The sequence below is a fragment of the Humulus lupulus genome, chromosome 2 (genome assembly GCF_963169125.1).
Source record: "Humulus lupulus chromosome 2, drHumLupu1.1, whole genome shotgun sequence".
NCBI lineage: Eukaryota > Viridiplantae > Streptophyta > Magnoliopsida > Rosales > Cannabaceae > Humulus > Humulus lupulus.
Window position 1 is genome coordinate 272638969 of NC_084794.1, and position 72089 is coordinate 272711057.

The 72089-nt window shown below is 39.0% G+C and overlaps 1 protein-coding gene and 1 non-coding gene across 2 annotated transcripts; one reads left to right on the forward strand and one right to left on the reverse strand.

Annotated features, from left to right (window-relative positions):
• Positions 1–27760: 27760 nt before the first annotated feature.
• On the reverse strand, positions 27761–28650 carry LOC133816686 (major allergen Pru ar 1-like). The gene is made up of 2 exons (XM_062249049.1): positions 28408–28650; positions 27761–28297 (listed from the first exon to the last, which is right to left on the reverse strand). Exons 1-2 carry the CDS (start codon positions 28589–28591, stop codon positions 27999–28001), a joined length of 483 nt encoding a protein of 160 aa, XP_062105033.1. The 5' UTR covers positions 28592–28650; the 3' UTR covers positions 27761–27998.
• A 35228-nt stretch (positions 28651–63878) lies between these two features.
• Positions 63879–63985, forward strand: LOC133820588 (small nucleolar RNA R71). Its single transcript, XR_009886994.1, has one exon. It is a non-coding gene; the product is annotated as a small nucleolar RNA R71 (small nucleolar RNA).
• Positions 63986–72089: the final 8104 nt, after the last annotated feature.

The following is a 72089-nucleotide window of genomic DNA, read 5'->3' on the forward strand; positions in this document are numbered from 1 at the left end:
GTGTTAGAAATATTGGGAGCAAACGGCTCGAGCTCCTCATCAGAGTCCTCATATCGACCGTTCCCTCGTTCATTCTTCAAAAGCCTAAAGGCTTTTTCGAGCTGATCAATCCTTTCTTGTACTGGGTCTTTAGGCGGTGTCTGGAATTGCCGATCATTAATCGCGATCCCAGGCTCGCATCTCCGTGAGGGATCTCTACGCCCATTTAGGTGATTCCTTAGGTCCGGATTCGTCTGATCTCCCTTCCCCCTGCTCTGATTCAGATGATTCCGCAGGTCGGGATGGATCTTGCGGTTTCCAGTATTTTTACGACCTCGGTCGCGTTTACTGACGGACCTGACTTCTCCGGACTCGTCACTGGTGAAACTTATTGATCGGTCATTTCGTGGTGAATCCTTTCTATGTCGCCTTGTCTCCGTAGTGCGAGACTGGGACGTCTGACTTCTCTCAGATTGTGCGCCTCTCCGCTCCTGGAAAGTCTCCCTGTGTCTTTGCCTATCCTCCGTACGCCCTTGACCCTGATTCTGAACAGGTTGAGCGTTTCTACGGGGAGGTGAAGGATATCTTATGGGAGACGGTGGGAACCGTATAGGTGACGGTGGTTGTCTTCCTTGTTTCGGCCTAGAGGGCCCAGAATTTGCCCGAGATGGGCCAGTTGCGTTTGGTGCACTACCAGGAACCTGAGCCCGAGCCTCGGTAGGAGCTCGATTATTCTCAGTTCCTGCAGGTGCTTCCGCAGGTGTATTAGGCGGAACCCGAGCCCGGGTATTCCTCTGAGGCCTAGAAGGTGCGGATGGCTTTGTTGGTGTTGGAGGTTGTGCCGGCCTCCTTGTGGCAGCATTTTTTCGTGGACGTCCACGGGGCCTCCGGGGAGGAACGTGCACGTCCCTTGGAGGAGGGACTTGGTCTTCGCGCGGAGGCGGGGGCTGAGCCACCTGCGCCTCTACGGCTATCCTAGTCAACTCCTCGTTACGTTTGTTGGCTTCTGCCAACAACTGTTTCAACTGCCGATTCTCCAATTCTACAATAGGGACATAACGTTCAGGATTATAGTACATGTCCTCATCCCTTGGTTGTGGAGGTGGCCCCCGGGAATCGGAGGACCCACTCCTCTCATCAGCGTCCGGGTTCTCCATTGGCTGTTTTCCAGGACGCCTTGGGTAATTTTCTTCAGGATTGTTCGGATTGTTTGTAGCCATGAACCTCTCAGGGATGATGCTTAAGGCTCTAAATGAAAGCACCAAACTGTTGACGCCGTTTTTCGTCAACAGATAAAAGAATAGAGCACGTAAACAATTTAAGACAATGGCCAAAAATAAACAAACGAATCAAACACGGTTTTTTACGTGGTTCAGCAGTTAAATCTGCCTAGTCCACGAGTCTCTGTTATTAATCTCAAGATTCTTTCTAAACAATTCTTTAGCCAGAATTCTCCAGAGTTTTCTTTCAAGAATTAGGATTTCGGTCCCCTTTCAATGGTGCATGGCTTCTCTATTTATAGAGAAGGATGCAGAATACTATCCCACATATTTTGGGTAGTTACTCTTTTGTGAATACAAATAAATGGCTTTAAATGCCAATAATCAGATATTAAAGGAAACGTCCCCCAAAGATCAGGGGGCGTATAACTGTATTAAATAACATCCCACAATTCTTGGGGATTTACATCAATTAATGAGGACTACATCTCATGGTCATTACACTTGTAGATACTCAAGGTGGTTATGGCGTATCTTCAAGTCTCCAGCATTTCTGGTCTCATGTCATTGTGTGAACCACTGACATCTTTCGAGCTAACGTTTCTTTCGAGATGGGATATCGAGCTCAAGAACCATGCTCCGAAGCTCCTGAAGATGAAGGTGTTTTCGGAGCTACCTTTCGAGATCGGGGTCATTTCGAGATCACCGCATTCGAAATCATACATCGTACTTTGCAGGCTCGACTTACAACCCTTGATCACTGATCCTCACGAGACCATTTGTTGCGAACTCAGCTTTCGAGGTCATATTTACTATGGCTCGAAATCTGGGTATAACATTTTGCCCCCTCAAAAGTATTTGTTCGAATCCTAAGAGAAGGAAACTTTTGAACTACTCTTTTCGGGAACCATACCGTCACACTCTGGAAAATGGACACGTGCCAGATGGGTATTGCTCACTTCAGGTACTTGAGTACCTTGGGAACACGCCCACGATCGCTCGTCTGACAACTTTTCGGCGCCATCATGTCACCGATTCCCATCCATTCGATCTGTTGAGGAATTTAATCAACGCTCCTGATTAGTTTAGTTTTCTCACCTATATATACAAGACTCCCTCTTCATCTTCTTCACATTTGTTCATCACAGGCCAGAAAAAAGAAAAACACCCCCCCTAAACTTCTTTCCACAGCTTATCCTCATTGCATGTTTTCTAGGCCGAAAAAACAAAAGAATCCTGGTTTGTACGAGTCAGTGAGTTCTTTCTTGCAACCTCTTCTCCACTCGACGATTTCGCTGCAATCACCATCACTGTGTAAGTACGCCATTTTTATTGTTCTTTTCATACGGTGTTTGCTGTGTACGTTAGTATGTGTTCTTAGCATGATGCGATAGGAGGTTTTGAACCGATAGGTTTTTAGGCTTTCTGGACTTCCACTCTGGATGTTCGTCTCTGGTTTATACCCAGTTTCGATGTTTGAATGTGGTTCCCATTTTCTGGGTTTTGAAGTTCTTAGGCAGTGTTTCTTGTACATTAAGCTTTCGGATAAAAACATGGGTTTTGACAAATACACGAAACCCAAAAACGCTTTTCCTGGCTAACCGCCACTTTCCTTTCCCTTGAATTTTGGGATTTTCAAAAAGAAATCATCCACGCTCCTTTTCCTTTCCTGTGGAACCCACGCTCTGACTCTTTAGTAAGGGTCTAAATACTTAGTTTCTTGTCCTTAGATCTCCGAGCTCATCTATCGAGCTCGTGATTCTTGCATGCATGGCCCTCACCATTTTTTCTTTCTCGTTAGATGTCACAGAATCCGGAAAGACGGTGGGGGTCATTACGAGCAATTCCTTACGAGCCCAAATCTCCGAGCCCGGAATCGATCTTTGCCCGGAACCAGCGTCGGATTAAAGAGTACGAGATCGCACGCGAGCAAGAAGACATTCGAGCCCACTATCGTCGCCAGATTGACGAGGTCATCGAAAAGAAGAGAAGGGTCCTTCGGGAAGCCATCTATCCGGAGCCTAACCCCGGACCTAGGCCAGTTCCCCTCGACCCCGCGTTAAAAGTCACGGTAGCATACCACCCGGGGGAACTTCAGTTTTCCTTAATGGCAGAGCCTTCGTCTTCGCAGCCTAGGAGGGAGATGTTTGAAGCCGAATTCTACCAGAGCTCAGTTACCACCTCCGACCAGATAACTGACATCCTGGCCATTCATGGCCTTAGCTCGTTGGACACATTGAAGTGTCGAGCTCCGACAAGGCATGAACGGAGCTATTTCGCTCCTGGGGGCCGCGATTCCAGTGTGAAATACGCGGCCTGGAGCCAGGAACACATAAGGGCAGGAGCTTTGCTGCCCCTGAAGTCCTTTTTCAGAGACTTCATCGATTTCGTTGGGTTGGCTCCATTCCAACTCAACACCAACTCATACAGGGTGCTGTCTGCCCTGAGGTCCTTATTCCACGAGCTGGGGTGGATAGGACCTTCACCCCAAGAGATTTTATATCTCTTTTGTTTGAAGAGTAATCCCTCCCGAGCTCGGGGAGGAGATGGTTTCTACTATCTTTCGAGCTACCCCAAAGAGACAAAGATCTTTGAAGACCTTCCGAACCATCCCCCTGACTTCAAGAAGGCTTTTTTCTGGACAGACGGTCTGTTCCCGTCTCGACATCGCTCGTTTAGGCGGATTCGTAAGTATTCTCGTTACTTTCTATTTTTGAGCTCGAATTTTTAGCCCTTGAATCCATGTTTAGTTGAAGTGTATCTTCGCCTTTCAGCTAACTTTCAGCGTCCCACCCCTGACGAGACAATGAAGGAGCACAGAGAGAGCCTGCTCCGACTCCCTTATGGCAGGAGGTCTCTCTCATTTCTGCTACATGAGGACAAGCTGCGAGCTTGTGGGTTATTGGGACAGTGCCAGTCAACCTCTGACTGGTCCAGTAAAAAATATGAACGCTGGGAGGAAGTGCCTTTGCCCACAGGCATCCTTCCTCCGAGGAGGGAAAGGAAAGCATCTCTCCCAATTCGCTCGAGAAGTCCGCAGTCGGGGAATGAGGCCAATGATGAAGCCTCGAGCTCGGACTCCGGAGGAGGTAAAACCCTTCCTACTTCGCGAATGTGGTCCCCCACTCTGTTAAAACACAGGCCCAATAGACTAGTCTCGTGCCCACAGGATAGATACCACTTCTACATATGGAGTTGGGTAGATGACTGCGTCCATAGGTTTGATAGTGGGCTCGGGAAATATGATACCATGTACACCACGGACGAGGTGTGGAATGGGATAGCGGTGCAGTATGGGACCAATGTCTATAGGGACCTCTCGAGGTTGTCACCAACTTATAGGGAAGGCCCTCCCCCCGCCTCTTCTGAAGACGGGGGAATTTCATGGTCCCCAAGCTCGAGCTCGGGGAAGAGTCCCAGTTAGGTTTTTTCTTTGACTGGTTTACATCTTTTCCCAAAGTTATTGTCATTGTTTAACTCATTGTCATTATGCAGGCGCCATGAATCCCGACCTCGACGCCGTGCTCTTTAGTGATGGGGGAGCTGGCGCCCAGAAGAGCAAACGCCCGAGGATACCAAAGAGGCCCGACCGACAGTCCAAGGTGTCTAAACGTCACGAGACGACTCCCACGGCCCAGATCACTGCGGACACCTCCAAGGAGCCAACTGCCCAGGTCGATGGGTCAGGCTCTACTGCATCCATCTCGAAGCTTCCCACCGAGACCCGGTTAATAGTTGCTCGGCCTCCGAAGAAACCTTCTACCTCAACGGTTCAGCTGCCAACGGCCCGAACTCATACTGAGGAATATGTACTTGATGGCGCTGCTGGGGCAGAAGGGGCGCTTCTCAGCTCGGACGTCCTTTCTCGGGTGGGTCAGAGCTTTTCTGGCTTTGGTGCCGACCACTGGGACCTCGTGCGCAAGGCCTCGGACTGCAATACTCTTTATGAGAAGAGTATCGAACTCTCCGCCGCGGTAGCCTTCTCACTTCTGTTTAGCGTATTCATGTCTTAGAGTATTTATGTCTCTGATTATAATTCTAATTCATTCTTTGTGTTTCAGGCCCTTGTTGTTTCAGCGCAGCTTAACTACAAGCTGACCAACGAGGTGCAAACGAGCTTATCTCTGGCTCAAAAGTCGAAGGATCTCGAGCTGAAGATGATTGACGAGCTCAAAGACTCGAAGTCTGAAATTGAGAGATTGAAGACCCGTCTCGAGGAGCTTGAAAAGTCAAACGCTGAGCTCGAGAAGGCCAAAGCCAAGCTCGAAGAGGAGAAGTCTGCCACCTTCGACCTCATGGAGAGCGAGAAGACCCGCCTCCTGAATGAGTCTAAGGAGCAGAGGGAGAAAGCGGTCGACCAGGCCATGTACAAACTTTGGGCCGACAATGACGATCTTGACACCAGCTTCCTGGGTCCTCTCGAAGCCACATATGTTGAGCGGTGGAATGCCCGTCTTTTGGCAAGTACAGCTGCTCGAGAGGAGGCCCAGCAGGATAGTCATGCTATTCGTCCTGGAGGGTCTGGTGATATTGATGTTGAGAAGGCCAAGGATACTCCTCTTCCTTAAATCCGATCTCGGAGAGATCAGTTATCGGGGCTGCGTCCCCTCATTCTTGTAACTATTTAAATTTGTGCCCACGGGGCTGACACAATTTCTTTAACTTTTTCTATTATATGCTTTACACTTCTTGGCTTGAAATATTTTACATTTTTCTTGCATTGATGAGTTATGTTTATTTAATTCATACAAACATAGTTTGGATTTAGGCTCGAAATTCGATGCATTCATGCACAGTTTATTCGAATTATCCGCTTCCAACCTCGTTATTTATCAAGGTCGGATATTACTTTAACCATGAACTGAAAAGTACTTATACGGCATGTAATATGAATGATTTGGTTATATCTCACTTTTCCTCATCCTCAGTATCTTGGCTCCGAGGTTATGAGTTCGAAACTATTTTTCTAAGATATTCCATCCTCGATTTCGACATATTTCGCAATAGGTTTAGGTTCCCACTTATCATCGATCGATAATTTGGCTGGTTTGTTCCAAATCTGTTGTTTGCACATCTGGTTAACTCCAAATATTTAGGTTTTTTGACAGTTCGGTTATGTCCGACCTATCTAAGCTCGCGTATTTGGTCATGTCCAAATACTATGTTTTTGATGGTTCGGTTATGTCCGAACTATCTAAGATCGCGTACTTGGTTATGTCCAAATACTTTGTACGTTTTTGATAACTCGCTTAAGTCCGAACTATCTGAGCTCGCGTATTTGGTTATGTCCAAATACTTTGTACGTTTTTGATAACTCGGTTAAGTCCGAACTATCTGAGCTCGCGTATTTGGTTATGTCCAAATACTTTATGTATTTGGTTATGTCCAAATACTTTATGTTTTATTTATTATTTTTTTATTTTTTAAGCTGGTGGTATGTATGCCAGTGATGCCCCCTTAATATCCTATGAGTGTGACCATAGGTTATTAACTTAAGAGAGATTGCAAAAAAAAAAAAAAAAATTATATGCGGAACAAAGTAGACATGTCATTCAAAGATAAAGAAACATAGATAGAAAATTATGGTTACAGGCAACACTTTTCCTATACTATTGATAATAAGGTCTAAGGTGTTCGCCATTCCATGCTCGTGGTATCAGGCTCCCATCTAATCTTGCCAGTTTGTATACGCCAGGTCGGATGACTGATTCTATCTGGTACGGTCCTTCCCAGTTCGGCACGAGTACTCCAGCCGATTGATCTCGGGTTGCTAAGAATACGCGCCTCAATATCAGATCTCCCACTCCGAACTTTTGATCTCGAACCCTTTTATTGAAATATCTTGTGGTTCGTTGCTGGTAAGCAGCATTTCTTAGCTGAGCCTCTTCCCTTTTTTCTTCGATCAAGTCTAGGGTTTCTTCGAGCTGATCGTGGTTTGAATCCTGATTGTAAATCTGAGTTCGAATCATTGGAATTTCGACCTCAATGGGCAACATTGCCTCGCAGCCGTATGCTAGAGAAAATGGGGTATGTCCAGTTGATGTCCGAGCTGTAGTTCTATATCCCCAAAGGACTTGAGGTAACTCCTCAGGCCATCGTCCCTTTGCTTCTTCCAACTTTTTCTTCAAAGAACTTTTGAGAGTTTTTTTAACGGCTTCGACCTGACCATTCGCCTGGGGGTGAGCCACTGACGAAAAGCTCTTTATTATACCGTTCTTGTTACAAAAGTTGGTAAATAAGTCGCAATCAAACTGGGTTCCGTTGTTAGACACAATCTTTCTTGGCACTCCGTATCGGCACACGATGTTCTTTATCACGAAATCTAGGATCTTCTTCGAAGTTATGGTCGCCAACGGTTCAGCCTCCCTCCATTTTGTGAAGTAATCAACCGCGACCACAGCATACTTCACTCCTCCTTTGCCAGTTGGGAGCGAGCCTATGAGGTCGATCCCCCACACTGCAAAAGGCCATGGGGATGTCAACATGGTCAGTTCGGAAGGTGGAGCTCGGGGTATCGTGGCGAATCTCTGGCATTTGTCGCACTTTTTCACGTACTCGAAAGAGTCCGTTTTAATGGTTGGCCAGAAATATCCTTGGCGTATAATCTTCTTGGACAGGCTATGCCCCCCGGTATGATCTCCGCAGAACCCTTCATGAATTTCTTCAATAATCTTCTTTGCTTCGGGGGGAGTCACACATCTGAGCAATGGCATGGAATACCCTCTTCTGTATAGCCTTCCATCCAGGATGGTGTAACGAGGAAGTTGATACATTAGTTTCCGAGCCTGATTTCGATCTTTTGGAAGAATTCCATTTTCGAGGTATTCAACGATCGGGCTCATCCAGGTCGGTTCTGTCTCGATCATGCACACATCTTCCTTGTCTGGCTCAGTAATGCTGGGTGCTGACAGGTGTTCTACGGGTACAACATTCAGCTCCTCATTTTCGGTGGAAGTGGCGTGCCGAGCTAAGGCATATGCATTTGAGTTTTGTTCTCGGGGAACCTGTTCGATCGCATAAAACTCGAAAAACTCCAATGTGGATTTTGCCTTCTCCATATAAGCTGCCATTTTTGTGCCACGAGCCTGGTATTCTCCCAAGATTTGATTTACCACGAGCTGGGAGTCGCTGTAACAATGTATAGCTTTGGCCTTGAGCTCCTTTGCTATTCGCAGTCCCGCAAGTAAAGCCTCATACTCAACTTCATTATTAGATGCTTTAAAGCCGAACTTTAAAGCAGAGTGAAATCTGCTCCCTGCAGGAGTGATCAGAATAACTCCTGCCCCTGCTCCATTTTCATTTGACGACCCGTCGACGTAAAGTTTCCACAGCTCGTGGGCCGTGGTTGTTACCTCGTCGTCGGCTGTACCGGTGCATTCCACTATAAAATCCGCCAACGCTTGCGCCTTAATGGTTGTTCTCGGATGGTAGGTGATCTCGAACTGTTCGAGCTCAACAGTCCATTTAAGGAGTCGACCAGACGCCTCTGGTTTGGACAAGACTTGCCTTAGTGGTTGATCTGTTAGTACATGGATAGGATGCACTTGAAAGTAAGGGCGGAGCTTGCGAGATGAGTGGATTAGGCTGAGGGCGAGCTTCTCCATTAGTGGATATCTTGACTCTGCCCCCAGTAATCTTTTACTGATGTAGTAGACAGGTTTCTGTATTCCCTCTTCTTCTCGAACTAGCACCGCGCTTATCGCGTGTTCAGTTGTTGAGAGGTATAGGAACAGTACTTCTCCCGTCTCAGGCTTCGATAGGATGGGTGGTTCGGCTAAGTGCCTTTTGAGCTCCTGAAAGGCTAGCTCGCACTCATCTGTCCATTCGAACTTCTTACTTCCTTTCAATAAGTTGAAGAATGGGAGACCGCGGTCCGTTGACTTCGAAATGAACCTGCCCAGAGCTGCCATTCTGCCAGTCAAGCTTTGAACATCTTTATGCTTCCGAGGTGAAGGCATATCGATCAGGGCCTTTATTTTATCGGGATTAGCCTCGATTCCACGAGAGTTGACAATGAAACCCAGAAATTTCCCTGAAGACACCCCAAAAGTGCACTTCTAAGGATTCAACTTCATGTTGTACTTTCTGAGCACGCCAAAGCACTCTTCGAGGTCATCAACATGGTTTTTGTTAAGTTGAGACTTTACAAGCATGTCATCAACATAAACTTCCATGTTGTTCCCAATTTGCTCTGAGAACATCATGTTTACGAGCCGCTGGTACGTGGCTCCGGCATTCTTGAGTCCGAATGGCATGACATTGTAGCAGTAGAGCCCCTTGTCTGTGATGAAGCTCGTATGCTCTTGGTCGGGGGCATGCATGGGAATCTGGTTATACCCAGAATAAGCATCCATGAACGACATCAGACCATGCCTCGCCGTGGCGTCTACGAGCTGGTCAATTCTCGGCAGGGGAAAACAGTCTTTTGGGCAGGCCTTGTTGAGGTCTGAGTAGTCAATGCACGTTCTCCACGTCCCATTGGGTTTCGGGACCAACACTGGATTGGCCACCCAGTCCGGGTAAAAAGCATCCCTTATGAAATTATTTGCTTTCAGCCTATCTACCTCCTCCTTTAGTGCTTTCTTTCTGTCTTCATCCAGCTGCCTTCGCTTTTGCTGCTTCGGGGGAAAGCTTTTGTTTATATTCAATGCGTGGCTCGCTACATTAGGGCTTATTCCCACCATGTCAGAGTGTGACCACGTGAAGACATCCTGGTTTTTCTTCAGAAAGCAAATTAATTGCTATTTTGATTCGTCTTGGAGGTGTTTCCCGACCTTCACTTTCTTTGAGGGATCAGCTTCCTCGAGCTGAACCTCTTCGAGCTCTTCCAAAGGTTGGAGGTCAACCTTCTCCTCAATCCTTGGATCGATCTCCTCATCGATTTCTAAAACTGTCCCATCTTTATTCTGTATGACAACGAGTGCTTGCGCGCTCGTTTGTTTCTTTCCCCTTAAGGAAATGCTGTAGCACTCCCTTCCTGCCAATTGATCTCCCTTCAATGTTCCGACTCCACTTGGAGTTGGGAACTTAAGGGCTAGATGCCTTACAGATGAAACTGCCCCCAGCCCGACCAGGGCGGGTCTCCCGAGCAATACATTGTAGGCAGATGGTAACTCTACTACCACGAACTCCATCATCTTGGTCACCGAGACTGGATAGTCTCCCAAGGTCACAGGGAGTTCGATGGACCCCATACAGGCGGTTCCCTCTCCAGAAAAGTCGTACAACGTGGTTGCACAAGCCTTCAGGTCGTGAAGGGAGAGTCCCATTTTTTCTAGTGTTGCTTTATAAAGAATATTAACTGAGCTCCCATTGTCTATGAGAACTCGGCGCACTCTTTTGTTGGCAAGCTGTAGGGTGATGACGAGTGGATCATGATGAGGGAACTGGACATGGGAGGCATCCTCCTCGGTGAAGGTTATAGGCTGAGTCTCAACCCTTTGGCTTTTTGGTGCCCTTGGTTCGGGTTCATAAGGAGACCCGTCCCCTGTCTTCAGTTCATTCACGTATCGTTTTTGAGCATTTCTGCCCCCTCCTGCGAGATGAGGACCTCCCGAGATGGTTATTACGTCCTCTCCATCTATCGACGGAGGCCTGTCCTCATCCCGAGATCGGGAGTTATTATTCTGTGCTGCCGGAAGCGCGGCTACTCTCTGGCTGGCGGTAGCCTGTCCAGTATTCTGGTTTTTGACATACTGCCGGAAATAACCTCTCGAGATCAACCCTTCGATCTCGTCCTTCAGCTGTCGGCACTCATCAGTTGTGTGGCTGGTGTCCCTATGAAATCGACAATACTTGCTGGAATCCCTCTTGGACTTTTGATTCCTCATAGGGTCCGGACGCGTGAAGGGGACCTGGTTTTCATTAGCCAGGTATATGTTTTCCCGAGACTCGTTGAACTCGGTGTGCACTTTATATACGGAGAAATATCTTTCTCCTTTTTTCTTCTTTCCTCCATCAGCCTCGGGATTATTTCCCTCGCTCTTTTTCCTCTTGGAGGGATTCTCCGAGGTAGGCTGTGTAGCTGCTGGGTCAACCGAGGTTGAGGCGGAGTTAATGTTTATCGTTGTAGTTTTGGTCTGCGAGGTCGCCTTGAGTGTTGACCTCGCCTCCTCTACATTGACAAATCTCTGCGCCCGTCTGTTAAACTCGGTTATCGACCTCACCGGTTTCCCTTGCATGTCATCCCAAAGGGCACTCCCGGGTAAAACACCAGCTCGGATGGCCATCAAGTGTCCACTGTCATCCACGTCACGAGCTCGGGCGACCTCTAGATTAAATCTTGTCAGGTAGCTCTTCAGTGTTTCGCCCGGTTGTTGTCGGACGTTAGTCAAAGTGGATGCTTCGGGTCTGACTCCCATCATAGCCCGGAACTGCTTCTTGAAGTCTCTAGACAATTGATCCCACGAAGTTATAGAATGTCTCTTGTACTTCTCGAACCAACTCTTGGCAGGTCCGGCCAATGATGTCGGAAACAACATGCATCTGAGCTCGTAACCCACGTTACTAGCTCTCATGATTGTGTTGAATGTACTCAGGTGGCTGCATGGGTCGGTTTTTCCTTCAAACGCTGGGACGTGAGGAATCCGGAACCCTTGAGGGAACTGAGTGTTAGAAATATTGGGAGCAAACGGCTCGAGCTCCTCATCAGAGTCCTCATATCGACCGTTCCCTCGTTCATTCTTCAAAAGCCTAAAGGCTTTTTCGAGCTGATCAATCCTTTCTTGTACTGGGTCTTTAGGCGGTGTCTGGAATTGCCGATCATTAATCGCGATCCCAGGCTCGCATCTCCGTGAGGGATCTCTACGCCCATTTAGGTGATTCCTTAGGTCTGGATTCGTCTGATCTCCCTTCCCCCTGCTCTGATTCAGATGATTCCGCAGGTCGGGATGGATCTTGCGGTTTCCAGTATTTTTACGACCTCGGTCGCGTTTACTGACGGACCTGACTTCTCCGGACTCGTCACTGGTGAAACTTATTGATCGGTCATTTCGTGGTGAATCCTTTCTATGTCGCCTTGTCTCCGTAGTGCGAGACTGGGACGTCTGACTTCTCTCAGATTGTGCGCCTCTCCGCTCCTGGAAAGTCTCCCTGTGTCTTTGCCTATCCTCCGTACGCCCTTGACCCTGATTCTGAACAGGTTGAGCATTTCTACGGGGAGGTGAAGGATATCTTATGGGAGACGGTGGGAACCGTATAGGTGACGGTGGTTGTCTTCCTTGTTTCGGCCTAGAGGGCCCAGAATTTGCCCGAGATGGGCCAGTTGCGTTTGGTGCACTACCAGGAACCTGAGCCCGAGCCTCGGTAGGAGCTCGATTATTCTCAGTTCCTGCAGGTGCTTCCGCAGGTGTATTAGGCGGAACCCGAGCCCGGGTATTCCTCTGAGGCCTAGAAGGTGCGGATGGCTTTGTTGGTGTTGGAGGTTGTGCCGGCCTCCTTGTGGCAGCATTTTTTCGTGGACGTCCACGGGGCCTCCGGGGAGGAACGTGCACGTCCCTTGGAGGAGGGACTTGGTCTTCGCGCGGAGGCGGGGGCTGAGCCACCTGCGCCTCTACGGCTATCCTAGTCAACTCCTCGTTACGTTTGTTGGCTTCTGCCAACAACTGTTTCAACTGCCGATTCTCCAATTCTACAATAGGGACATAACGTTCAGGATTATAGTACATGTCCTCATCCCTTGGTTGTGGAGGTGGCCCCCGGGAATCGGAGGACCCACTCCTCTCATCAGCGTCCGGGTTCTCCATTGGCTGTTTTCCAGGACGCCTTGGGTAATTTTCTTCAGGATTGTTCGGATTGTTTGTAGCCATGAACCTCTCAGGGATGATGCTTAAGGCTCTAAATGAAAGCACCAAACTGTTGACGCCGTTTTTCGTCAACAGATAAAAGAATAGAGCACGTAAACAATTTAAGACAATGGCCAAAAATAAACAAACGAATCAAACACGGTTTTTTACGTGGTTCAGCAGTTAAATCTGCCTAGTCCACGAGTCTCTGTTATTAATCTCAAGATTCTTTCTAAACAATTCTTTAGCCAGAATTCTCCAGAGTTTTCTTTCAAGAATTAGGATTTCGGTCCCCTTTCAATGGTGCATGGCTTCTCTATTTATAGAGAAGGATGCAGAATACTATCCCACATATTTTGGGTAGTTACTCTTTTGTGAATACAAATAAATGGCTTTAAATGCCAATAATCAGATATTAAAGGAAACGTCCCCCAAAGATCAGGGGGCGTATAACTGTATTAAATAACATCCCACAATTCTTGGGGATTTACATCAATTAATGAGGACTACATCTCATGGTCATTACACTTGTAGATACTCAAGGTGGTTATGGCGTATCTTCAAGTCTCCAGCATTTCTGGTCTCATGTCATTGTGTGAACCACTGACATCTTTCGAGCTAACGTTTCTTTCGAGATGGGATATCGAGCTCAAGAACCATGCTCCGAAGCTCCTGAAGATGAAGGTGTTTTCGGAGCTACCTTTCGAGATCGGGGTCATTTCGAGATCACCGCATTCGAAATCATACATCGTACTTTGCAGGCTCGACTTACAACCCTTGATCACTGATCCTCACGAGACCATTTGTTGCGAACTCAGCTTTCGAGGGCATATTTACTATGGCTCGAAATCTGGGTATAACAGCAAGATTATTAAAAAATATATAACTTTGTGTAAAATAGTGATTCTCAAATTCACAATATTCAAATGTTAGAAGTTTGATTACTTAAGAAATTTCACAAAAATGTATGAGTGTTTAAGTCATAACTTTCGATCGAAGTATCCAATTTCAATGAATTAGATACTATTGAAAAATCTTTAACTTTGTGCCAAATAGTATTTTTCATATTTCGCATTATTTTGGGTTTATTAAAACTGGTCCTAGGTTATAGGTTTGGTTAATTATGAAATTTCACATTTACTTTAAAATTTGAAGTTATTTGATTTAATTTTATATTAAAATTGGATGCATATTGTAAAATTTTTATTTTTTGTTTTTCTAAACATAAAAAATAGAAATACCTTTTTTATTTTTGTTATTTGTTTTTTCAAAAATAAAATTATGTTCAGTAACTGTTTTTATTTTCTGTTTTAAAAAAAAACAAAAAATTTGTTTGGTAACTCATGTTTTTTGTTTTTAAAAGTAAAAAACAAGAAAAAAAGAAACCAGAATTGTTTTAATAAAAATGAAAAGTGAAAATTTTCTGTTTTCAAAGTTTGGTAAATTTTAATTAAAAATTTTTAAATTAAAAAATAAAATCATAGTTACCGAACACATTTTGTAACTTTGTTATCAGATTTTTAATCATTTAAATAGAAAACTGTTTAATAAATGGTTACCGAACGAGACTATTATGTTTACTTGAGTTATTTTTTGAATCTTTAAAATAAATAATAATAATGATAAAATTAATCCATTTGAATATTAGATTTGACGGTGATCATATAATATATAAATGAGTTAATGTAGAGAGACTGGTAATTAAAAAAGATAATAAAAAATAATAAAATTTTCAAATAAAATTAAGTAAAGGGGCATTACACATTACTTTCACCTAGTATATATATTAGTTGTAAAATCCTATTTTGGCTAACATTTTGAATAAATATATTTTATTCTTTGAAGGGTATTTTTTGAAATTGTATATTGGGTAATTAAGTGTGATTGTGTCTCATTTTGGTAAGAATCAATTCTTTATTAAGTACATTTTTATATAGTCAAGTTTCCTTAATTATTTATGCCAACATTGTCAATAATGAGTATGTGTATTATAGAATTATTCTCTGTATATTTTTCCTTGATTTTATCTGTCTAAAATAAGGAAACTGAATGGTGCTTGTGCCCAAAGGAAGGAAATTTCAAAATGAACCTGGTTGGCTTTTAAGACCAGGTTTGTCTATTTCCTGATACTACAGAATGGTTGTCTGTCACATCTGGAAATTCCTGCAGTAAATGAAATGAGAAGTTATTTTGAGTAACTTCCCGATTTGGTCTGATTTAGGCCATTAACGAGATTGACTGGCTTAGGGGTTTCTAAACTATAAAAATACTAGACCTAAGCAGCAGCCTTTCTCACCTCTTCACTATTTTAATGTTTTATGCTTTTGAAGAGTTATTTTATTTGTAAAGAGTAGTTCTCGTTCTACTATCTTTTTGTTTGTTTGTGCTTTGTGTTGTTTATTTTTAAACATGTCATAAAACTTGTGAATGTGACATACAAGTATTCGGGAGAAGATCTTCACAAGACTTACTTCGGGAGGAAGTAAGTACTCACCATGTTCAGAAGGGATTTTGTGTTCTTGGTGTTTATAAAAATCAAATTATTAAAGTGGAGTACTTTAGGGTTACGACAAGGATTTAGAGGGAGTCTAAACTTGTATAAGTCAATTGATTTTTGTATTCTTGAGACTTTACTAATTGATTTTATCTCTGGGCGTGGCCCCGTGGACTAGGTTTTTCGAACCACGTAACAAACTTCTTGTGTCACGTTACTTTCCGTTCGTATATTCTGATTCATCAGCAATCTGTCCTGATACATCAAAATATCTGTCTAATCAAACAATTGTTTAACTATTTCTCATTAATTAAATTGTTTGTTAAATTTAGTTGGTAATCTTAAAAAATGAAATGTCAATTGGTATCAGAGTGGTTCACTAAAATCTTAGTGAGATCTTGTGGTTTTCCTTCCGTTTCTTTGTATTTTTTTGTTGTGTTTTTTGGTTGCAACATGTCGTTTTTTGCAGGAGGAAGTTCTATAACTCTACCACCATTGCTTAATGAATCAAATTATCCTTACTGGAAAGTTAGGATGAAAGCCTTCATCAAATCTCAAGATGAGAAGGCATGGAGAATTATTTTGACAGGCTGGTCAGCACCAACAGAAGTTGACGAAAAAACTGGACAAACAATGGTGAAATATGAGTTAAATTTGGCAACTGCTGATGATTTACTGTCTGGTTACAATAACAAAGTCTTGCATGCCTTATTCAATGGTGTTTGCAAAGGATATAATAAACTCATATCCTCTTGTGATTCGACCAATGAAGATTGGAAAATCCTTCAAAATCAGTTTGAAGGAACTACTGATGTTAAGTGTTCTAGGTTCATTATGTTGCAAACAAAATTTGAGGATCTTAGAATGTCTGAGACTGAAACTCTTATTGAATTTTATGAAAGATTATCTAATATTGCAAACGAATTTTTGCCGTAGGAGAAAAATTAGAAGAATTTGTTTTAGTTCGAAAAATTGTTCATGTCTTACCTGACAGGTTTAGCACCAAGGTAACGACTATGGAGGAGGCCAAAGATCTGAATACCATGAAGGTAAAAGAATTAATGGGTTCTCTTCAAACCTTTTAACTGAATCAACAAATCTAAAAAAAAATGACCAAGGTAAAAGAAAAATAAAAATCTATTGCCTTGAAAAGTTCTGAGGATGAAGATGATAATGAGTTGGCCCAATTGATAAGAAACTTTAAAAAATATATGAAAAAATTGGGCAACAAAAAGAATTTCTCTAAAGTTAATACATCTTCAAAACCCTCTTTTCCTAATAATAAAAAGGGAATTCAATGCAGGGAATGTGAAAGATTTGGTCTCATTTAATCGGAATGTGCAAATACCTTGAAAAGAAATAAAAAAACGTATGAATGGTACTTGGAGTGACAATGACTTTGAAAGTAGTGATGAAGATAGAGAAAATGTTGCTTTAACATCTGTACTCTCGAATTTTCTATGTTTTTTTGCAGAAAAATAGATAATTTGTTTGCCTAAATAATATTGTTTCGGTAAATAAGGTTACTAATAATACGACAGGTACTGCTGATGTTGTGGACACTGATATGATGAATCAGAAGTCGATGAAGATTCACTGGAAGATTCTTAAAAAAAAAAATGTATGATGAATGGATTAAGTTGTGTGATGTGAATAGATCAAATGCAAAAATCATTAAATCTCTTTCTTACAGAAATGACAAACTTGAAATGAATGTTAAAATTCTTGAAACTGAGATTTGTGATAAAAATGCTGAAATTAATCGTCTGAAAAAGAGCTTGATCTTATAAAAAGAAATGTTCAAATGCTTAATCCAGGATCTACAATTTTTGAAGAGGCCTAGAATGCAGGTCAAAGAAACAATGCTGGATTGGGATCTAAAGGGGTTAATTAAAAGGAAAGAAATTGTGTTTTTTCATGCTCACTCATTACATGTTGTATCTTTTGATCTAACACTACAGGTTTCTGATCCATCAACTTCACAGACTGTCTCATCAGCAAAGACACAGATAAGTAAGAATTTGACATCCAATGAAAGGACTACGAAATTCATTCCCACTTGTCATTTTTGTGGTGTCAAAGGTCACATTCGACCAAATTGTTTTACTATGATGAATTTTTTTTAATACAAATTGTTTTCATCATGAAAAATTCAAAAAGGTTCAAAAGAAACATCACGCGCCTACACAAAAATGGGTCAAAAAGAATGTGAATACTTGTCTTGCTACATTTACATGTCATAGAACTCATACGTCTAATTCTTGGTACTTTGATAATGGATGTTGTAGACATATGACAGATGATAAAAATATTCTTATTAATTTTAAAGCTGAAAAATTGTGGTGCAGTCACTTTTGGTGATGGTGTGGCAGATAAAGTACTTGGAAAGGGAATCCTAAATTTGGAAGGGTTACCTAAACTGAAAAATGTCTTGTTGATTGATGGATTGAAGGCTAATCTAATTATCATAAGTCAAATTTGTGATCAATGATTTATTGTTCATTTTTCTTGTGATGATTTTAGTGTGATGGATAAAGATGGAAGTTGTTTCTTAAAAGGTTTCAGATCAGTTGACAATTGTTATACTCTTTCTCAAACTTTGTCATGTCACTTAGCCATAAGTAATTCAACTGATATGTGGCATGAAAAATTGGTCACATTAATTTCAAAAACTTGAAAAAGTTGTCAAATGCAGGTATTGTTCGAGGATTGCCCAAACTGGGTAAAGAGTGTATTGGTAAGTGTGAGCCATGCCAACTTGGCAAGTAATTAAAAGTCACTCACAAGGGTATTGTGGATGTAAGTACCTCAAAAGTTTTAGAATTGCTTCATATGGACCTCATAGGTTCGATCCAAGTTGAGAGTTTAAATGGAAAAAATATACATTTTTGTTTGTGTAGATGATTTCTCTCGTTTTACTTGGGATGATTTTTTAAGAGAAAAATATGACACATTTGAAGCTTTCAAAAATCTGTGTTTAAAATTAAGAGTTGAAAAAGATTGTAATATTGGAAAAATTGTAAGAATTCGTAGTGATCATGGTAAAGAACTTGAAAACACTGTGTATGATGAATTCTGTAAGTCGTGTGGTATCTCTCATGAATTTTCAACACCCAAAACTCCTGAAAAAAATGGAGTTGTTGAGAGAAAGAATCGTACTCTTCATGAAATGGCAAGAGTAATGTTGAATAGCAAGAAATTGTCCAAACGATTGTGGGCTGGAGCTAGTAATACTGCTTGCTACACAATAAATAGAGTGTTCTTACATCTAGGTACAACCAAAATGCCTTATGAGATCTAGAAAGGTAAACGTTTGAATGTAAGTTACTTCCACATTTTTGGTTATGTCTGTTACATATTGAAGGATCACGAAAATATTGGAAAATCTGTTGCTAAAAGTGATGTTGGTGTCTTTCTTTCTATTCCATAAATAGTATTGCATATCGTGTGTACAACATGAGAACCCAAATTGGTATGGAATATGCTAACATTATTGTTGATGATATGAAGGATTTTTCAACATAAGTGGAGATAGACAAATTCATAGAAAACGTGTCTGTTGCCTCAGATGCACAAAGTGATGTATCATAAATTTTGCATGTTGCGTTAGAAACATGAACTAAACCATCACCCTTGGTGTCTGATATATTGCCATTTGAACATGGAGAGGCACAAATGCCAAAAATCATTACTGATTCCGTGCATAGAGAACCCTCAACCAGGGTGAAAAAGAATCATCATGCTGATCTCATTCTACGTGATATGGAGGAGAGCATGGTCACAAGGAAAAGGTATGTGAATCTCGTTCAACATATGTGTTTCACTTCTTCACTTGAACCAAAAAAGGTTAAAGAATTTTTAACTGCTGAATCTCGAATTAAAGCTATGCAAGAAGAATTGGAACACTTTACAGGAAATGATGTGTGGACCATTGTGCCCAGACCAAATCATACTAATATCATTGGAACAAAATGAAGTTTTAAAAATAAAATTGATGAATTTGGCACGATAGTAAGAAACAAAGCTAGATTGGTAGCACAAGGGTACACTCAAGTGGAAGGTATGGACTTTGATGAACATTTGCACTTGTTGCTAGACTTGAATCGATTAGATTGTTATTAGCTATTGCATGCATTATGGGTTTCAAATTACATCAAACAGATGCCAAATCTTTTTTTTTTTTTTTGAATGAAGAAGCTTTTGTTGAACAACCTAAGGGGTTTGAAGATCCACATTTTCCAAATCATGTTTTTAAATTAAAAAAAGGCTTTGTATGGTTTGAAACATGACCCACAGGCATGATATGAAAGATTGACACAATTTTTGGTGTCTCATGGTTATCGTAGAGGTGTAGTAGATAAAATACTTTTCATTAAAAGAATTAAGAAATACATAATTATTGCACAAATATATGTTGATGATATTGTGTGTTTGGTTCTACATCTAACTCGGAAGTGCAGGAATTTGTTCATCAAATGAAAGATGATTTGAGATGAGTATGGTGGGTGAATTAACATATTTTTTTAGGTTTGCAAGTCAAGCAATCAGAAGATGGTACGTTCATATCTCAAAGCAAGTATGCCAAAAACTTGGTAAAAAAGTTTGGACTTGATACTGCGAAACATACCAAAACTCCCATGGGAACAACAATTAAATTAACAAAAGATGAGAATAGAGTTAAGGTATATCCCACTTTATACCGTAGTATGATTGGTAGTCTTTTGTATCTCACTGCTAGTCATCCTGATATATGTTATAGTGTTGGGGTATGTGCTAGTAACAAGGAAATCCCATGGAGTCACATGTGACCGCTGTAAAAAGAATTATTGGATATGTTCACAGTACTTTAGAATATGGGATTTGGTACTCTAAAGAAACAAATTCTAATCTTGTGTGTTTTAGTGATGTAGATTGGATAGGTAATCCAGATGACAGGAAAAGCACAAGTGGAGGGTGTTTCTATGTAGGGAACAACTTGGTGTGATGGCATAGCAAAAAGTAGAATTCCACATCTCTTTCTACAGCTGAGGCCGAGTACATTGCAGCTGGCAGTTGTTGTACTCAGCTACTATGGATGAAACAAATGATGTTTGGTTATGGGTTTGAATTAGAAACTTTAACCATTTTTTGTGACGATACCAGTGCAATAAATATTTCTAAAAATCTTGTCCAACATTCACGCACAAAACACATTGATATGAGACACCATTTCATTAAAAAGCTTGTTGAAAATAAGACACTAATATTGGAATACATTGAAATAGACAAGCAAATTGATGATATTTTCACTAAGTCCCTTTATTAAATTCAATTTGATTCCCTTAGGAAATCCTTGGGGGTTTGTAGTATGTAATTATTTATTGTCTCATGACCATTCTAGGTGTTTATCTCTTATGTGTTTTTTCCTATTAAACGATTCTAAAGCAATTGCAAAACTTTTGTGATTAATTTCTGTTAGATTAATTAGTTTTGAATATACGACTTGCTAAGTTTATTGGTTTCAAAATAAAATTTTATTCACAATTTATTTTTGGGAAAAGCGTCTACTAAGAGGGCATTGAGCTAAATTAATAAATCTTCTTCAATTTTAGGTTCCTCTGTGAGAATAGAGCTACCTATGCCAGTGTGTGAAAGCCAACTTTGAGTAAGTTGAGACTATGTAATTAGACCTATGTAGAGGACACACTACCATTGAAAAGGGCTACCACTGGTGTAGTGTGACAGCGTCTCCTTTGGGTACTACAGAAAAAGGCCAAAATTTCCAACATGGGCAATGACCCTATTATTTACACTTCACACACAAATACCTGTTATGTATGAAGAAAAAGAAAAAAAAAATGTAAGTCCCATCCTCTATGTTAATGTTTTTCTTAAAACTACTTTGTGCTCTAGAAAAATTTATTTTTGTTCCAACACTCTCAAGCATATTATATAGATCAAATAAATTTTCTAATATTATCAGTACTCACTTAATTTTGTATTAGTTGATTATTGTTTTTCGGGTTTCACATTTTTTGATAACAACAAAAGGAAATATTTTTGTCATTTATATAAAAAATAATAATATATATATATAAAAAGAGGAATATCAAAAATAAAAAAAATAATAAACCAATGAATCTCGTGGGGTATATTGAATTTCTGTGCTTATTGATTTTTTTTGTCCGAAATGATTTTGTGTTATTTTTGTCATCTTTCTTTCTGAAAAAGGTTGTCTAATTATTAATTGTGTAATATGTGAAGAAAAATGACAATTTGAGAAATTTCCTTATAAAAATATATTTGTTGCATGTTTTAGATTGGTCACAATTAAGACAAAAGTTACATTTTTCTCTCATAGTCAAAAACGGGTAACCACCCATTTTGTTATGCCTATATCCAACATTTGGCCTCCACTCCCACGATCACTCTCACACTTTACTTATTCTTTTTCTTCTGTTTGTTTGCTCTCTCGTTGTCTAAGTGTTTAGGAACCCATGGCTCGAACTACCTCCGGAGCTCCGAGACCTTCAGTTGCTGCGAGTGGTTCTGCTCCATCAGCTTCGCCACCAATGACTTCAGGATCTTCTCTAAAGTCCTCTGTCAAGACTAGGGCTCGCAACCTCAGAATCACTCCATTTGCATGTGTTCCATCTTTGTCCACAACCTCCCCGTTACTGCTTCCATCTCTGTCTCCTGCTCTGATTGCTCTTCCTGCACCACCATTTGAAGAGGTGGTGCCTCCTGAGACCCTTCCTTCAACAATCGAGCCACTTGCTCCAAATCTTAAACCCTCAAGGCTGCCAAATCAAAAGGATCTTCTGCTGTTGCACAACCTGTTTTTGGTATGTTGCCTGCTTCCCATACTTTTTCCAAAGCAATTGCTTCTAGTTCAACGGCAGTCGTGAAGAAAGGAAGAAAACGAGGCAAGACATCTCCTCCAGCGAAGAAACTCAGAATCACTCCACTTGCATGTTCTTCCTCTAAGGATGATCCATCTGGTGAAGTAGCCAATCCTTCTGACCACTCAAGTTTTGAAAGTACCAAAAGGTCAGAATCTACCCCAAAACTTGAAGATCCGATTGCCTTTGAAGAACGAGTTGTTGAATCAGAGGATGGTTCTAATGCATCCGACACTCCGTTTGGGCCCACTAACCATGTCTCCACATCTCTACCTTCTGAATCCAAGGGAAAGAGGCCAATGAATTTTCCTAGTCCAATTGCTCACAAGGTTGTAACCAAAAACATTGATTCAGGTTAATCTTTTTGTAATGCCCCACGTCACTATGGCTGTTTCCTGGAATGACGACTGGCCCTACAAATCAACACGAGTCTTTCTAGCGTGCTTTGTCTTCACTCGCATGCTTACTGGGAAAGCTTCCTAGGAGGTCACCCATCACCAGATTTCTCCAGGTCAAGCACGCTTAACTTTGTAGTTCTCAAGTGATGGGCTACCGAAAAGAAGATGCATCTTGTTGGCATAGGTAGTACCCATCAATCCATTCAAGCCATCTTCAACTGTGTAGTCCCATACCTTCATAGTCTTAGAATTATCACACCTGACCTTCCCCAGGCAGTGTAGGATTGCACAGCTTTTACCCGGTCTTTCCCCTTACGGATCATGGAATTCTGACTGTCACAATCACCCCCCTTACGGGCCCGATGTCCCCATCGGCCACACTTCCAGCTGGTTCAAGGCTCTGATACCATTTGTACCGCCCTACTTCCTTAGAGCCGTTACTAAGTGAGTTTTAAATGTGCAATTAACTCGCTAATTGAGGTTTTAGGTTAAAAGTGTAGCTAAATTGTAATAAAAATCATATAATTTGAAAATGTAGCCATTCATTGAAATTATAAAGCATTATACATTTGGGATCCCAAAATACTATTTAGAAATATTTACAACTCAAAATATGATTAAGGTCGACTAAACGACAAACTTTGGTTTAATACAAAACATCTCCCAAAACTACCCCAGGCCATGGCAGCCAGGCAGGCCGAACATGTACACGCCACTTCACGCTCTCTGTACTCATGGTTGATCGATCTTTTTCTTGCCCTTACCTGCACCATAGAGTACCCGTGAGTCAAAGCCCAGCAAGAAAACTTCACACAAGCAATCAACATATGCATAACTATCAATCTGCATATAACAAAGCAGCCAACAGGCTAAACACATATCAGTCTACACCGCGAGGATATCCCAGGTATCCAATAGGGGTCTCACCTTGGCAACCTGCACTCCGCGTGCTTAACGCTGCTCCTGGCACCTTGCCGTACTCGGCCTTCGCCGTTCCCGACCCTTGACGTTCTCGACCTTCGTCATTCCCGACCTTTGCCGTACATTTACAAATATGCAACACATAGCATAAACTTAACAAATACTTAAGCTAATACAAAAATAATTAATAAGGCTACGCCCTGCAACACAATCACATAGGGTCGTGCCCTACAATACAAAATATAGGGCCACGCTCTGCTCTACGGGTACAACATTTTTCTTACCTGTGTCCCAAGCTTCCCGAGCACAGTCCTCTAGTCCGAGCCTCGCTGAAAACCTAGTCACAACGTATCAAAAACATCCATCCATCAAGTTCTAATCCACTAAATAACTTTGGGTTATAATTCTAGTCTCCGAGACCTTGAATTCTATCAATCTAGGTGATAAAATCCATCCCAAGCCTTAACTTTTGGAATCCCAAACCTAAAACCTTCTTGAAGTCCAAAAACCCACTAAGTGTCGCGGCCCCAAGGCCTTATGCCATGACCTGCCTCAACCAGAGGCTCAGCCTCTATTTTTTGCCTATGCGCGCCGCAGCCCAACCTATAGGGTGTCGCAGCTCGCCCCTCTTCTTGGCTTCCCAAACGTTCTAGAGGACCGCGACTTCCCAAGAACAATGTCGCGGCCCGACCCTTCGAGCCCAGAAAAATCCCCCATTTTCACAACTAAAACCAAGTCAATTTACCCCAAAATCAATCTAACAACTCAATTTAATCGCCATAGTAGTTCTAAAATAGTCCTAGCAACACAATCTAACAAAAAACTAGCTTAAATCCTCATCAAATTCCAAATTCAATATTCAACTTCAAAGACTTAAGAAAGCTAAAAACTTAGCCAATAATTACAGAATCTAAAGGCTGCAATCACAGTTCAAAGCTTACCTTATCCTCTGCTTGAATCCACAAGTTGAAAATTAGCTAATCCCCAAGTTTAGAGCTCAAATTCCTTGCTTAATCTTCAATGTTTCCCTTGGTAAGGTTTAGAGAAAATAAGAGAGAGAGAAACGGGTGTTTGGGTCGGTTTACCAAGTTCTAAGTGTTTCCTAAGTTTTGTTTTACTTATCCTAGGTCACTTAAGTTACCTCCAAGGCTCGGGGTACCAAAAACGTCCCCGAGGGAAAAATGGTAAATCTCCCCGATAATCCCTCCTAAACGTTCTAACTTCAAATATATCTCAAAATATTTATTTTCATAACCCGATAACACCATAAAATATCTAATGCCCAGAATACCCCCCAACTCACCCCGAGTCGGGTTTCAGGTCCCGTTGTGACTTCCTAGCTAAACCGCTCCCTAGGACTGTCTCGGATCGTGCATCTCAAATATATCACCACTCACACGTGGTAAAGATCACAATAATCACAAATATTTCATTTATGCCCTCAACGGGCTAAAATTACAAACATGTCCCTAATAACCAAATGGGGCCCGCATGCATATTTAACCTAAACATGCATTTCTAATCACATACTCATCAAATTCACATATTTAAATAATAAATCACTTATTGCCCTCCAGGCACGCTAATCAAGGCCCTAAGCCCTATTAGCAAATTTGGGACGCTACACTTTTGTTCCTTAGTCTCATTAGTTTTGTTATAATGATCATGAAAGGGATATGGTTTAGTATGCTAACCGTAAGGTTATTTGTAAAAATAATTTTGATCTTGCTGCTTATAGAGTGTTTGGAGGTATTGGTATTTTGCAAGAAAAATAGTGGTTAGATTCTTTACAGGGCTATTTTTGGTATGTTGATCGGGTTGTCAAGGAATTTTATGCGAACATTACTGATGATTTTCTTAATCATAATTCATTTATGTATGGCAAAGTGTATGTTCGGGGTCATTGGTTTTCTTTTACAGTTAAAGATATTGCTACTGGCCTAAATTTGCCCATTGGTGTCATTTTGGATACCTTTGAATTTGATAAGGACCTAGTCCTTTCGAAGCTTGTAGGACAAAAGGTATCATGGAATTCAAGCACATCACTCTCCATTACTGATCTTACACATACCTATGTTGTGCTTATGCGATTTGCTCTGTCCAAATTGATGCCCTCATTTAATCCAGTTGTTGTGTCTCAAGAATTGACATTCTTTCTGTTCAATATTGGTTCTAGTGCACAGATAGATCTTCCTTCCGTAATTATGGACCAAATTATTTCTCTAAGGAAGGCGAAAAAGAAGGGGTTCAACCTGCTGTTTCCCCAACTCATCCTTAAGATTCTGTCTTCTCATAATAATGTCCTGATGCCAAATGAGGCAACTGAGGTTCCTCCTCCTGATCCAACATTCAAGCCATTTGAAGGGAAAGATCAAGTATTGAAGAAGTCCAAGTCTGTGGTGATTCCCTCTGTTTCCATTGCCACTACTACTGCTCCATTTAGTGTTAGTCCTGAGACATCTACTTTTCATGTTTTTCCATTTTTTATCTTTTTTTAGTTGTCCAAAGAACATGTTCCTTGTTTTCTGTTTTTAATTTTCGTTACTTTAACTCTTTAATAGAAAAAGGGGAGTAGTTGGATTGCTGCATGGTTTCCATTTATTTTTATGTTTTTTGTGTACAACTCTCGACCCTATTCTCTGGGGGAGTTGTCTTGTTAAACTTTTTCAAAAATTTGACAAATATTTTCTTTGTTAGTATGCTTGTTTACAGGGGGAGTTCTTAGGAACTCTTATTTTATCTAACAAAGTGTTTGTTGTAGGTTTTTGAGTTCATATTACTAAAAATATATTTTTTTTCTAAAAAGTTGCCAAAGGGGGAGATTGTAAAATCATATTTTGGCTCACATTTTTAATAAATATATTTTATTCTTTAAAGGGTATTTTTCGAAATTTTATATTGGGTAATTAAGTGTGATTGTGTCTCATTTTGGTAAGAATCAATTATTTATTAAGTACATTTTTATATAGTCAAAATTCTTTAATTATTTATGGAAACCTTGTATATAATGAGTATGTGTATTAAAGAATTATTCTCTGTATATTTTTCCTTGATTTTATCTGTCTAAAATAAGGAAACTCAATGATGCTTGTGCCCAAAGGAAGGAAATTTCGAAATGAACCTGGTTGGGTTTTAAGACCAAGTTCGTCCATTTCCCGATACTACAGAATGATTGTGTCACATCTGAAAATTCTTGCATTAAATGAAATGAGAAGTTATTTTGAGTAACTTCCCGATTTGGTCTCTGGGTGTGGCCTCGTGGACTAAGTTTTCCGAACCACGTAAAAAATTTCTTGTGTCATGTTACTTTTAGTTTATTTACTTTCCGTTTGTATATTCTGATTCATCAACAATCTGGCCTGATACATCAGAATTCTCTCAAATTAAACAGTTGTTTAACTATTCCGCATTAATTAAATTATTTGTTAAATTCAGTTGATAATCTTAAAAATCTGAATTTCATTAGTAAATGTCATGGCTTTGAACTTGAGCCACTTTTTATGTTTGAAAAAAATGAGAAACAAACAAAGTAAGCTTGGCTTCTTTGATTTTACAAGTATCCATTATTATTTTAAGTTACGTGTTGCCATGTATATGAAATATAAAGGGTGAGTACTCATTGATTATAAAATATATTATAGTATATTATTTATTGGGGCAAAATATAGAAGTTTAAGTATGAAATATATTAATTATTGTTGTCATAAATTATTTATTGGGGCATAGTGTGACATTGGAAGTAGATTGTTTGGTTGTTATCCAAGCTATTCATAGTTCTTTGCCTACGGTATCACCGTTTGGTTTCTAGATTCATAATAGTCGAGTTTTCCTTTCTCAGATGTCTCATGTTTATTTAAATTTTGTAAAATGATCAGCAAATAGGGTGGCTCATTGTATTGCTAGAGTGTCCTGTTTTTTATCTGATTGTATTATTGGAAGGAAGCCATCCCTTCTGCCTTGTTGAACTCTATATTGGTTCAGGATATGCTTTAATAAAATTCCGATTTTATTAAAAAAAAAATACAAGACAATAGTTATTTCCCACTATTAATATGGGGCAGTTATCCAGTTTTTTCTTGAACATTGCTTACAATTTTTAACTTATTTTATTATAGTCATTGAAAATAATACATTCTTCAGTTCCAATATTGAAATACATTTTCTTTTTTTGAAAAAAATAAACTGGTAGAGATGATCATTAATCGAACTCTACACACACCACAACGAAGTCCAAAGCTCAACAAATTACATATAAAAACCACAAATGACTCTTTCAACTCAAAAAGTAGATATATAAATGCACTGCTTGTTCATTATTATTATTAGTTGTAGGCATCAGGATTTGCTTGAAGGTATGATTCAATAAGGTTGAACAAGCCAGCGGCCTTTTCTTTGCCGGCCTTAACTTCATCTTGGTTGATCTGATAATCACCAATGGTGTGGTACTTGCTGATGCTATTGATGATGGACCCTCCATCTGGGGACTCTACCAATTGAGTTTCATAAGTGATTTTCTCTATCTTGTCTGTCAAGGCATCTCCTTCAATCAAGCTGTAGCTGTAGCTCATGTTCTCATTGTCAATGTTTTCAACCTTGTGCTTCACATAGCTGAATTGGCTACCTGAATAATATAATAAATTATATAGTTATAATAATGAAATAAAATGTAATTAATTATTAGTATTATTATTATTTAGATAAAATAATTAAGAGAGTGAATATTATAATTACCTTGGCCAAAGGTGATCTTTTTGATAGTTCCAACACCCCCATCTCCTTCAAGAATCTCAACACTTTGAATAGCTTGGGGTGCAACTTTTGGAATGAGATTGTCAGCATCAAGGAAAAATGCCTTGAACAACCTTGCTGGTGCAATGGCAGAGCTGAAAGCTGATTCGTCTGTGAACACACCCATTTTATGATGATCAAAGGATGAGGAGTAGAAGAATATGATATCACTAAGTTGGTGATGAGGTGCTTTTAATTTGAGTTGTGAGAAATGTTAAGACCAAACATTCTATTTATAGGCTGAGATCTCAAGCTCCTTAACATAATGTACTTAATAATCAATGAACAAACTCCATAATAGTAATAAATGGTATATATTACAGTACTATGCCTCTTGTGGTCAAAATTAACTAAGCACATCTAAATTAATTGATTGTTTTATATATTTTTAATTTTAGATGCTTTATTGTTTATATCTAAAACATACTGGCAACCAGACAAATACAAGAATCCGTGAATCAATTCTAGATGGTCAACTAAATATTTTATATTCACACATATATAATTGGTACCACTATGTGCAACCACTTTTTTGTTAACATCATTGCATCTAATTTTTATTTTTTTTATTTTTGCCGCGTTTAATTTTTTGATATAATACTGTACATTGTAGTTATTTAGAATGTATCATAAATTTTCAAGAAATTTTGAATAATTTATGTTGCTGAAAATAATGTTTAAATAATTGAATTTCATACGGGTATACACAAAAACTGGTACACGTGAAACAAGATATTTAAACTTTATTTTCAAAATTATTAATCATTAAAAAAAATTAAGATTTTTTATGATGTTTTAAATAATTACAATATACATTGTAATATAAAAAAATTAGGAAAAGAAAAATTATTGCACATTATTGACAAAAAAAAAAAAAGTTACTACACCACAATGAATATCCCTATATATATATATATATCTATTCTATTTAAAAAGTGTGTAGATAACGGGAATTTTTGGTTTTAACGGTTTTTTAATTTTTTTCAGTTAACTTTAACGGAATATTCTTATATTTAACAGAATATTTTTATATTTAACTGTAGATTGTAAACATGACTTAAACTTAAGTAAATAAATAATTAAACAAATTAAAATAAGATATTTTTGAGATATTTTATAATGATAATTATTTAAAAATAATAAAACCATATATTTTATAACTTAAATAAAATTTAATCAAACTTAATATTATATTAAACATATAATATATAATCATTTGTTATCACTGCCAAATTCAAAAACTAGAACAAACATAAACTTAAACAAAAATAAATAAATAAATTAATTAATTAAAATAAGATATTTTTAAGATATTTTATGATAATTTAAATAATTAAATCATATTTATTTAAAAATAATAAAAATGATTAGAGTTTTTTTTTCTTCATCAAATTCACCAAAGGACATTGCGAGATATATTAGAATCTAAAAATAGTTAATGCATATATACTATTGTCTATGACTTTTTCTATTCTTATTTTATTTCTATTATCAATTTATTTTTAAATATTATTCTATTTTATATATATGTTATGTAATCATATAAATATATATCTATGTCAATGTTATGTTTAGATGTCATATATGTAAAAATTATTAATATAAATATTTATATATAATATAGAACTACAATACATTCGATTATAAAAATATATATTTTTTCAAAAAGATAGTGAACCAAATTTTATTAAAATTATATACAATGTTTACAACTTTAAAACTATGCAAGCGTGCACTTTTACCTAGTATATATATATATATATATATATATGTGCGCGCTATAAGGACTAAAAGTAAAATTAATGGGAATTTTTATGATTAGGAATTCACATATCTAACTCGGGTGCAAAGACAGACATTTATCCCTCAATTATCTAAAAAAATAATGATGATATTTTCATTTTATTGGTATACGTATCATAATCGTTACATGTGGTATTGTGCAATAGCATTTTTTATTTATTTTTTCAAACGTAATACGTTGTGCAATAATTATAACTTATATCCAGCCAATTATATAAATTATGAATATAGATGTGCTTGGTTATGATCTATATCATGTTCAATGAATTTGGTCGAAAAGAATATGTCTTATTGACAAAATCTCATTCGGACATGGCATAGATACATATGGTCCTAACATCAATCCACTCCTATACGTACTGGCCGGTCACCACTAAAAATTATTAGTGCAATTTTATTTTTACCCGTATATATACTTAAAAAAAATATAAAATAAAACTCTATGGAGTTGTTTGGTAATATTTAAATTTTTTTTTATTTAATTAATTAAAAATTTAAAAATTAAACATAAAATAGTGTTTGTTAACTCTATTTTTATTTATTATTTTTAAAAATTTTAATTAAAATTTATTAAATTTGAAAAATAAAAAAATTTCACTTTCAAATTTTTTTTAAACAGTTTTCGACTTTTTCGTTTTTTTTTTCTTTCTTTCAAATCAACATTTCATTTTATATTGTTAAACAAAAAATAAAATATAAATGTTATCAAACATATTTATTATTTTTTGTTTGTAAAAACAAAAAACAAAATAGTTACCAAATATTTTTCTATTTTTTAAAATTAAAGAAACAAAAATAAAAATAATTTTTTTATTTTTGTGTTTAAAAAATTCAAAAACAAAATTTTTACCAAACACAACCAAGATGTAATTCTCTTATGTATATTAATTGCGGCTCTTTCTTATTTTAAAATATTCTGTTTTTCATTATATTGTATAGTTTCACTTATAGAAATTATACTCTTCAATAATATTAATATTTCCCCTTAAAAAATGATACTAATATTCATTATTAAAAATATTATTCTAAATAAAATTCGATTATTTTAAAATAAGAAACTGAATAATTGCACCAAATTAAAAAATATATATATATTTCCTTTTTATGTATTATCTAAAACTCTACAACCTATATTTTTTTTTGTTAACTTTTTCAAGAGGCAATTTTGTTAACACTACTTATACAATTGTTTAAACGGAAACAGAAAAACAGGTAAAAAATTCAACACACGAGAATTTTTACGTGGTTCAGAATTCCTTTCAGATAACCTACATCCACAAGGCCACGCCCAGAGAATAAACCAATTAGTAAAAAAATAATGTGTACAAAATAATTGACTTAAACAATGTAAGACTCCCTCTTAAAGTATTGTCACAATCTTGTTGTACTCTTCTCTACGAATCTGGTTTTGATAAAATGTTAATTCTTTTGAAATCCCTTCAAAGAATAGCGAGTGCTCACTTCCTCCCGAAGTGAGACTTGATAGAATCATCTCCCGAAAATCCTTATGAACACATTCGCAATAGGCACTACCTGTTTACAAGGGACTAGATAGATATTCACAAGTACAATCAGCACTCTTACAAAAATCAAGGTGAACAAACTTAATCTCTACAAAGAAAAACACTCTTCAAAATAACACAATGTTTACAAATTTCCAAAACTTGGCAGGGTATTTATAGGTGTAGAAATCGTCCAAGGCCAACTTTTTCTGAGATCTTTATAATCAATTTGCAAATTTCTTTGATTTAGTAAATCTGTCACCCAGATGAATTCTGTGTCGACAGAAAAGGAAACTGTTGACGCCGTTTTTCGTCAAACAGTGAAAGATGAGCACATAAACAGTAAATGATAATAGCCAAATAAAATAAAACAAATCAAACACACGATTTTTACGTGGTTCAGCAGTTAAATCTGCCTAGTCCACGAGTCTCTGTTATTAAACTCAAGATCATCTCTGAAAATTCTTAAGCATGAATTCTTCAGAGTTTTCTCTCAAGGTTCAGAATTTCGGTCCTTTACAATGGTGCATGGCCTCTCTATTTATAGAGAAGGCTGCAAAATACTATCCCACATATTTTGGGTAGTTACTCTTTTTGTGAATAAAATAAATGGCTTTAAATGCCTATAATCAGATATAAAAGGAAACGTCCCCTTAAGACCAGGAGACGTATAACTGACCAAATAATATCCCACGATTCTAGGGGATTTACAATAATAAATGAGGATTACATCTCATATTTATAACACTTGTAGATATTCAAGGTGGTTATCATGTATCTCTAAGGCTTTAGCCTCCCAGGTTTCCTGTCACCTTTCGAGCTGGAGACATCTTCCGAGGTCACTTGGCTTTTTCGAGATCGTATGTGCGTCGAGCTCGGGAACCCTGATCCGAAGTTATCCCCGAAGATGAATGTGTTCCCGGAGCTATCTTTCGAGATCATGAACTCTTCGAGGTCACCATACTCGAGATCGTATATATCCTGCATGCTCGGCATATGATCTTGGAGCTTGTTTCCAACCTTATGAGCACTTATTTGCGAATCCAACTTTCGAGGTCATAATTAACATGGCTCGAAATCTGGGTATAACATCTTGCCCCCTCAAAAGTATTTGTTCGAATCCAAAGAGAAGGAAACTTTTGAACTACTTTCTTTGAGAACTGTACCGTCACACTTTTGAAAATGGACACGCGTCAACCAGGTATTGCTCATTCTTGGTACCTGAGTGCCTTGAAAACACGCCCACGATCGTCCGCCTGACACCTTTTCGGCGCCATCTTGTCATTGATCCCTGTCCCTTGGATTTTGCAAGGATTTCACTCAACGTTCCAGATTAACTCCTTTTTCCCATCTATATATACAAGACTCCATTCTTTACCTTCACTTTCGTTCATCAGAAGCAAGAAAAGAAAGAAAAACGAAACCAGACCTCTCCATACAACTTCCGTTCCGTATATGTTCTCTCGGCCAAAGAAGCAAAGAAATCCTGGTCTGTTCGAGTCAGTGAGTTCTTACTTGCAACCTCTTCTTCAATCGACAATCTCCCTGCAGTCGCCATTGTTGTGTAAGTAAGCAATTTTTGTTTTCCATTTTGCCAGTTTTTATTTAAACTGTTCTTGCTGTGTATATGTATATACTGGTTTGCATCCTTAGCCTAATACGATAGGAAGTTTTAACCCGATAGGTTTTCAGGCTTTTTAGATTTTCATTCTGGATTTTCGTCTCTGGCTTATACCCAGTTTTGACGTTTGAGTGTGGTTCCCATTTTCTGGGTTTCGAAATTTTTAGGCAACGTTTCTTGTACACTAAGTTTTCGGATAAAAACATGGGCCTTGACAAATGCACGAAACCCAAAGACGCTTTTCCTGGTTAACCGCCACTCTTCTTTCCCTTGAATTTTGGGATTTTCAAAAAATTGTCCACGCTCCTTTTCTTTTTCGTGGAATACACGCCCCTGACCCTTCAATAAGGGTCTTAGTATTTATTCTCGTTCCTAAATTTCCGAGCTCATTCCATCGAGCTCGTGATTCTTGCATGCATGGCCCTCACCATTTTTTCTTTCTCGTTAGATGTCACTGAATCTGGAAAGACGGTGGGGGTCATTGCTGGCAATCCCTTATGAGCCAAGATCTCCGAGCCCCGAATCGCTGTTCGCCCGGAATCAACGTCGGATAAGAAAATACGAGCTTGCGCGTGAGCAAGAGGACATTCGAGCTCACTACCGCCGTCAGATAGACGAAGTCATCGAGCGGAAGAAGAGAGTTCTTCGGGAGGCCATCTATCCGGAATCTAATTCAGGCCCGAGGCCAATTCCTCTCGATCCTGCTTTAAAGGTTACTGTCGCATACCCCCCCGGAGAGCTCAAATTTTCATTAATGGGGGAACCTTCCTCCTCTCAGTCGAGGAGAGAGATGTTCGAGGCCGAGCTCTACTGGAGCACGGTTACCACAACCAGTCAAATATCTGAAATCTTGGCTTTCCATGGCCTTAGTTTGTCAGGCACCTTGAAGTGTCGACCTCCGACTGGTCAAGAACGGAGCTGCTTCGCCCCTGGCGGCCGTGACGCCACAGTGAAATATGCGGCATGGAGCCAAGAACATATGAGGGCAGGAGCACTGCTGCCCTTGAAGTCTTTTTTCAAAGACTTTACTGATTTCGTTGGGTTGGCTCCGTTCCAACTCAACACCAATTCGTACAGGGTGCGGTCTGCCCTGAGGTTCTTGTACCACGAGCTGGGGTGGGAAGGACCTTCACCTCAAGAGATTTTATATCTCTTTTGTTTAAAAAGTAACCCCTCCCGAGCTCGGGGAGGGGATGGCTTTTACTACCTCTCGAGCTACCCCAAGGAGACGAAGGTTTTTGGGGACCTTCCCAACCACCCGCCTGATTTCAAAAGAGCCTTCTTCTGGACAGATGGTCTGTCCCCGTCTCGACATTATTCGTTCAGGAGGATTCGTAAGTATTCTCGTCACCTTTATCTCTGTGCTCGAGACTTTAATTCTTAAATCTATATTTAGATGAAATGTGTTTCGCTTTTCAGCTAATTTTCAGCGTCCCACCCCTAATGAAGCGATGAAGAGGCACAGAGAGGCCTTGCTCCAACTCCCTTATGGCAGGAGGTCTCTCTCGTACCTATTACATGAGGGCAAGCTTCGAACTTGTGGGCTGTTGGGAGAGGGCCAGTCAACCTCTGACTGGTCCAGTAAAAAATATGAACACTGGGAGGAGGTGCCACTGCCGACAGGCGCCCTTCCTCCGAGGAGAGAAAGGAGGCCATCACTCCCAGTTCGCCTGAGGAGTCCACGATCTGGGAATGAGGCCAATGATGAAGCCTCAAGCTCGGATTCAGATGAAGGTAAAGTCCTCCCAACTTCGAGAATGTGGTCCCCGACTTTACTAAAACATAGGCCCAATAGGCTAGTCTCGTGCCCACAGGATAGATACCACTTCTACATATGGAGTTGGGTAGATGACTGCGTCCATAGGTTTGATAGTGGGCTCGGGAAATACGACACCATGTACACCACAGACGAGGTGTGGAACGGGATAGCCGTTCAGTATGGGACCAACGATTATAGGGACCTCTCGAGGTTATCACCCACCTATAGGGAAGGCACTCCCCCCGCCTCCCCTGAAGACGGGGGAATTTCTTGGTCCCCAAGTTCGAGCTCGGGGGAGAGTTCCAGTTAGGTTTTTTTTTTCTCTTCCTGGTTTCCCTCTCTTTTCAAACTTATTATTATTGTCTAACTCATTTTAACTGTGCAGGCGCCATGAATCCCGACCTCGACGCTGTGCTCTTTAGCGATGGGGGGGCTGGCGCCCAGAAGAGCAAGCGTCCGAGAGTACCAGGGAGGTCCGACCGACCGTCCAAGGTACCCAGACGCCACAAGACGACCCCCACGGCCCAGACTACTGCGAGCACAGCCAAGAAACCAACTGTTCAGGTTGATGCGTCTGGCTCGACCGTGCCTATCTCGCTGCCTCCCACCGAAACCCAATTAGCAGTTGTTCGGCACCCGAAGAAACCTTCTACCTCCAAGGTTCAGCTGTCAACGGCCCGAACTCATATTGAGGAGTACGTGCTTGATGGCACCGCTGGGACAGAAGGGGTTGTGCTCAGCTCGGATGTCCTTTCTCGAGTGGGTCAGAGCTTTTCTGGCTTCGGCGCCGACCACTGAGATCTCGTGCACAAGGCCTCGGACTGCAATACTCTTTATGATAAGAGTATCGAACTCACCGCCACGGTAGCCTTCGCAACTCTATTTTAAGTATTTATGTTTCAGTTCGCAATTCTGATTCGTTCTTTGTGTTTCAGGCCCTTGTCGTTTCAGCACAGCTCAACTATAAGTTGACCAACGAGGTGCAAACAAGCATGTCTCTGGCCCAAAAGTCGAAGGATCTCGAGCTCAAGATGGCTGACGAGCTCAAACACTCGAAGTCTGAACTTGAAAAAATGAAGACCCGTCTCGAGGAGCTGGAGAAATCGAAAGCCGAGCTCGAGAAGGCCAATGCCAAGCTCGAAGAGGAGAAATCTGTCACCTTCGACTTCATGGAGAGCGAGAAGGCCCGCCTCCTAGACGAGTATAAGGAGAAGAAGGAGAAAGTGATCCACCAAGCCATGTACAAACTTTGGGCTGATAATGCCGACCTCGATACCAGCTTCCTGGGCCCTCTCGAGGCCACATATGTTGAGCGGTGGAATGCCCGTCTTGAGGCAAGTGTGGCTGCTTGAGAGGCGGCTCAGAAGGATAGTCATGCTATTCGTCCTGGAGGGTCCGGTGATACTGATGCTGAGAAGGCCAAAGATACTCCTCTTCCTTAACTTTGACCTCGGGGAGATCATTTATTGGGGCTGCGTCCCCCTATTTTGTAATTATTTTAACTTATGCCCACGGGGCTGATACAATTTCTTTAACTATTCTTTTACATGCTTTACATTTCTTGGCTCGAAATATTTTGCACATTTTATGTTGATGAATCGGTTATGTTTATTTAATTCATACATAGTTTGGATTTTTTAGGCTCGAAACTCGATGCATTCATGCATAGTTTGTTCGAATTATCCGCTTTCGACCTCGTTATTAATCAAGGTCGGGTGTTACTTTAACCATGAACCCGGAAGTACTTATATGGTATGTAACGTAAATGATTTGGTTATATCTTTTTTGTTTAGTCACTTTTACTCATCCTCAGTTTTTGCTCCGAGGTTAAGAGTTTGAAACTATTTTTCTCTTAAGATATTCCAGCCTCGAGTTCGACTTATTTCGAAATAGGTTTAGGTTCCTACTTATCATCGATTATTTTTTTGGCTTGTTTGTTCCAAACCTGTTAAGTTTGCACATCTGGTTAACTCCAAACGTTTTAGGTTTTTCGTAGTTCGGTTATGTCCGAACTATCTAAGCACGCGTATTTTGTTATATCCAAATACTTTATATATTTTTGATAATTCGGTTGTCCGAACTATCTAAGCTCGCGTATTTGGTTATATCAAAATACTTTATATGTTTTTGATAATTCGGTTGTGTCTGAACTATCTAAGCTCGCGTATTTGGTTATATCCAAATACTGTATATGTTTTTGATAACTCGGTTATCTAGGCTCGCGTACTTGGTTATCTCCAAATATTTTATGTTTTTGATAAGTCAGTTATGTCCGAACTATCTAGGCTCGCGTACTTGGTTATCTCCAAATACTTTATATATATATTTTATTTTTTAATTTTCAAGCTAATGGTATGTATACCAATGATGCCCCCTTAATATCCTATGAGTTTGACCATAGGTTATTAAACTAAGAGAGATTGCAAAAATAAAAAACAAAAAGAGATTACATATTGAACAAAATAGATCTTTTATTTGATGGAATTCAAAAACAGACAAGCTAATACAAATAGAAAATCATGGTTACAGGCAACACACTTCCTACACTACTGATAGTAAGGTCTAAGGTGTTCGTCATTCCATGCTCGGGGTACTAGGCTTCCGTCCAATCTCGCAAGTTTGTATACGCCAGGTCGGATGACCGACTCTATCTGGTATGGTCCCTCCCAGTTCGGCCCGAGCACTCCAGCTGCTGGATCTCGGGTTGCCAAGAATACGCGTCTCAAGACCAGATCTCCCATTCCGAACTTTCGATCTCGAACCCTCTTATTGAAATATCTTGTAGTTCGTTGCTGGTAAGCAGCATTTCTCAGCTGAGCCTCTTCTCTTTTTTCTTCAATCAAATCTAGGGTTTCTTCGAGCTGAGTGTGATTGGAACTTTGGTCGTAAATCTGAGTTCGAATCGTTGGGATTTCGACCTCGATGGGCAACATTGCCTCGCAGCCGTATGCTAGAGAGAGCGGGGTATGCCCTGTTGAGGTCCGAGCTGTGGTCCTATACCCCCAAAGGACTTGAGGTAATTCCTCAGGCCATCGTCCCTTTGCCTCTTCCAACTTTTTCTTCAGAGAACTCTTGAGAGTTTTGTTAACGGCCTCGACCTGACCATTCGCCTGAGGGTGAGCCATAGATGAAAAACTCTTTATTATGCCGTTCTTTCCACAAAAGTTGGTGAACAAGTCGCAATCGAACTGGGTTCCTTTATCGGATACGATCTTCCTCGGTACTCCATATCGGCATACGATGTTCTTTACCACGAAATCAAGGATCTTTTTCGAAGTTATGGTCGCCAATGGTTCAGCCTCCGTCCATTTCGTGAAGTAATCAACGGCAACTACAACATATTTTACTCCGCCTTTGCCAATCGGGAGAGAGCCTATGAGGTCGATGCCCCATACTGCGAAAGGCCATGGGGATGTCAACATGGTCAGTTCGGATGGTGGAGCTCGGGGTATCGTGGCAAATCTCTGGCATTTGTCGCACTTCTTCACATACTCGAAAGAATCTGTTTTAATGGTTGGCCAGAAATATCCTTGGCGTATAATCTTCTTGGATAGGCTATGCCCCCCGGTGTGGTCTCCGCAGAACCCTTCATGAATTTCTTCAATGATCTTCTTTGCTTCGGGAGGGGTTACACACCTGAGCAGCGGCATGGAATATCCTCTTCTGTATAGCTTTCCATCCAAAATGGTGTAACGAGGAAGTTGATACATCAACTTTTGAGCCTGATTTCGATCTTTTGGAAGAATTCCATTTTCGAGATAGTCAACTATCGGACTCATCCAGGTCGGCTCCGTCTCAATCAAACACACATCTTCCTCGTCTGGCTCAGTAATGCTAGGTGTTGATAGGTGTTCTATGGGTACAACATTCAGCTCTTCATTTTTGACGGAGGTGGCGAGTTGAGCTAAGGCATCTGCATTTGAGTTTCGTTCTCGTGGAACCTGTTCGATTGCATAAAATTTGAAATACTCCAATGCAGATTTTGCCTTCTCCAGATAAGCTGCCATTCTTGTGCCGCGAGCCTGGTATTCTCCCAAGATTTGATTAACCACGAGCTGGGAGTCACTGTAGCAATGTATGGCTTTAGCCTTGAGCTCCTTTGCTATTCGTAGTCCTGCGAGTAGAGCCTCGTACTCGGCCTCATTATTCGATGCTTTAAAGCCGAATCTCAAAGCAGAGTGAAATTTGCTCCCTGCGGGGGTGATCAGAATAACCCCTGCCCTCGCTCCATTTTCATTTGACGAGCCATCGACATAAAGTTTCCACAGCTCGTGGGCCGTGATTATTACCTCGTCGTCGGCTATACCAGTACATTCCACTATAAAGTCCGCCAATGCCTGTGCCTTAATGGTCTTTCTTGGATGGTAGGTGATCTCGAACTGTCCGAGCTCAACAGCCCATTTAAGAAGTCGACTTGAAGCCCACTTAGTCGGTTTAGACAGGACCTGCCTAAGTGGTTGATCTGTCAGTACGTGGATGGGATGTGCTTGAAAATAGGGGCAGAGCTTACGAGATGAATGAATTAGACTGAGGGCGAGTTTCTCCATCAATGGATACCTTGACTCTACCCCCAGTAATCTCTTACTGATGTAGTAGACGGGTTTTTTCACCCTCTCTTCTTCTCGAATGAGCACCGCGCTTATCGCGTGTTCGGTGGTTGAGAGGTATAGGTACAATACTTCTCCCGTTTCGGGTTTTGACAGGATGGGTGGTTCAGCTAGGTGCTTTTTGAGCTCCTGAAAGGCCAGCTCGCACTCCTCTGTCCATTCAAACTTCTTACTTCCTCTCAATAAGTTGAAGAATGGAAGGCCACGATCCGTTGACTTCGAGATGAATCTGTTTAGGGCTGCCATCCTGCCGATCAAGCTTTGAACATCTTTGTGCTTCCGAGGTGAAGGCATGTCAATCAGGGCCTTGATCTTGTCGGGGTTAGCCTCGATTCCACGAGAGTTTACAATGAAACCCAGAAATTTTCTCGAAGACACCCCAAAAGTGCACTTCTGAGGATTTAGCTTCATGTTGTATTTCCTGAGCACGCCAAAGCACTCTTCGAGGTCATCAACATGGTTTTTGTAAAGTTGAGACTTGACAAGCATGTCATCAACATAAACCTCCATGTTGTTCCCTATCTGCTTTGAAAACATCATGTTTACGAGCCGCTGGTACGTGGCTCCAGCATTCTTGAGTCCGAATGGCATGACATTATAGCAGTAGAGCCCTTTATCTGTGATGAAGCTTGTATGTTCTTGGTCGGGGGCATGCATGGGAATCTGGTTATATCCAGAATAGGCATCCATGAATGACATCAGGCCATGCCCCGCCGTGGCGTCCACGAGCTGGTCAATCCTTGGCAGCGGAAAACAATCTTTTGGGCAAGCTTTGTTGAGATCTGAGTAGTCAATACAGGTTCTCCACGTCCCATTGGGCTTTGGGACCAACACTGGATTGGCTACCCAGTCAGGGTAAAAGGCATCCCTAAAGAAATGGTTTGCTTTTAACCTGTCAACTTCCTCCTTTAATGCTTTCTTTATGTCTTCGTCCAGCTGTCTTCGCTTTTGTTGCTTCGGAGGAAAGCTTTTGTCTATGTTCAATGTGTGGCTCGCTACATTCGGACTTATCCCCACCATGTCTGAGTGTGACCACACGAAGACATCCTGATTTTTCTTCAGAAAGCAAATTAATTGCTATTTTGCCTCGTCTTGGAGGTGTTTTCCGACCTTCACCTTCTTCGAGGGATCAACTTCCTCGAGCTGAATTTCTTTGAGCTCCTCTAAAGGTTCGAGGTCAACTTTCTCCTCAATCCTCGGATCGATCTCCTCGTCAATTTCTAAGACTGATCCATCTTTATTTTGTATGATAACGAGTGTTTGAGCGCTCGTTTGTTTCTTTCCCCTAAAATAAATGCTATAACACTCCCTTCCTGCCAATTGATCTCCTTTTAATGTCCCGACCCCGCTTGGGGTTGGGAACTTAAGGGCCAGATGCCTTACAGATGAAACTGCCCCCAGCCCGACCAGGGCGGGTCTCCCGAGCAGTACATTGTAGGCAGATGGTAGATCTACTACCACGAACTCCATTATCTTGGTCACCGAGACTGGATAGTCTCCCAAGGTCACAGGGAGTTCAATGGATCCTATACAGGCAGTTCCTTCTCCTGAAAAGCCATACAAAGTAGTTGCACATGCCTTCAGGTCGCGAAGGGAGAGTCCCATTTTCTCGAGGGTCGCTTTATAAAGAATGTTGACCGAGCTCCCATTATCTATGAGAACTCGGCAGACTCTTTTGTTGGCAAGCTGAAGAGTAATAACCAATGGATCATGATGAGGGAATTGAACATGGGAAGCGTCCTCCTCAGTGAAGGTTATCGGTTGTGTTTCAATCCTTTGGCTTTTTGGTGCCCTAGGTTCGGGTTCATAAGGAGACCCGTCCCCTGTCTTCAGTTCGTTAACTTATCTCTTTTGAGCATTTCTGCCCCCTCCTGCGAGATGAGGCCCTCTCGAGATGGTTATCACGTCCTCTCCATCTATCGGCGGGGGCCTGTCTTCTTGCCGAGGTCGGGAGTTATTATTTTGTGCCGTCGAAGGCACGGCTACTCTTTGGCTCGCAGTAGTCTGTCCAGTACTCGGGTTTTTGACGTACTGCCGGAAGTAACCTCTCGAGATCAACCCTTCGATCTCGTCCTTCAGTTGTCGACATTCATCAGTTGTGTGTTCGGTGTCTCTGTGGAACCGGCAATACTTGCTGGAATCCCTCTTGGATTTTTGATTTCTCATTGGGTCCGGACGCCTGAAGGGGACCTGGTTTTCATTAGCCAGGTATATGTTTTCCCGAGACTCGTTGAGCTCGGTGTGCACTTTATACACGGAAAAATACCTTTCTCCTTTCTTTTTCTTTCCTCCCTCAGCTTCGGGGTTATTTCCCTCGCTCTTTTTCCTCTTGGAGGGATTCTCCGAGGTAGGCTGTGGAGCTGCTGGGTCAGTCGAGGTTAAGGCGGAGTTAATGTTTATCGTTGTAGTTTCAGTCTGCGAGGTCGCCTTGAGCGTTGACCTCGCCTCCTCTACATTGACAAACCTCTGCACTCGTCTGTTAAACTCGGTTATTGACCTCACCGGTTTCCCTTGCATGTCATCCCAAAGGGCACTTCCGGGTAAAACACCAGCTCGGATAGCCATAAGGTGCCCACTGTCATCCACATCTCGAGCTCGGGCGACCTCCAGATTAAATCTTGTCAGGTAGCTTTTCAGTGTTTCGCCTGGCTATTGTTGGACGTTAGTCAAAGTGGATGCCTCTGGTCTGACTCCCATCATAGCTCGGAACTGCTTCTTGAAGTCTCTAGACAACTGTTCCCATGAAGTTATTGAGTGTTTCTTGTACTTTTCGAACCAACTTTTGGCAGGTCCTGCCAATGATGTTGGAAACAACATGCACCTGAGCTCGTAACCCACGTTACTATCTCTCATAATAGTGTTGAATGTACTCAGGTGACTACATGGGTCGGTTTTTCCTTCAAACGCTGGGACGTGAGGAATCTGGAATCCTTGAGGAAATTGAGTGTTGGAAATATGTGGAGAAAACGGCTCGAGCTCCTCATCAGAGTCCTCATATCGACCATTTCCTCGTTCATTCTTTAAAAGCCTAAAGGCTTTTTCGAGCTGATCGATCCTTTCTTGGACTAGGTCAGGAGGTGTTGTCTGGAATTGACTGTCATTGATCATGATTCCAGGCTCGCGTCTCCGTGAGGGATCTCTACGCCTATTCAAGCGATCTCTCAGGTCTGGATTTGTCTGATCTCCCTTCCCCCTACTCTGATTCAGATGACTTCGCAGGTCAGGACGATTCTTGCGACTTCTAGTATTTTTACAACCTCGGTCGTGCTTACTGACGGACCTGGTCTCTCCGGACTCGTCACTTGTGAAACTTATTGATCGGTCATTTCGTGATGGATTCTTCCCATGTCGCCTCGTCTCCGCAGTGCGAGACCGAGAAGTCTGAATTTTCTCAGATGGTGCGCCTCTCCGCTCTTGAAATATTTCCCTGTTTCCTTGTCTTTCCCCTGTACGCCCTTGATCCTGATCTCGAACAGGTTGAGCGTTTCTGCGGGGAGGTGAAGGATATCTTATGGGCGACGGAGGGAACCGTATAGGCGACGGTGGCTGCTGCCGTTGTTGCGGCCTAGAGGGGCCAGAATTTGCCTGAGATGGGTCAGTTGCATTCGGTGCACTCCCAGGTACCTGAGTCCGAGCCTCTGCAGGGGTTCGGTTATTCTCAGTTCCTGCAGGCACTTCCACAGGTGGGTTAGGCGGGACCCAAGCTCGAGTACTCCTCTGTGGCCTAGGAGGAGCAGATGGCTCTGCTGGTGCTGGAGGTTGAGTCGGCCTCCTTGTGGCAGCATTTTTTCGTGGACGTCCACGGGGCCTCCAGGGAGGAACATGCACGTCCCTTGGAGGAGGGACTTGGTTTTCGCGCGGAGGCGGGGGCTGAGCCACCTGCGCCTCTGCGGCCATCCTAGTCAACTCCTCATTCCGTTTCTTGGCCTCTGCCAACAGCTATTTCAATTGCCAGTTTTCCAGTTCTACAATAGGAACGTAACGTTCAGGATTGTAGTACATATCCTCATCCCTTGGTGGAGGCGGTGGTCCCCGGGAATCAGAGGACCCACTTCTCTCCTCAGCATCCGGGTTCTCCATTGGTTGTTTTCCAGGATGCCTTGGGTAGCTTTCATCAGGGGTGTTCTCATTGTTTGTGGCCATGGCTTTTTCAGGGATGAATGCTTAAGGCTCTCAATGAAAGCACCAAACTGTTGACGCCGTTTTTCGTCAAACAGTGAAAGATGAGCACATAAACAGTAAATGATAATAGCCAAATAAAATCAAACAAATCAAACACACGATTTTTACGTGGTTCAGCAGTTAAATCTGCCTAGTCCACGAGTCTCTGTTATTAAACTCAAGATTATCTCTGAAAATTCTTAAGCATGAATTCTTTAGAGTTTTCTCTCAAGGTTCAGAATTTCGGTCATTTACAATGGTGCATGGCCTCTCTATTTATAGAGAAGGCTGCAGAATACTATCCCACATATTTTGGATAGTTACTCTTTTTGTGAATAAAATAAATGGCTTTAAATTCCTATAATCAGATATAAAAGGAAACGTCCCCTTAAGACCAGGAGACGTATAACTGACCAAATAATATCCCACGATTCTAGGGGATTTACAATAATAAATGAGGATTACATCTCATATTTATAACACTTGTAGATATTCAAGGTGGTTATCACGTATCTCTAAGGCTTTAGCCTCCCAGGTTTCCTGTCACCTTTCGAGCTGGAGACATCTTCCGAGGTCACTTGGCTTTTTCGAGATCGTATGTGCGTCGAGCTCGGGAATCCTGATCCGAAGTTATCCCCGAAGATGAATGTGTTCCTGGAGCTATCTTTCGAGATCATGAACTCTTCGAGGTCACCATACTCAAGATCGTATATATCCTGCATGTTCGGCATATGATCCCGGAGCTTGTTTCCAACCTTATGAGCACTTATTTGCGAATCCAACTTTCGAGGTCATAATTAACATGGCTCGAAATCTGGGTATAACAGAAACGGATGAGTCAGCAACGACATAGATTTATCTGGCAAAACAAACATGATAATTTCTTTTAACCGTGTTCATTTTCAAAAACTTCCTTATTCATGAATGAACATAATCCCTGAAAATATTCTCACAAGATAATTTAAATACAATATTTTACCAATAAAGATTGGTTGTGATAAATAAAGTAAAAATAATATTAACACTAAATGAAATTTTCACACAAAAAACCAATTAAATTATGTGATAATTATTTAAAGATATGTTGCTGATTTTTTTTAATTTAAAATATTTTGTCTAAAATAAAGTTAGCGAATAAGAAATTTCACATGATGGAAATATGCTAATCAATTCATATAAAATCTTATAGATCGAGGTTGATGAAGCTAGTTTTTTAAAATATGATCAGCTTCCCTCTTTATTATTTTATTTCTAGGCACTTCACATGTTCACATGCAATAAAATCGGTATTTGTCTTTTCTGTATATGTATATTATAATTTTAATTAGTCAAAGAAGGAACATCTTCGAATCTTGTTAAAATTATTTGAAATTTCAACTATACTCTTTCATTGCATGTGTGACTCAATTGTTTCGCCAATGTTCAACAGCTTCAACTCAATCAAAGTTATAATAATATATTTAAAGCGCATAACCTAATAAAGCAAATACAATTATTGATATAAATAAAATAATAATTAATTTACTTGTGAATATTATTAGCTGTAATTAAGGATATTCACCCATAGATCTTACCCCAGCTCCGCCGTCGTTCCTTTCGCTCCGCTGGCGTGAGGTTGCCACCGTCCTCCCCTCTTTCTCAGGATGTATATATACGAGTATTGCTACATATACACTTAAATTGTACACAACTTTTATACACTATGATGTAGATTCAATTTTAGCCATATAAATTTTTATGTTGGGATCAAATCACTTTTTATTATGTGGTTGAGAATAAACACATCTCATTGTGTGTAAAAATTGTGTTTCAATTATTACTCATATATATATTATAGTTATTAGTAGGTACTCATTTGATGACATGTATTTTTGCAAAATATTATTTTGGTATGCTCTAATTTTACTAATATTTCTTACCTGTTATCTTAAGTTTTAAAAATTAGTTAAAAATGTTACCTTCAGTTAGAATTTGGTCAACATATTTTTCATAAAAACTAGATTGTCTTCCATATTTTATTTTTGTTATTTGGTTATTTCTAAATGAATTAAATTTTGTTATTAAATAATAAAAGAGAAAGATAAATTTAAAAAAAAAATTAAAAGTATACTTTAATAAAAATAAAACAAACTAGAACTTATAATTAACTAATTAATTTATTAGACTTATACTTAAAGCGAAAATAAACCTAATATGAAATAAAACTTTAAAAAAACATGAAAACTTCTTAACCATAGCCTAAATTGTTGCCCCTTTTGATTCCCCTTCTCTTTCTCTTTCTTTTCCTCCATTTTGTGTTCTTCTTATAGCTCAACGCCGACATGGCAAGAACAAAGGTCAGTGAGAGCTGGGTACACACGGGCGGCACCTGGAGCAGATGGTTGCATGGGCAAGGGCACGATTTTTCATGGGAATGGTTGGAATTGATGGCTTCGACATGGAAGGACTTCAGAGGTGGATTCCCAAGATGCTTGACAACAGGATGGGTTCACAGCTCCGACGATGGGATGATCCAGAATTGGGTTCACTAAATGCTTTTTGATTTGCGATAGAAAGAATATCAGATAAGGAGTTTTTGAGATAATACGATCTCTCTCTCTCTCTCTCTCTCTAAAGAGAGATGAGCCAATGTTATTTATATAGAAAGATATTACAAGAAATTGTAGTCTAACAGACTACCCGAGAATCTCGGATCATTACAATGACTAGAAATACAAACTCAACTAACAACTAACTCACGGCTCTCTCATGCTCACTGAAGCTTTGAATATCTGATATAAAAGATGGCTCAACATTCCCCATCAAGCGAAATGGTGAACTCACCACCTTAAGCTTGTTCCTAAACTTTAATAACCTCTCCACAGATAGCCCTTTAGTGAGAACATCTGCCACTTGGTCTTGTGTTGGCACATAACGAATGTCAATTAATTTTTTCAGAACCATATCTCTCACAAAATGCACATCTATCTCTATGTACTTAGTACGAGCATGATAAACTGGGTTGGCAGCTAGTGATGCAGCTCCAATGTTATCACACCAAATAATTGGTGGCTGTTGAACTGGTATATTCATTTCCTTCAGCAGAACTTTGAGCCAAACCATTTCAGCAGCAGCGTTAGCCAATGCGCGGTACTCTGATTCGGTACTCAAACGAGCAATGACATGTTGTTTCTTGGAGCTCCATGAAACTAAGTTCGAGCCCAAATACATGCAATAGGCTCCTGTTGACTTTCTATCATCTGGGCAGCTAGCCCAATCTGCATCAGTAAAGCCCTATAGAGTGAGTGTACGTGAGTTTCCAGGTCTGAAGCAGATACCATAAGTAATGGTGTCTTTTAGATATCTAAGTACTCATTTACAAGCTTTCCAATGAGTGACAGTATGAGCTTGCAAAAATTGGCTCAACTTAGATACTATGTAAGAAATGTCAGGCCTGGTAATGGTCAAGTATTGAAGAGCTCCAATCGTGCTCCGATAGATACTAGGATCCTCCATTGATTCCCCATCACTCCGAGACAGGGTCTGTCTAGGTGCTACTGGAGTTGAACAACCTTTTGCTCTTGTCATTTTGATTTTGTAGAGAAGATCGGAGATGTACTTGGACTGAGATAGATACAACCCAGTAGAGTCTCGGAAGGCTTCTATACCAAGGAAGTAATGAATAGGACCCAACTCCTTTAAGGCAAATGTTCCATTCAAGTCAATTACCAGCTTTTGTATAAGTGTAGGACTCGTTCTTTTGACTAGTAAATCATCTACATAGACAAGAAGAAATATGAGTTGTGAATTGTTGCTATAAATGAAAAGAGATACATCAGCTTTCGAATTCTTGAATCCTCAACCAAGTAAAGTGGACTTGAGTCTCTCAAACCAGGCTCTTGAAGCTTGTTTGAGACCGTAAATTGCCTTGTGGAGTTTGCAAACATGGTTTGGATGTGTAGAGCTCACAAATCCTGCTGGCTGAACCATATACATTGTTTCTTGTAGCATACCATTGAGAAATGCATTATTAACATCAAGTTGTTGTATCTCCCATCCAAAATGAATTGCTGCTGTCAAAACAATTCTAATGGTGGCTGGTTTTATCACTGGACTATAAGTATCATAAAAATCAATCCCCGAAGTTTGATGGAACCCTTTTGCAACTAGGCAAGCCTTGTGCTTGTGTATTGTACCATCATGATTGTATTTAGTCTTGAAAATCCATTTATTTCCTACTGCAACGCTGCCTTGAGGAGGAGACACCAGGGACCACGTGCCATTTTTTATAAGAGCTTCATATTCATGGAGCATAACTTATTTCCAAATGGGACTTTGTAGAGCTTGGTTAACTGTGGAAGGCTCTAGAGGACCAGCTTCTATCAACAGAGGGCGCTTGGAACTTAGAAGAGCTTTTGGGTTTGCAACACCAGCTTTAATTCGTGTTTGCATCTGATGTGTTGATGCTGAAGCAAGCCTATAATGTGGTGGAATTATTGTTTGAGCAGCAGGTGAAGTTGAACGAGAGACATGTGGTGAGGCTTGTGACACATGCTCAACCAAACTTGGTGCACTTGTATTAGTTGTTGACCCTAAAGAGAATTGACCAGAATTGTCAGGAGCTGGTGTAAGCGTGACAGCTGTAGAAGATGAGTCTTGTATGGCAGCAGCTGTAAGTGGTGGTGTAGACATGGCTGCTGCAGGTGGAGATACTTTTGGGGTAGCTAAGATGGACGTAGAACTGTTATGAGTGGTTGGTGAAGACAATGTGTGACTTGTAGAGGACAAAGTAAATTTGAGTGAAGGATTGGGGGACACGTGACTTGACATATGATTGGTTGACTCATTGGGAAATATTTGTGTGTAAGGAAATGAGTGTTCATCAAAGGTGTAATTTCTAGTGATATATACACGGCCAGAAGGGTGAAGACACTTATACCCTTTGTGGTCATTACTGTATCCTACAAATAGACATAAGGAAGACCTAAACTAAAGTTTGTTTCTATTATATGGTCAAAGATGTGGGTAACATGAAGATCCAAAGACCTGAAGAAACTTATAGTCAGGTTGAGTATGAAAAAGTTTGAAAAATGGAGACAGACCTGTTAGTATTGGGGTAGGTAATCGATTTATGAGGTAGGTCGATGTATGAAAGGCTTCCCACCAAAACTTAGTGGCATAGAGGCTTGGGGAAGGAGAGTTAGACCAGTCTCAACTATGTGTCTATGTTTGCGTTCTACACGCCCGTTTTGTTGATGGACATGTGGACATGGCTTTCGAAACGCAATACCATTCTGAGCTAAAGAGGATGTAAAAGTTCTATATTCCTCTCCCCAATCACTTTGAAACATTCTAATAGGTGCACCAAATTGTTTTTCCACATAAAGTTTAAACACTTTAAACATGGATAGTGCTTCTGACTTGGTTGTGAGAGGATATATCCAGGTAAATTTAGAATAATCATCTAAGAATTGTATATAATATCTATACCCATCATTTGAGGGAATAGGGGCTGGTCCCCACAAGTCAGAATAAACTAATTGGAGTGGTTGAGTGCTTTTATTGTTTGACAAAGAAAATGGTAGTACATGGCTCTTGCCGAGTTGACAAGAAGAGCAAAACAAGTCTTTATTTGATCTGTGTGAAATTTTACATCCATTCAATTGAGAAGACAATTGACTCAAGACTTTGGGACTGGGATGTCCTAAACGCTTATGCCAAATACAAGTATCAGCTTTGACTGATGTAAAACAGACAGAATTATTACAAGTAGAGGGACCTAGACTTGTTATGGGGGTTTTCCTTGAACTGGAACTAGCAGGGAACAATTGGTATAGTCCATCTTTAAGCTGTCCTGCCAGAAGTAGAGCTCCGGTTTCCTTGTCCTTCATATAACAATTGTTGGAATGAAATTCCACAAACACATTATTTTTAGAAGTTAGTTTCGAAATACTAATAAGGTTCTTCTTGATATTAGGCACACACAATACATTTTTGAGATATAAAGGACGATTATGAACATGTGAAGAAAAGGAAGCACTACCAGTATGTGTGATTGCATTAAGCTTACCATTTCCAACCATCATTTGTTCATGGCAATGATAGTCAGTAGTGACCTTGAGGTTGTTGACATTAGCAGTTATGTGGTCTGAAGCCCTAGTGTCTGCATACCACACAGGATCGGCAACAGTTTCCGGAGTGGCGATGAAGGAAGACTTGGTCGGAGTAGATTGGTAGGTGGGGGAGGATTGGTGTTGGTTGTCTTCTTCATTGCGATACCAACACACAATGGCAGTGTGCCCAGCCTTTCCACATATCTGACAGATCAGCTTAGAGTTGTTGGTGCAGCAACCATATCCTCGACCACGATAGTTAGATCGGTCACTTGTGGCACGACCATTGGAATTCCGACCACGATTGTTGGAGTAGCCTCGACCTCGGGGACTTGCTTAGGCGAAGTGTTCTGAGGGATTGGAAATGTGCAGCGTCTGAGCAGCAGACCACATCTCTAACCAATTTTCTTGACTTAGGAGAAGAGATTGGACCTCTTGAAGGTTCAAAGAGCTGGACTGCTGCGTGAGGATGCTTGAAATAGTCCCATCATATTCCACTGGAAGTCCCTGAAGGAGATGCATTATCAGATCATCTTCAGAGATTTGACAGCGAGCTAGTGATAGAGTATCAGCAATGCTCTCCATTTGCGATACGTATTCTGAGATGGTCATGGATCCTTTTTTGGTTGTCTGCAGTTGAGAGCGAAGCTGCATCAATCGAACTTTGCTCCGAGAAGAGAATAAACGCTCCAGAGATTGCCAGATCTCATTGCTTAATCTGCAGCGCACAACTTGAGCCAAGATCGGAGGGGAAAGAGAAGAACGAAGCCAACTCAGGAGGAGTTGATCTTCTCAGATCCAAAGAGAGTATTCCGGATTCTCGATGGTTACCATCTCGCCTTTCTCATCGGTGATTTGCACTGTCTCTGGAGGAACAGGTTTGGTCCCGAAAACGTAAGCTCCAAGGTCGTAACCACGAATCACTGGAACAACCTGAGATCGCCAAACAATGTAGTTCTGGCGATCAAGGTTGACAGATATGACTGAACTCAGCGACGAGGTGAAAGAGGAATTCATTAGGCAAGTCGCAGAGGAAGGACCTGTCAGAGTCGATGAAGTTTCCTGATGATGGACCCAAAACGGGTATGTTTAAAAATTTATAAATCGCAAGTGCACGAATCGTTCATATAGAATAGTGATCGTGTAAGCAAGGATGTCGAATCCAAAGGAGTTGTCTAAAATCGAAAAGAGAAAACTATTTTAAATCAAAAGTAATCAATTCTAACCTAGCTCCAAAGATTGATGAGTTTTAATATTATGAACATAAAATAAAAGATTGAAAAATAAAACTATTTAAGAGAATAAAAATAAAGCAATAATGATTTGAAAATAAATGTTAAAAGAAAAGATTATTAAGATACTAGAATCCACAAAATGTAAGTTTAATAATATTTATTAGTATATTGATTCCCAAGTTTTAGTGATAGTTAAAATAATTCAAACTATCATTTTCCAAATAGATTTATAATTTTAAGCACAAATTACTTCTAAAAAGATAAGATTTTTCTTCACTTTTCAAAATTATAATTTCAAAGCATTTAGTGTAAATCAATCTAATGAAATAACAAATAAATCAATGAACATTATTTATAAGGCAAGACATAATATTTTTGTTCTAAGCATGGATGTGTACAATTTAATGACACATCTTACACAAAGAATATTATGTTTTTGCAAAATGAATAACAAAGTGCATATTATCTAACAATCCAAAATATGAGATATTAAAGATGAAAGACATATATGGAGAAGAAAAATCCATAAACTTGTTGCATTACAAGAGAAATTAACATACAACATAAATATTACCTAGTTACAAGTTGCTTCATCATGATCTTAATAATCTTATGAAAAAGATTAAAAGCACATAACTAGAGTAGAAATTACAAAATAAATGACATACATACTTGCAAAATGCTCTTGAAAAACCCAAAATGGAAGAGAGGATGGTAGAGAGAAAATGGGAGAAAAGAAGATGGTAACCAAAAATTAAGCACCCCAAAAATGGTCTTGACATTCCATATTTATAGCCAAAATGAGATTATTAAAATATTCAATTTAAATTAATTAAATTGATTAGATTAATTAAATAAAATAAATATGGTATGTAGAGGTAAATTATAGGGTGTAATGATGATGTTGTGGTGAAAATGTTTAGAAAAAATGGTAAAAAGTTGGCATTTTTGTCATAGGGGACAAATGAGCAATTTGATGGGCTTAAGGGGATTTTGGTGAAGGCAGTGTACGGTTGGGCAAGGCTGAAGGTGTGGAGGATGATGGCTGCTTGGACAGGTGGCGCGACCCCAGGTGCTTGGAGGAGATGAAGGCTTCGGTTGGGCAGCTGTTGGTGTGGAGGCTAAGCCACGTTTTGGCTGGTGCATCAGGTGGACTGGAGGTTGATGCTGGGAAGGAGAAGCTTGGGGCGTTGGGTGCTGGCTGGAGGAGACAGGAGGCCCTTACTGGAGTCAGGCGGGCCTGGGTTGAGGCATTGGCCCTTCGGTTTGGGCCTTCAGTTTGGGCCTTCGGTGAAGGCAGTGTACGGCTGGGCTGGTTGAAGGTGGAGGTTGATGGCTTCTTGAATCTGTACGGCTGGGCAGTGCTTTGGCTTCGGCTGGGGCAAGCAGCTGGTGACTTGTTGGTGCATGGTTAAAGACAAGGAGGCACAGTTGGGTGAAGGGCTTGGTGGAGTCTTGGCAGGTTGGTGTCAGGTGTAACATGCCGGCCTTGATGGCATGTTACAAGCTAGGATGGCGCTCGGTCAGATGCGCACGCGAGGGTGCAGGCTGGTGAGCATGCTGATGCCTAGTTTGTACGGCAGTGGCATTTTCGTAAATATCTTCAATATTGCCCGGAAATGGACGGGTCTTGGTAGGTTCCATATTGAAGGGTCAATGAACGCAATGGTATGATCAGATTTGGGAGATTCGGAGAATTGGCGAGCTGGAAGCCAAATATGTCTCCCAAGCGAAAATCATATATGTTCCTAGTAGAAGGCTAAAAGCTCAGAAGGCTCTTTGTAGGGGGAGCACCTGGTGTCAGCTCTCCACCACCCCCTGGCGCAGGTGCGTCAAGTGAGCTACTACTAGTTGGTAGGACTAGTAGGGCGGGCATATGAGGACCACGAGGGGACTCATAGGTCTCCATGTGTAGGAGTACTCATGGACATTATCGAGTCGCCCCGGTAGTGCGTCGAAGTGTGCTGCCAGAGGTTTAAGGGTACGGTTCCCTTGGCTTGCCGGGATGCCGCTTGCATGGAACGTGGCCCAAACCTTCGAGAGATGTCGTGGTGCGCCATGGCCATGAATCTCGACACGAGATGGCACGGGAAGTCATTCGTGGGACTTGTTAGCATGCAAGCATTGGAGGGTGCACTATGCTTGAGTAGGACAGAGGTCCAGTGTGTGCTACTAGTCTGGCAGCCAGTCTCGAGGGCCTGCCAACATACATGATGGTATGGTGCGTTGAGGATTGGACCATGGACGTATGGGAGTCCTTGGTCTGTGACGTGAACTAATCGGATAGTATCGAATGGGACATGATGGGAGGTGTTGGCACGTCAGCTTGGTGGGCTCTTAGCCACACATGCTACCTTGACTTGCGAATGTCTGGGTAAGCATCGGTGTTGGGATTTGCCTTGCCATAGTGAGAACCTATGGACAGTGTGAGTGTCTTGGCTAGATAGCCTTGATGCATGATTGCACTCATAGATGCTGAAGAGCATGACTCGACAAGAGTTATTCGAGAGACGAAAGTGTGTAGAGGCACACGGTCGCGCGACAAATGTGCCCATTGTTATTAGAAAGGTTGGAAGGCTGACCTTGGCTCAGAGGAGTCAAGGTGCCGCACGGGCATTTCTGCTGTCAAAATGTCAGCCCGTGACAGTTGGTATCAGAGCCAGGTTCATCTCAAATTGGGGTGAACCTGGTTGGCCCATCCTAGAAAGGATGTAGGGGTGTTGAAGGACCATAAAGGTCTGGATGCTTGGACAGATGTCGTTGAGCCTTCTAGTCACCTAGAAAGGATGTAGGCGTACAGAAGGACCAGAATGTCTGGATGCTTAGACAGATGTTGTTGAGCCTTTTAGTCACCTAGAAAGGATCAGTAGGCTGATACGAGATGAGACTTGGTTGCTCTTATTCGTGGGAATACTGGACATCCTAGAGAGGGGACAAGTTATGGTTGCTTCGAATCAAAGTTCAGAGATGCTAGAAAGACAACAACCACGTGCAATTGTGGAGGGGTGCTACAAAAGAGTTGGAACTCATTGACATGAGACAAGGTTTGATCGAGAGGTCAAGATTTTATGCTTGGTTCACTAGTTCAGGTTTGACTGAGTGACAGTGTAAGTCGCGTGCAGCGCTATTGTTGAAAAGGGAACTTGTACGCAAGAGTGGGTGAGCATAATAGTGGCCGTCAGACGCTTGTTAGTCACGACAGAGGTCAAGAGTGGATAACTTTGGGGAACTAGATAAAGTTGAGCATGGAATGCTTCAGTTGCTACTTGTGTGCCAAAGGGCATCACATGGAGACCAAGGTGGCAGTGGCCGCGATTGTCAGAGGATAGTCGTACTTGGAAGTGTTTGCATGTTTACTTGTTCTGGTCCGGAGGGGAGGCGCTGAGACAATTGAGTGGGACGTGTTGGCTCACAGAGATGTTAGCTTGTGTGAGCAACACTAAGGCATTGTAAGATATGCTATGTTGTGGAATATATGCATCAAAGGCCAGCAGGGCCGAGTAGACCGCGCGCAGTGGTCAGAATAGTACTAGTGTTTCGAGAGCGCTGGAGGGCTGGGTCAGGGAAACTTAGTACTGCAAGAAGGCTTAAGGAGACAGAGATGGTGCTTGAGTTTAAATTTGGGCCAGAGGGCCTTGCTATTGGGACTTAATGACCATAGAAGCCGAGAGAAGCTGCCCGGAGGAGCGAGATGCTAGTATAGAGCAGATGGATAGCTATGTGGACAGTGCATGCATAGGGGAATCGACAGTGGTGCTACACGAAGTAGTTGACTCGAGAGTCACATCCTATGGGGGGTACTTCTAGATTTCTTGTGTGCATGAAAACTTGGGGCGGCCAGACGTTCTTGCGTGTGGGCAAGTTGTCGAGGACGCCAACAGTTGAAGTGGGGGAGAGACCTTCACGGTTCAAACATCCAAATAGCATACCAATGTTCCATTACAAATGCATCGAGATGAGTTATCATGGAGATCGTTAATTGTTCAGAATGTAAAGTCAAGGAGACTCAGAGACAAAGACAGAGCCAGTTACCTAGGGTGAAAGTCGTCAGGACTCAGGTACTAAGGTAACATCAGTGCAACGTTTGCCTAAGGTGAAAGTCAACAGGACTCAGGTACTAAGGCAATGTAGATATGTCGATAAGCGAAGAGTCAGAATGGCCGAGACATTAGTTCAACATCATCTGCAAAAGTGATAAATGGAACGAGGGACCGCACGAGAGAAAGCGGTTAGCTTGTGAGCTATACCTTGAGAGGTACACCTCGAGAAGAGAAGTTATTCCCAAGTTGAAGTGGGGGAGCCCACTAATTCATATGTTCGAAGGGTCAGGGTACTTGTTCAGTTTTGGTGTGTGAATCTAGAGAGAAACACAACAACAGATGGGTTATACAGTGCGAACACATGCATGACTGATTCGAGTAGGTCAGGTGACCAATTGAAGCTGCAGATAGACAGTATGCATGGGCGTAGGCTGAGACCAAGATTGGGTAAGTTTTGCAGCATGTTATGGGACATGCTTAGTGTTTTATGGGGACACGTGTTTATGGGAACACAAGCCGAATGATTCAGAGAACATATGCCGAAGGGAGATAGCGGATTGGGACAACTTCAGACCTCAAGGGTGAGGTAAAGTGCAGTCAAGTTGGTCGAGATTCAACAGGCCGTCTAGAGTTAGGCAAGGTTGATTTGGGGGCAGAACTTGAGGCATGATGCTGAGAGTCAGCATGAGCACGAGCAGAAGGCACTGTAGTGGTTTCGAATGATGTCAGATCATTGACCACGTTGTAGAAGCTCAAGAGGAACAGTGATGCTTATGGTCAGAAGTGGCCATTTCGCATCAAGCCATGGGTATGCAGTAAGGCCAGAGGGCCAAAAGTCTGAGAGACTACTTCGCGAAGTCTGTGTGCAAGGATGCACTAGATACTGCATAAAGGCTACAGTCGGCATGAGTGCCACGTTGAAGAGAGACATGCCTTCAATGGAAAGATGTTTCGTAGGTGCCGTTGGGAACGGTTGGTTTGCGAACCTCACCCTGAGGGGTGCACCTTAATTTCCTCCTTCTCAATAAGAGAGTAGGCATTGGAAGATTGGCGGGAAAGAAACAATCAAAAGATGTGTTGGCTTTGGGGTCAGTGTTGCAAGGGCTGCTTGGTTGACTGGAGGGACATTGTGATGGACTCAGAGGAGTTCATGTGTGCAAAGAGTATTCGAGTGCAGCGGCACTACTTCATGGGAGAATTCTGAATAGCGACGGTGGCATGGGGTCCTTGATCGAGTCCAAGGGTGTACATGGGAGATCATCACCAAGTTAGTGGTTCTACAGTAGTAGAGGGACTAGTGCAGACTCAAGATTCGGAATAGGCATGGAGTGAGCTTAGGAGTCGAGGCAGGAAGATTAGCCAGCGGTCTGTCGATGAGGGCATCGACAATTGAAGTGTGGGAGAGTGTAACATGCCGGCCTTGATGGCATGTTACAAGCTAGGATGGCGCTCGGTCAGATGCGCACGCGAGGGTGCAGGCTGGTGAGCATGCTGATGCCTAGTTTGTACGGCAGTGGCATTTTCGTAAATATCTTCAATATTGCCCGGAAATGGACGGGACTTGGTAGGTTCCATATTGAAGGGTCAATGAACGCAATGGTATGATCAGATTTGGGAGATTCGGAGAATTGGCGAGCTGGAAGCCAAATATGTCTCCTAAGCGAAAATCATATATGTTCCTAGTAGAAGGCTAAAAGCTCAGAAGGCTCTTTGTAGGGGGAGCACCTGGTGTCAGCTCTCCACCACCCCCTGGCGCAGGTGCGTCAAGTGAGCTACTACTAGTTGGTAGGACTAGTAGGGCGGGCATATGAGGACCACGAGGGGACTCATAGGTCTCCATGTGTAGGAGTACTCATGGACATTATCGGGTCGCCCCGGTAGTGCGTCGAAGTGTGCTGCCAGAGGTTTAAGGGTACGGTTCCCTTGGCTTGCCGGGATGCCGCTTGCATGGAACGTGGCCCAAACCTTCGAGAGATGTCGTGGTGCGCCATGGCCATGAATCTCGACACGAGATGGCACGGGAAGTCATTCGTGGGACTTGTTAGCATGCAAGCATTGGAGGGTGCACTATGCTTGAGTAGGACAGAGGTCCAGTGTGTGCTACTAGTCTGGCAGCCAGTCTCGAGGGCCTGCCAACATACATGATGGTATGGTGCGTTGAGGATTGGACCATGGACGTATGGGAGTCCTTGGTATGTGACGTGAACTAATCGGATAGTATCGAATGGGACATGATGGGAGGTGTTGGCACGTCAGCTTGGTGGGCTCTTAGCCACACATGCTACCTTGACTTGCGAATGTCTGGGTAAGCATCAGTGTTGGGATTTGCCTTGCCATAGTGAGAACCTATGGACAGTGTGAGTGTCTTGGCTAGATAGCCTTGATGCATGATTGCACTCATAGATGCTGAAGAGCATGACTCGACAAGAGTTATTCGAGAGACGAAAGTGTGTAGAGGCACACGGTCGCGCGACAAATGTGCCCATTGTTATTAGAAAGGTTGGAAGGCTGACCTTGGCTCAGATGAGTCAAGGTGCCGCACGGGCATTTCCGCTGTCAAAATGTCAGCCCGTGACACCAGGCACTGGGAGAAGTGGATGCTTGGGCCCGTACAGCTGGGAGAGACTTGAGCTGGCTGGGAAGTCTTCAGCTGGCTGGGCTGAATGGAGTGTTGAACGTGGGCATGGGTGCTGGGCTCTAGCATGGGCCTGGTGGGCATTTGGAGAAAAACTATTTTTCTTGTTACTTTCTTTCAAAACTACCACATTTCCTTTGATTTCCTTGCATTTCAAGGGCCACAAATAAAATAATTTTCGTACAAAATAAATTATAAACTAAATTAAAGTTAAATATTTTCATTAATCAAATATATTATATAACTCCCATGAAAACATTAATTAAAATTTAATTTACATAACATTTAATTTCAATAAAATCATATTTTTAGCATTCAAACTAACAATACTAATTTTAAATAATTAAACTACAACATATTATAATAAAATATCTATAAAAACATATAAAAATCTAGAAAACTACAATAAGACTAATAAATTAAAAATTACGTAAAAACTTAATAAGTTAATTAAAAACTCAAGAACTAAGCAACAATTAACATGTAAAATATGGTAAAATAACTCTAGTGTGTAGAGTTATCACACCCCCAAACTTAAAGTTTTGCTAGTTCTCAAGCAAAAGAAAAATTAAAACACACATTTTTTTTATTGGTGATATAAAAAGAATTTTCTCAAAAATTGCTCAATGAAAATAAATCTAAAAAATTATTATGAATAAAAGTTAAGCTTATGTAATTAATTAAATTGTCAATTTTGGTTTTAGAAAATAGGTTTTCATTAAAATTATTTTTCAATTAAACTTATAGGAAATAAGAGTGTTCTTGTTATGAAAATTGTAATTTTTGTTACAAGCAAAATTGACCCTATAATTAAAAATAAAGCTTAAAAATTATTCATATTTTTAAGAGAATTAAATTCAAACTTAGTCAGGATTTTTATCATTGAAAATGAAAAATATCACAATTTTTTTTTTTGAATTTTTATGAAAATGAACAAATAAATAAAAACAAAAATTAACACAAAATATAGAAATAAAAACAACACAAAATATAAACACAATAAATCATACTCTCCTTAATGATAATAACCATATATAAACTCGATACCCCCAAACTTAATTTAAGCATTGTCCTCAATGTGGCAAAATGTAAATGTAAATTAAAATTGACAAGAGTTGAGAGTTTAGAATGGTCGTACCTCGATATGGTGCATCGCTAAGAGAATAAAAGATACAACAAACAAAAATTAAATCACACATAAAACAAACAAAACAAATAAAACACAAGTTAACTAGATCAAATAGGAGTAAAAGAGCATGGTAAACAGGGTCCTCAAGGAGGATCTCATCCACTTCATCAGTTTTTAATTCTAAAAATGGTTTTAATTTTTGTCCATTAACTTTAAATATATCACCATTTTTAGGATTTTCAATTTCAATAGCTCCATGTGGAGAAACAATATGAACAATGTAAGGACCGGACCACCTAGAGCGTAACTTTCCCGGGAATAAATGCAAACGAGAGTTGTATAAAAGGACTTTCGGACCTGGAGAAAAATCTTTCCTCAAAATATTTTTTTCATGGTAAAATTTCATGCGATCCTTATACTTTTTTGAATATTCATATGCATCATTCCTAATTTCGTCTAGTTCATTTAGTTGAAGCTTTTGTTTCTCACCAGCCTTGTCTAAAGAAAAGTTTAACTGCGTAATTTCCCAAAAGGCTCTATGTTCTAACTCAACAGGTAAATGGCACGCCTTCCCATACACAAGTCTGTAGGGTGACATGCCAATGGGTATTTTGTACGCGATACGATACGCCCATAATGCATCAGTGAGTCTTAAGGATCAATCTTTCCTAGTTGGATTCATAGTTTTTTCTAAAATGTGCTTAACTTCCCTATTAGACACTTCAACTTGACCACTAGTTTGTGGGTGATATGGTGTTGAGACTTTATGTGTAATTCCATATTGTTTCATCAAATGTTCAAATGGCTTATTACAAAAGTGTGTACCGTTATCACTAATAATAGCACGTGGTGAACCAAAACGGGAAAATATGTTTTCTTTTAAAAACCGAAGCACAACTTTGTGGTCATTAGTGTGGCATGCAATAGCTTCAACCCATTTAGACACATAATCAACTCCAACAAGAATATAAAGATTTCCAAAAGAGTTAGGAAATGGTCCCATAAAATCAATGCCCCAAACATCAAATATGTCAATAATAAGAATAGGATTTAAAGGCATCATGTTTCTTTTAGTTAAACTTCCTAACTTTTGGCAACGTTCACAAGCTTTACAATAAACATATGTATCATGAAAAATAGTAGGCCAATAAAAACCACATTGTAAAACTTTAGCAGCTGTTTTCTTACCACTAAAATGTCCTCCTCATGCATGATCATGATAAAAAGATATGATTTTAGATTGATCACAGTTTGGAATGCATCTTCTAATTATTTGATCAGGGCAGTATTTAAACAAGCACGGATCATCCCAAATAAAGTTTTTCACCTCAGAATAAAATTTAGATTTATCATGTTTAGACCAATGAGATGGTATTTCTTTAGTGACCAAATAATTAACAATATCAGCACACCAAGGCAATGAAGAAATATGCATCAATTGTTCATCAGGAAAAGTTTCAGTGATAGGAGTGGAATCATGTATAGTTTCAACAACCAGTCTAGATAAATGATCAGCAACAACATTTTCAGATCCTTTTTTATCACGTATTTCTAAGTCGAATTCTTGTAAAAGCAGGATCCAACAGATCAAACGAGACTTAGCATTTTTTTTCGATAAGAGATATTTTAATGCCGCATGATCAAAATAGACAATAATTTTAGACCCTAACAAATAAGATCTAAATTTCTCCAATGCAAAAACAACAGCAAGAAATTATTTCTCAGTTGTGGAATAATTTAATTGAGCGTCATTTAAAGATTTGCTAGCATAGTAAATTACATGAGGTATTTTTTCAAGTCTTTGTCCTAAGACAGCACCTATAGCATAATCAGAAGCATCACACATTATTTCAAAAGGTATTTTCCAATCAAGGGGTCGAATAATGGGTGCAGTAGTCAACAATTTTTTTAATTTTTTAAAGGCAACATGACAATCATTATTAAAGACAAAAGCATTTTCTTTTCCAAGTAAATGACATAAAGGCCGAGAAATTTTGCTAAAGTCTTTTATAAATCTTTTATAAAAACCAGCATGGCCTAAGAATGATCTAATTTCTTTCACAGTTTTAGGTGGGGGAAGTTTTGAGATAAGATCAACTTTAGCTTTATCAACTTCTATTCCCTCAGGTGAGATTACATGACCTAAAACAATTCCTTTTTTAACCATAAAATGACATTTTTCCCAATTAAGCACAAGGTTTTTCTCTTTGCAACGAATTAAACACAAGTGAAAGATGGTGCAGACATTCATCAAAGGAAGAACCAAACACAGAAAAATCATCCATAAATACTTCAAGAAATCTTTCAACCATGTCAGAAAAAATCGAAATCATACACCTTTGAAAAGTCGCAGGTGCGTTGCATAATCCAAAAGGCATGCGACGATAGGCAAAAGTCCTAAAAGGGCATGTAAATGTAGTCTTTTCTTGATCTTCTGGGGCAATGGGGATTTGGTTATATCCCGAATACCCATCAAGAAAGTAATAATATGCATGGATAGCTAATCTTTCAAGCATTCGATCAATAAAAGGTAATGGAAAATGGTCTTTTCTAGTAACATTATTCAGCTTTCTATAGTCTATGCACACTCTCCACCCCGTTTGTACTCTAGTAGGAATTAATTCATTTTTCTCATTTTCAACAACTGTGATCCCAGACTTCTTAGGTACAACTTGAACTGGACTAACTCATTGACTATCAAAAATAGGATAAATGATACCTACGTCTAACAATTTTATGACCTCTTCTCTAACTACTTATTTCATATTTGGATTTAACCTTCTTTGACATTCCCGGGAGGTTTTAGCATTCTCTTCTAGATGGATTCTTGCATACATATGGATGGGCTAATTCCTTTAATGTCTCCAATGGTCCAACCTATGGATTCTTTATGTTTTCTAAGGACATCTAACAATTTATCTTCTTGTTCTTTATCAAAGGCGGTTGCTATGATAACAGGTAATGTTTCAGACTCTCCTAGAAAAGCATATTTTAAATTTTCTGGCAAAGGTTTAAGGTCTAACTTTGGAGACTCGGATATAGATTGAGCATGATCTAAGGGTGAAAAAGGTTCAACGTTGGTTTCATTTAAGGGTATAGGCTCTAGCAAAGCATTCACATCATCATTAAAGTCATCAACATGCAAGTTTATACCAAAGTATTTTTCACAAAAATCAAGCAAGTCATTTCCATCGTCTTCACAAATACTATCTATCATGTTAACTTCATGCACTTCCTCACACTCAACAGATTTAACAACATTAAATACATTCAATTCAACAGTCATATTTCCAAAAGATAATTTCAAAACACCATTACGACAATTTATGATTGCATTGGATGATAGGAATTTGAGCATGCATATTTTCTACATGTTGAGTATCAAGAATAATGAAGTCAACAGGAAAATAAAATTTATCAACTTTTATCAAAACATCCTCTATAATGCCTCTAGGAATTTTCACAGAACGATTGGCTAATTGAAGAGTTATAGAGGTAGGTTTTATCTCACCAAGACCAAGTTGCTTATAAACAGAATAAGGCAATAGATTAACACTAGCACCCAAATCAAGTAAATCCTTGTTAATAAAATGATCACCAATAATGCATGAAATTGTGGGACACCGAGGATCTTTATATTTAACAAGACTCTTATATTGAATAATGGAACTAGCTTGTTCAGTTAAAAACGCCTTTTTAGGAACATTAGTGTTTCTTTTAACAGTACAAAGATCCTTTAAAAATTTAGAGTAGGCAGGAATTTGTTTAATGGCATCTAAGAAAGGGATATTGATACTAACTTGTTTAAAAACTTCTCAGATGTCATTATATTGGCCGCCTTTTTTAATTGGAAGTAATATTTGTGGGAATTGGGCTTTTGGAATGAAAGGATGGATTTGAGTTTCCTTGTTTGAAGGGTCATTGGCATTAGAACTAGAAGGCTGACTCTTTTCTTTTTCTTTTTCATTTTCAACCTCGGGTATGTAATCGGGTTTGACAATGTTCTTTCCAGACCTAAGAGTTGAAATTGATTTGACTTCTCCATTATGACTAGACTTTCCTATCTCATATTGACATTTTGGATTATGGATAGGTTGACTAGGGAATGTTCCTTTTTCTCTATCAGCTAAAGCTGTGGCGAGTTGTCCTACTTGTGTCTCGAGTTTGGTAATTGATTGAGATTGATTTTGTAGGATTTGTTGAGTGGATTGCATAAATTGTTGTAAAGTATCTTCTAAGGAAGGTTTTCTTTGTTGAGGATATGGTTGATTTTGTGGGGCATGAGTTTGGTTTTGTGTGTTGTATTGGTGCCCTTGATTCATTTGGGGTTGGTTTTGTCTCCATGAAAAGTTTGGATGGTTTCTCCAATTTGGATTGTAAGTGGATGAAAATGGGCTATCATTTGGTTTCCCATAAGCACGAAGCGCATTGGCCTCCTCAGAAAAGACTTTTTGGTAGGAAGGACATGATTGAGCATTATGGCACGGACTAAAACATATAGAACAAATATCTTTTCTTGGTCGTATTGGAGAGTTTATAGTTTGGCTTATGGCTAAAGCTTCTACTTTTCTCGCTAATTTGTTTAAGGATGTTCTTAAGTCTAATTCTTCTTTTATTTCATATCTTCCTCCTCTTTTTGGTGAATTAGTTGATCTAGACCTAGGATCAAAATAATTCCATTGTTGTGAATTGACAGATAAATCTTCAAGGGCGTCCCACGCCTCTTGTCCTTGAAATTTTAAATTTTTTCCAGTATGCATAGATTGAATCATTTGACGATTAGAGGGAGTCAAACCATCATAAAAATATTTTACAAGTCTCCATTTTTCAAAACCATGATGAGGACATTTTAATAATAAATCTTTAAATATTTCCCAACATTCATAAAACTCTTCATTATCTTTTTGAAAAAACTCAGAGATTTCTCTCCTTAGACTATCAGTTTTAGACATAGGAAAAAATTTCAGCAAGAATTTATTATAAAGTTGATCCCATGTAGTTATAGACCCTGTTGGAAGGGAATTTAACCAAGCTTTTGATTTGCCTTTTAATGAAAAAGGAAACAATCTTAGTTTGACCGACTCATCAGAAAAATTTTGAAATTTAAATGTTGAGCAAATTTCTAAGAAATCTTTGACATGCACGTAAGGATTTTCTCTATCTAACCCATAAAAAGATGGAAACAATTGAATGATTGCTGGTTTAAGCTCAAAATGAGTAGCATAAGTAGTAGGTAAAACAATGCATGAAGGAGCATTAGATGAAATAGGTGCAAAATATTCAAGCAAAGTTTTTTCAAGCACAACATTTTCATCAACAGGATTAGCAATAGGTTCCATGATGCTCAAATTTTTACTAACACTTTCAATTTCAAACAAAGATAAACGTCTTTTTACTAATCGCTTTTTAGAGTTACGTTCCCAATGATGCATACAATTTTCACAAACAAGGCAACAAGGATAATCTCAAACAAGCAATTTTCTGATGTGGAAGATCAGTTAAAACCGCAACCACAGAGAATACTTAGAATTTTTAGAGATTTCACAACAATATAATTCTTATGGTTTACTTGTCCCCAGGCCTATTTGATTCCATTTACTCGCGCACTACTAACAACTCCCCGAGGTTAATTAGTAGAGGTGGATTGAGAATTTTGTTCAAATTTCCTTTAAGCAAAAATTGCTTATGGTGAAAGGACAAGATTTATGTTTTTTTTTCAAGTATTTTTCACAATATTACACTAAAATATTATAAAAGACAAAGAAAAATAAGGCAAAAATTAAATAAGACTAGAATTTAGGCAAGAGTAGGGAGGCATAACATGCCATCAACCATAACAAAATTAAGGTAAAAATTAGGAGGCACAAGTGCCATCAACTAAAACATAAGATAAAAGACTAGGAGGCAAAATTGCCATCAACTAGTAATTTGCGGAAATTAAATAAAATAAAAATTACAACAAGATAAATAAAGAAAATTACAACAAATGTTAGGAGGCACAAGTGCCGTCAACTAACAAAGAAATACAAGAAATAAAAATTACAACAAAATTAGGAGGCACAAGTGCCATCGACTATAAAAATTAAAATGATAGATAGGAGGCATAAGTGCCGTCAATTAAAAAAAACAATAAATATAGAAATATAAGTATATTTTTTATGGGTGGTAGAATCGTCCCAAATTTTCTTTTTATCTTTTTTTTTTTAGTTTTTATATAAATATATATTTATTTATTTATTTTTTAGTTTTTTTTATGTGCAAAAAATTAAAATAACTAGTAGAAGAATTCACTAACCTTGAGATAAATTTCGTTTATTTTCTTCCAACTCTCCAGCAACGGCGCCAAAAACTTGGTGGACCCAAAACGGGTATGTTTTAAATATTTATACTCGCAAGCGCACGAATCGTATTTATAGAATATAGTGTTCATGTAAGCACGAGATCGAACCCAAAGGAATTATCTAAAATCGAAAAGAAAACTATTTTAAACCAAAATTAATAAATTCTAACCTAGCTCCAAAGATTGAAGAGATTTTTGAATAATGAAAATACAATAATATAAAAATTAAAAACAATATATATAAATATAAATTAAAAGTAAAAATCAAGATAGTAAAAGAAAGATTATTAAGGATTAGAATCCACATAATATAAGTTCAATAATATTTATAAGTACATTAATTCCCAAGTTTTAGAGATAGTTAAGATAAATCAAACTATCATTTTCTAAATAGATTTATAATTTTAAGCACAAATATCTTCTAAAAAGATATGATTTTTCCTCACTTTTCAAAATTATAATTTCTAAGCATTTAGTGTAAATCAATCTAATGAAATAACAAATAAATCAATAAACATTATTTATAAGGCAAAACATAATATTTTTGTTCTAAGCATGGATGTGTACAATTTAATGACACATCTTACACAAAGAATATTATGTATTTGCACTAATGAAGAACAAAGTTTAAATATGTGCTAACAATCCAAAATACATGATATTTAAGATGAAAGAAGATGTTTGAAGAAGAAAATTCCATAAACTTTGTTGCACAAAATGGGAAATCAACATACAAAATAAATACTATCTAGTTACAAATTGTTTCATCATCACCTTAATAATCTTAAAAAGATTAGAAACACATAATTAGAATAGCAAATACAAACTAAAAATTACAAACATAAATAGGAAAATTTGGAGGATGAACCCCCAAATTTTTCCTCTAAAAATACATAGAAAATAACCAAAAAGAAGAAGAAGATGAAGAGAATAGAGAGGTTTTGAAATGTGTAAAAATTTTGGTATGGTAACCTCCCTAAAATTGACACCCTAAATCCCTTATTTATAGCCAAAAAAAATGAGATATTAAAATAATCAATTTAAATTAATTAAATTGATTAAATTAATTTAATTAATTATAATATGGCAAATGGAGATAAATTATAGGGTGTAATGATGATGTTGTGGTGAAAATGTTTAGAAAAAATGGTAAAAGGTTGGCATTTTTGTTTAGGGGACAAATGAGCAATTTGATGGGCTCAATGGGATTTTGGTGAAGGCAGTGTACGACTGGGCTAGTTGAAGGTGGAGGCTGATGGCTGCTTGGATCCGTACGGCTGGGCAGTGCTTTGGCTTCGGCTGGGGCAAGCAGCTGGTGACTTGTTGGTGCATGGTTGGAGACAAGGAGGCACAGCTGGGTGAAGGACTTGGTGGAGTCTTGGCAGGTTGGTGCTAGGTGCTGGGAGAAGTGGGTGCTTGGGCCCGTATGGCTGTCAGAGACTTGAGCTGGCTGGGAAGTCTTCAGCTGGCTGGGCTGAATGGAGTGCTGAACGTGGGCCTGGGTGCTGGGCTCTAGCGTGGGCCTGGTGGGAATTTGGAGAAAAACTATTTTTCTTGTTACTTTCTTTCAAAACTACCACATTTCCTTTATTTCCTTGCTTTTCAAGGGCCAGAAATGAAATAATTTTCCTACAAAATAAATTATAAACTAAATTAAAATTAAATATTTTCATTAATCAAATATATCATATAACTCCCATGAAAACATTAATTAAAATTTAATTTACATAACATTTAATTTCAATAAAGTCATATTTTTAGCATTCAAACTAACAATACTAATTTTAAATAATTAAACTACAACATATTATAATAAAATGTCTATAAAAACATATAAAAATCTAGAAAACTACAATAAGACTAATAAATTAAAAATTACGTAAAAACTTAATAAGTTAATTAAAAACTCAAGAACTAAGCAACAATTAACATGTAAAATATGGTAAAATAAGTCTATTTTGTAGAGTTATCACCTAAGTATAGGAAGATGAAGTGGATGACGCCATTGTTAGGGCTCTAGTACCAAGAAAGAATAACAAACAGAGAATGATTTTTTGAGATAATACGATCTCTCTCTCTCTCTGAAGAGAGATGAGCCAATGTTATTTATAGAAAGATATTACAAGAAATTGTAGTCTAACAGACTACCCGAGAATCTCAGATCATTACAATGACCAGAAATAACAAACTCAACTAACAACTAACTCACGCCTCTCTCATGCTCACTGAAGCTTTGAATATCTGATATAAAAGATGGCTCAATAGCGACAAGCCTCCCTAATCTATGCTCGAGTAGGGATCTGTGTTCTTCAGGTTGAAGGGATTTGAGTTCTCCAGCGTGGGTTCTGAGTTCTTCAAGAATATATGAGTTAGAAAGAGAAGTGAAGTTCCCGATTGAAGTTAAAACAATCCTTACACAAAAACCTGAGTTTGATTTGGTTTCTCTTCACTACACCAAAATATTCTTAAATTTGTGTGTTTTGAAATCTGAAATTGATTTGGCTAAATTTTTTTTGGCAGACACTTTGTTTAAAAATATATGGCATGCGCCATTTTTTGTGCAAATTCGTTTTTATATGTTCAAATATGTGTTTATAACTTCAAACATTTGTTCTTTGAATGGATTTGTGTTAATATTTCTAATGAATAAATTTTAGTTAGATATTTTGTATTTTATTCATGTTTTGAATCAATATTGTTTGATTCTGGATTTTTTTGCAGGGTTGAAGGTTGATGAGAGTGAGATAATTGGGTTTGAGTATTTTTTTATTTTTAGGTTGAAGAGAGAGAAAGAAGATGAAGATGAAGATTTCTTTTTGTAACAAGATGATGATGAAGTTATGTTGTTCAATCTAGTATAATTTTGTTTTTTATTTATTAAATATATTTAAAAATAACAAAAAAACTAATTAAAATCAGTAAATTTATTATAATTAAGGGTAATATGGTCATTATGAAAAATATGTTGATCAAATTTGAGCAGAAGGTATCATTTTTAACTCATTTTAAAAATTAAAGATACTAAGTGAGTAATATTGGTAATAAAAGGTAACAAAACAATATTTTACCAAAACACAGCATACTCTAAAACCTTTTTTGTACTTTTGATTTTAGGAAGGAAAAATTTTATGAGGGAAAATATAAAGAAAAAAATGGAGGTAAATGTTTTCTAGAAATTTGATATCTAAATATTTTTGTTTTTCTTGTAGATATTTATAATTGCTGTAAATTTAAAAATAATTATACTATATTTAATTTTAATTTTTCAAAAAAAAAAAAATAGAATTCTTAATTTATTGATTCAATTCAAACATGAAAAAAATGTAATCTATTGAATTTCATTTTTTTCCTCTTAAAATCCAAGATTAAAACAAGACCTAAATATGTAAATTCCTAAAATATAAGTATAAAAAACATAATATAGAACCTCTAGCGATGACAAATTAATGTTGTATTGAATATGTTTTCATTAAATTGTCCGAGAAAAAAAATTAAATATAGAAATAAAAAATATTGCAAGAATGAACCATATTCTTCAAATATATAATTGATATGTAAGTTTTAAAATTTAAACTCCCTTAGAAGCTTTATTTATTTATTTAAGTTAGTTTTTTTTTTTAAAAAAAAAGACATTTTTTATAAAACAAAAACATAGTTTGGCTGCTTTAATTGTTTAAGCATCTATTATTCTCTCCAATAATTCTTATGCTTGCCCTTAATTATTATTTTTTAAAAACTGTCGTGTTGCCTCATCCATAAATTTAATAAGTATATCAAACAACCCATATATATTCCAACTCATCCATCGGCCAGCCATAAAAGACAATGTACTATTATTAGACCCTTAATTATATCAAACATATATATGGCTATATTTTTCTTCCAGTTTAATTAAAATAAACCTAGTTGTTATTTTGAATAAATAATTATTAAAAGAAAATAGTTAGAACACATTCGTGATTTCAGGGATGTGTTATAGGCCACTGTAGTTGGCGTGTAACAAAGTCCAAGAATGGATATTGAATGTTTCTTTTAGTTATTTAATTATTTAATAATTGATTTATAATTTGAATTTTAAATTTAAAAATTTTAATTAATTCTTTTATAAATTTATCACATTGAAATAGTTTTAAAAACATAAGATATTTTAAAAAAAGAAAGTGATCGTATTATTTTCTCTATCCCTGAAAACTGTCTTAGACCTAATATTTTGTTAGGATTAATGTCCTAAAAGCATGTAAAGATATTTTATTAGTTTTAAATAAAAGTACAATTTTATTATATTTGAATGTTATAATTATTGTTTGAATTAATTATATGAAAATATCAAGAAAATTTCATATTCATTTATGAGAATATGATCTTGTATTAGCACGAGAGAATTAAGATCATATATAATGAATAAAATAGTCAATAACATATTAAAGAATGAAATCTTTAATGAATGGTTACTAGTACGGTTTGCTAAGAATATAGGATGCGAGTAATCTAGATTTCGATTACTGATGATATAATAGAAATTATATATGACAGGACCGATGATAATTAATTATCTTTATAAACTTCCTGTTTTACATAAATATTTAATTCTTATCATATTCGATGATCATTTGTAGATCAGTCTAAATCTTGAGTATTCATGAACTCCTATTTGTGTTTATTGGATCTTTTGATTCACTCATTAAGATCTCTTAGAATAATGAGGCTAATGAATTTTGTGTTTGGATGGATGATTGGGAACATAAATTACAATATTGGAATCCATGATTTCCTAACCGATCGAAAATTGTTTCCATTAAGGGTTAATTCTATAACTGAATAATTATTGAGCTCAAATCTATAATTAGATTATAGATTAATTATTCACTAGTGAATTAATGGTACTTAAGGATCAAGAGGTAATTAAAAGGGTAAAACGATAATTTCGACCAACTCTAATTAACAAACTAATAATGGAGGATAAAACTACATATATTGATTATATCAATGAACTACAAGAGAAAACTCTGTAAATATAATTCTATAAATACTTAGAGTGCAATTCTATATTTATAGTGGAGTAATCATGGTATTAATAAATAAGATTATTAAATTAAAGAGTTTGTTTAATAATTTAGTTTATTGGAACTTTGTATTATAGGTCCATGGTCCCTAGATCACATATGTCCTAACTTTCAAGGGTAAGGATGTCAAAAGAAAGATTTGTAAAGAGAATGACTAAATTGCAAATGAATTAATTTTCCAACGCAAGGAAATAATTATGTGATAATTATGGGTAATTGATTAATTGTGAATTAATTAATTATTTAACAATATAGTTTTTATTTTGAAAAACTATAGGTTAAAATTAATATTAATCTTGTTTTGATTAATATAAAGAGAGAAAATAGTAAATATTTTATTTAGAATATGATATTTATTTATTTAATTTAAAACTAATATTTTAAAATAAAGTTAATTTTTAATTAACTAATATTTATGTTGTGATAAATATATTGTCTTAAAAGTTGATTAAATAAGCAAATGAGAAAATTAGGGAAACCCTAATAAGGTTGGGCTACACACATTGTACAGTACAGTGTGTGGCGCCTAACTTAGGGATTTTCATCCCTAGGATTTGAATTTTGAATTTCAAATAAGTTTGTTTAATCATTATTTAATTGTTCATTTTTAAACATTATTTAATTAAAAAATTAAATATAAATCTCAAATCATTTTTTATTTGAATTTGAATTTTAATAAAATAAACATTATTTAATTAGATTAAATATATTTTATAAGTTTGATAGTACGTGACTTTAAGAAATAACCTTTGATTTTTTATGAGATTAAAAAATATAGCCTCTTGCTCTCTCAAAAGAGATGGTTTTCTCTAAATTTGACATGTTTCCTCTCTAAGATGATTAAGGACATTGTGGAGATTAGGTTCTCTATTTCCCAGTCTATTAAAGAAAATTCCCTCCCCCCCCCCCCCCCCCCCTCCTCCCTCTTTGGCTATTGTTGCCTTGGTGGGACAAATGGTCCTTTCCCCTGGGTGGAATATCGAGGCCCAGGTAGGCTTGGCGGAACAAACCGTCCTCTTAGATTTTCTTCATGTTGGTGGTCATTATACTGTTAATGGTCATGGGGTTTGTAGTACCAACGGTCTCATTCATCATCATCATAACCATATTTGTAAGTTATTTGATAACTACAACTATCCTCTTGGTCATTTCTTCTTCTGTTTCTTCTACGATTACGAGCACAGTTGTGTCTAGCATAGTGAGGTGGCTGGCCTCGATTCTGGTTAGCGGGTCTCTCATCCCTTGGTTGTGGGTACTGAGGACTGGCTTTAGAATTTGGAGGTTGGCCTCCTCTTGAGGCTATTTTCCTAGGGTGCTCATTAGCAAGTCATCTAGATCCAAACACTTGTTTGGCAGAACCCTACTCCCTATTAGAAAGCACCTGTTCATCTTGGTGGAGCGGTCGTTGCTCCCTTTGCTGAGTTCCCCTATGAGAGTGATGACTCCTAGTAGGTCTAGGAGGGACCACTTAGTCACGAGACCACGATTGCTGGCAAGTTCTAAGGTTTCATCAACTGATCGTTGGGTTTTAGGATTCACCTAACCAATGTTCTCAAACTGAGGATCCAATGGTCAGGCTCTTGTTACTTGATTCTGTCACAAGATGACCTTTAGCAATTTTGCTGCCTCAGCATTACG

Bases quoted from the DNA above. Each gene is read 5' to 3' on its own strand.
- LOC133816686 (XM_062249049.1), bottom strand. From the start codon at position 28,591: ATGGGTGTGTTCACAGACGAATCAGCTTTCAGCTCTGCCATTGCACCA. The intron at 28,298-28,407 runs GTAATTATAATA...TATATTATTCAG, and splicing joins AAAGATCACCTTTGGCCAAG to GTAGCCAATTCAGCTATGTG.